This window comes from Amblyomma mixtum, chromosome 4, assembly GCF_055824585.1.
Source record: "Amblyomma mixtum isolate Tamu chromosome 4, ASM5582458v1, whole genome shotgun sequence".
Lineage (NCBI taxonomy): Eukaryota > Metazoa > Arthropoda > Arachnida > Ixodida > Ixodidae > Amblyomma > Amblyomma mixtum.
The window spans coordinates 84,076,270-84,148,358 of record NC_143015.1 but is presented as its reverse complement, the minus strand read 5'-3'; the positions used below and the strand labels follow the sequence as shown (position 1 = coordinate 84,148,358).

The 72,089-nt window shown below is 46.3% G+C and overlaps 2 protein-coding genes across 2 annotated transcripts; one reads left to right on the top strand and one right to left on the bottom strand.

The window, feature by feature from the left end:
• The first annotated feature begins 4,134 nt into the window (after positions 1 to 4,134).
• On the top strand, positions 4,135 to 4,984 carry LOC149347248 (uncharacterized). The gene is made up of 2 exons (XM_089585537.1): positions 4,135 to 4,606; positions 4,825 to 4,984. Exons 1-2 carry the CDS (start codon positions 4,145 to 4,147, stop codon positions 4,948 to 4,950), a joined length of 588 nt encoding a protein of 195 aa, XP_089441663.1. The 5' UTR covers positions 4,135 to 4,144; the 3' UTR covers positions 4,951 to 4,984.
• A 22,997-nt stretch (positions 4,985 to 27,981) lies between these two features.
• Positions 27,982 to 58,423, bottom strand: LOC149347247 (uncharacterized). Its single transcript, XM_089585536.1, has 10 exons — positions 58,312 to 58,423; positions 55,247 to 55,293; positions 53,719 to 53,757; positions 52,057 to 52,092; positions 50,629 to 50,722; positions 44,485 to 44,630; positions 41,791 to 41,838; positions 39,882 to 39,917; positions 29,558 to 29,690; positions 27,982 to 28,182 (listed from the first exon to the last, which is right to left on the bottom strand). The coding sequence occupies exons 1-10, from the start codon at positions 58,370 to 58,372 to the stop codon at positions 28,175 to 28,177; spliced, it is 648 nt and encodes a 215-aa protein (XP_089441662.1). The 5' UTR covers positions 58,373 to 58,423; the 3' UTR covers positions 27,982 to 28,174.
• Positions 58,424 to 72,089: the final 13,666 nt, after the last annotated feature.

Genomic DNA, 72,089 nt, shown 5'->3' with positions numbered 1-72,089 from the left:
GACCGTTCAGCGATTCCCGGCCGCCGTTCCCCTTCGCCGCGACGACGCTCCATTTCTCCGATGCGTCGCCGCCCAAGTAATTCTCAGGAGGAAAACTAGATGTCGCAGTTCCTGAGGCAAGAACTGCGTCCTCGTCGAACTACCAAAGACCTCAGCTGGCCCCTGCGAACCTTATTGACGTTTCGGTCGAGGGAATTTCTGTCATGGCCCTTGTAGACACTGGCGCCGCAATTTCAGTAATAGACGCAAACCTTTGTCGCCGCTTGAAGAAAGTTAAGACGCCAATTGCCGGTCTCTCGCTGCGCACGGCCAGCGCTCAGCACATCAAGCCGTCGGCAGCTTGCACCACTCGAGTTTTAATTCAGGATGTCCTCTACACGATCGAGTTCGTCGTACTGCCGTGTTGTTCTCACTCTGTTATTTTGGGCTGGGATTTCCTTTCTCGTCATGCCGCTGTCATCGATTGCGCTCGCGCTGAGGTCGGGTTCTGTGCTCTGCCCCAATCCCTGCCGGACGCTGCTCCTTCACCGCCATGTATTAAAGCCCTCGTCACCGAAGACATCGACCTGCCTCCATGCTCTTCCGTCCTTGTGCGCCTCTCTTGTGCCCCTTCTCGTGATGACACTGTTCTTTTCACGCCAGCCCATACTTTCCTCCGGCGCAAGTGCCTTCCTCTGCCTTACGCCGTATTGACTATTTCTGCTGGCCTTTCCGTACTGTGGGTCTGTAACCCGTTTCCCTACCCTAGTGCTCTGCGCCGTGGCGAATGTGTCGGCAGTGTCCAACCTGTCGCGGCTATTTTAACCCATGAGGAGACTGCCGGTTCATCGCACATCAGTCTCGCTGTGCTCAGCCCACCATCTTCTACACCCACTCCTTCATCTACCGACCTATTTCTCCGCTCCATCGACGCAGATCTTCCACCGCAGCAGCGCACGCAGCTTCTCGACTTGCTCAACCAGTTCCGCGCCTCCTTCGACTGTCATCACAGCTCACTGGGCCAAACGTCGACTGTCACACATCGCATAGACACAGGTGCCCACGCTCCTCTACGGCAGCGCCCCTATCGTGTGTCGGCACCCGAGCGCCAAGTTATTGAAGATCAAGTCGACCAAATGCTCAAGAGCGGCGTGATTAAACCGTCAAGCAGTCCATGGGCTTCGCCAGTTGTGCTTGTCAAAAAGAAAGACGGCTCAATCCGTTTCTGTGTAGACTACCGCCGCCTTAACAAGATTACGCGCAAGGACGTATATCCCCTGCCACGCATCGATGACGCGCTAGACTGCTTGCAAGGTGCCGAGATATTTTCCTCTTTAGATTTACGTTCCGGGTACTGGCAGGTACCCATGGATGAGGCCGATCGCCCCAAGACAGCTTTTGTAACACCTGACGGCCTATATGAATTTACTGTGATGCCTTTCGGTCTTTGTAATGCTCCTGCCACGCTTGAGCGGATGATGGATACCATTCTGCGTGGTCTCAAGTGGAAAACCTGCCTCTGTTACCTCGACGACATCGTCGTGTTTTCGCCTGAATTTGACACTCACATTTACCGCCTGAAGCACGTTTTGACCTGCCTCTCTGACGCCGGCCTCCAGCTCAACTTAAAGAAGTGCCATTTTGCCGCTCGCCAACTCACCATTTTAGGCCACGTTGTTTCCAAGGAGGGTGTCCGTCCGGACCCGGCTAAACTTCGTGCTGTGGCTGCGTTCCCTCGACCTACTTCTATCAAAGAACTGCGCAGCTTCCTAGGGTTGTGCTCCTACTTCCGTAGGTTTATACGCAACTTTGCCTCAATCGCTGCACCTTTGACACAACTTCTGTCCGGCAGTTCCGATCTTTCGCAATGGTCCCAAGTGTGTGACGACGCCTTCGATTCCCTGCGCCGTATGCTCACTGCCCCACCGATACTTCGCCATTTCGACCCGACCGCACCCACCGAGGTCCATACTGACGCCAGTGGGGTAGGCCTCGGCGCCGTACTCGCGCAACGTAAACCTGGCTTCGCCGAATACGTCGTTGCCTATGCCAGCCGCACGATCACAAAGGCTGAATCTAATTACTCGGTCACTGAAAAAGAGTGTCTGGCGATAGTTTGGGCCCTTACTAAGTTCCGCCCTTACCTCTACGGCCGCACGCTTGAAGTCGTGACCGACCACCACGCGCTGTGCTGGCTGTCCTCTCTGAAAGACCCATCCGGTCGCCTCGCGAGGTGGGCCCTTCGCCTCCAGGAATACGACATCCGCGTCGTGTATCGTACTGGCCGCAAACATCAAGACGCCGATGCTCTATCGCGCTGCCCACTCCCAGCCAATACTTCGAGCCTTTCAACCTTAGACGCCTCCTCACCGATGCTTCACATCAGCGCCATGCCTTCGGCGCAGCGTGCCGACCCATGGATCTCTTCTCTTCTTGACTTCCTCACAAACCCTACGGCTGCTTCTCCGTCGCGTGCTCTTCGCCGCCATGCTTCCCATTTCTCAATTCGTGATAACCTCCTTTATCGCCGCAACTACAGCTCAGATGGCCGCAAGTGGTTGCTAGTTATTCCCCGTCACCTTCGCTCGGAAGTTTGCGCCCATTTTCACGCTGACCCGGAGTGTGGTCATGTCGGAGTGTTCAAGACCTACGCTCGCATCCGGCTACGATATTATTGGCGTGGCATGTACACCTTCATCCTCAAATACGTGCGCTCGTGCCTTACCTGTCAACGTCGCAAGCCGCCACCTCAACGTTCTGCTGGAGAATTGCAGCCGCTACCCTGCCCGCCACGCGCATTTGACCGCGTCGGCATTGATTTATACGGCCCCCTTCCGTACACTTCGGCCGGCAACCGTTGGGCTATCGTCGCGGATGACCATTTGACAAGGTATGCCGAAACCGCCGCCCTTCCAGCTGCCACAGCCTCCGAAGTTGCCTCGTTTATTTTAAACCGATTCATCCTTCGTCATGGCGCCCCTCGCGAATTGCTGAGCGACAGAGGCCGCGCCTTCTTATCCGATGTTGTGAAGGCACTGCTCACCAAGTGCAATGTAATTCATCGCACCACCTCCGCATATCATCCGCAAACCAACGGTCTCACCGAGCGCTTTAACCGTACCCTCGGTGACATGCTATCTATGTACCTCTCTTCAAACCAGTCTAACTGGGATCTTGTGCTTCCGTATGTAACCTATGCGTACAATACCGCAACGCAGTCCACTACTGGCTTCTCTCCTTTTTTTCTCCTTTACGGCCGTCACCCTTCTGCTACCATCGACACCATTCTGCCGTACCAACCCGACGCTTCCGAGTATACGCCTCTATCTGAAGCCGCCCAGCACGCCGAAGACTGTCGCCGCATCGCCCGTGCTCTCACAACTGACAACCAGTGCAGAGAGAAATCCCGCCACGACCTCAATCAAACAACGCCACACTTCCCCAATGGCTCCCTTGTGTGGCTCTGGATTCCGACAAATACTCCGGGCCTGTCGTCAAAATTTCTCGCTAAATACCATGGCCCATACCGTGTCCTGGCGCGTACATCTCCAGTTAATTACACAGTCGAACCTCTCGTGCCGTCTTCTGATCGCCGCTGCCGTGGACGCGAGACTGTTCATGTCCAGCGCCTCAAGCCATTCTACGACCCAGCCGTCCTGCCCGCGCCCTAAGTCGCCAGGTTGGCTCCTCTTTTCCCCGGGGGCAATTGTGAAGACGAAGACGACCGTTCTGCTTAGCGGCGGCGCTGCCATCGCTGCGCGTGCTGTGTTCTCGCCTTCGCCGACCTCGGACTGTTGCCGCCCTGCTCCTGAGGTCCCAGTGCCTCTAACAAACCCCCATCCTACAATATATATATATATATTGTTACGGAACTTATGCCGGGCTGCTACGCAACTTACGCCGGGCCGCGCTTAGGAGCAAGTGAAGAAGACGAAGGGCGCAGCGGAAGAGAAGAGGACGACGAAGGGGCGCATACTCGAGACTGGGACTGGCTCGACGCTGGCCGTTCACCGTTTCACTGTTTGCTCCCATATCCCCGTTCATCCTGTAAATAAACCCATTCCCTTCGTCACAACTTGGTGGAGGGGCCGGGTAAGTCGTTCTGGCCCCTGCAGAACCTCGACGGAGCAAACGCTTGGCTGGGCTACCCCCTGACCTACCCGACATGGCGAGCCAAGACGGAAGTGGTCCTTCTTCGGGTACGGCTGGTACTCTTTCGAACGCAGGCCGTGAACACCAAGCATCGACCAGTTCCTGGCCTCCTCAGCGTGAGCCTAGAACGTTTTCCGGCGGCGTGGACGAGGACGTTGAAGATTGGCTCAAACACTACCAACGGGTCAGCAAATACAACCGCTGGGACCCAACCATGCAGCTCGTCAACGTGGTTTTTTATCTCACCGGTACCGCACTACTGTGGTTCGAGAACCACGAAGAATCCTTCTCCACCTGGACTAAGTTCGTGGAGGAGATCGCAAAGTGCTTCGGCGACTCCCTCACAAAGAAACGCAAGGCAGAGAACACCCTATCTCAACGAGCACAGTTGCCTGGAGAAACCTGTACGACATACATCGAGGAAGTCTTGCGGCTCTGTCGAATTGTGAACAGAAGCATGACCGAGGAGGACAAGGTTGGACACATTTTGAAAGGAATTGCTGAAGATGTGTATAATTTTCTGATCACTAAGGACACCCTCACCAGCACGTCTGACGTTATTCAGCATTGCCGCACGTTCGAGGCGTTGAAAATGCGGCGAATTGCACCGAAGTTTGGGCGCCTTGCTAATGTTACCACTGTTGCTAGCGTCGACTATTCTGCCCATGACGATCTTGCCACGCTCGTCCGCAGGGTTGTCGCCGACGAGTTGAGCAAGCAGTTGCAAGGCGTCGGCGTACCACCACCGCCTGTGTATCACGAATGCGCAGTCCAACCACCGCCTTCCGATCCCCAAGCCTCGTGGACCTGGCCTCCTGACCATCAGCGGCACTCCCACAGTTACGATCGTGTCTCCGAGCCCCCTTACATCCGGGGTACACCCGTACCCCGTACACCCAACGTGCGTCCTGCAGCTGCCTCCGATTCCCGAGCACCGCCCGCTCCCGTCGATACCTACGGTTTTCGTGAGTCGCCGACTTGCTATCATTGCGGCCGCCGCGGACACATCGCGAGGTTTTGCCAACGCCGGCGACCACAGCCTTCACGCTCCTGGACCCGATCTTCGACCAGTTTCCCGGACAACACTGCGTGGAATCAACCAGCCAGTTTCCGGGAGAACACTGCGTGGAATCAGTCGGCCGGTGTCCGGGAAAATGCTGCATGGGTTCAACCTCCTCCCCCGCCACTTCGCCCTGGTGCCTTCCGGAGTGACTCCCCCGCTTCTGACCGTAGCTTCACTCCACCACCGCAGCGACGGGGCCGGTCCCCATCTCCACGCCAGCGCTCTTCTTCGCCCCCGCCGGGAAACTAGCGGGAGCGGCCGATGGGGGTGAGGTCGCAGAACGTTCAGCTTCGCCAATTCCTCCGCCTGCTGTGATGTTGAAAAACAAAGTGCCAGTTAGTGTAAATGGTGTAAATACTCTCGCTTTGGTGGACACCGGTGCCGCAGAGTCTGTAATGAGTTTGTGTTTTAAAAATCGGTTGGGGCCAACGGTTATGTTTGCTTTGGAGCGCAGCGCCAGTTTTCGCGGAGTTGGGGGCGAACATTTGCGACCTGTGGGACTCTGCTGTGTGCCGGTCGAGATCGCTGGAGAAACTTTTAGGGTCGAGTTCACGGTTTTGGAACGAGCCACGCATGACGTTATTCTCGGTATTGACTTTCTGCGTGAGTGTGGAGCGACGCTTGACTGTGCCGCTGGCGAAATTATCCTTCGGCGAAATATTCTGTCTGCTTTAGTTGAAGATTCAGCCGCCCCTGTTAACGGCGTATTGTGTGTCGCCACAGATGTACTGTTACCGGCTCAGGCGGCAATGTTTGGGCCTGTACGCTGCTCCGCCGACCGATCAGGCATCCGTCGTTTGCTCGTGGAACCCAACCATAACAACGCCGTCAAGAAACACCTCCTTGTGCCCCGTGCGATTGTTGAGGCCGTCGATTGTTGCGCCCACGTGTGGACGGTGAATATTTCGTCGGAGCCCGTTTGTATACCTTCCGGCCTCAAGTTGGCGACGTTTGGCGACTATGAAACCCTGGATATACGGTCCGTGTCTCCTCTCCCGCACCAGAGGGCAGAACAAGCCGACTATCACGCCGATATTAACCGCATGATCAACAAATCTCTCCCTACGTCCGAGCAGCGTGCCTTACATGAAGTCCTGACTCACTACGCATCTGTGTTCGATTTTGCTCACAAAGCTGATTTGCCTGCTCCGCCGGCATCACGTATGCACCATCAGATAAACACCGGTGACGCAGCCCCTATCAGGCAGAAGCCATATCGTGTGTCCCCAGCGGAGCGGCGGGTAATCAACGAGCAAGTCCGAGACATGCTGGAGAAAGGTGTTATCCAGGAGTCAGCAAGCCCTTGGGCTGCCCCTGTCATCTTGGTGCGGAAAAAAGACAACTCATGGAGGTTTTGTGTTGATTATCGGCGTCTAAATGCCATCACAAAGAAGGACGTCTACCCTCTGCCGCGCATCGATGACGCCGTGGACTGCCTACAATCCGCATCCTATTTCTCGTCGGTGGATTTGCGATCTGGCTATTGGCAGATACCGATGCATCCGGCGGACCGGGAAAAGACAGCATTTGTGACTCCTGACGGACTCTACGAATTCAATGTGATGCCCTTTGGATTGTACAATGCCCCAGCGACGTTCGAAAGATTTATGGACACAATCTTGCGTGGCCTAAAGTGGGAGGTATGCATGTGTTACCTGGACGACGTCATCATTTATGGGACGACATTTCGTGAGCATAACGAACGTCTTGGACTCGTGCTAGACTGCATTCAACAAGCTGGACTAATTTTAAATTCTAAAAAGTGTCACTTCGGCGAGCGACAAACCCTGGTGCTGGGATTCCTCGTCGACCAGAACGGGATTCGGCCGGACCCGCAAAAGATTGCTGCTGTGCGTGACTTTCCGGAACCTCAAAATGTAAAGCATTTGAGGAGCTTTTTGGGCCTGTGCTCGTATTTTCGTCGATTTATCCAAGGATTTGCCCAAATTGCCCATCCGTTGACTTGCCTCCTGCACAAAGACGCTCAGTTTGTGTGGTCCCCAGAATGTGCGTCGTCATTCCAACAACTGAAGTTCGTGCTAACTTCTGGCCCTGTTTTGCGTCATTTCGATCCCGCGGCTCCTACGGAGGTCCACACCGACGCTAGCGGCGTGGGCGTCGGCGCGGTACTCGTCCAGCTTCAGAATGACGCCCAACACGTTGTTGCCTACGCCAGCCGCACTTTAACGAAAGCCGAACGCAATTATACTGTCACTGAAATGGAATGTCTCGCCGTTGTTTTCGCTGTCGCCAAGTTTCGACCCTACCTCTATGGACGCCACTTCAACGTGATCACCGACCATCACTCCCTATGTTGGCTCGTTGGCCTACGCGACCCTTCAGGTCGGTTAGCTCGCTGGGCCTTACGTCTTCAAGAATATGACTTTTCGGTGTCCTATAAAAGCGGCCGTCGCCACGCTGACGCTGACTGTTTATCGCGTTTCCCTCTTCCTTCAACGCCAGTCGGTGAGGACGACCTGGATGACTGCCTAGCCTCTTTGACCGAGACATTTCCGGACCATGTCACGTTCCAACAAGAACAACGCCAAGATCCAGCTTTGAGTGCGCTCTTTGCCAAGGCTCACATGGCTGTAACTACTACACCCTTCGTTATCCGGGACGGCCTACTTTATAAAAAGAACTACTCAGCTGACGGCGCCCGTCTGCTGCTTGTTGTCCCGGCTTCTCTTCGTGGTGCCGTCTTACATGCAATGCACGATGACATCACCTCCGGTCACCTGGGGTTTGCTCGCACCCTTGCTCAAACCCGACAACGTTTTTACTGGCCAAGAATGTACACAACGACACAGCACTACGTAGCAAGCTGTACTCGCTGCCAACGGCTGAAGCGGTGCAACACACCACCGGCCGGTCTTCTGCAACCGGTAAGACCACCGAGCTTCCCTTTTGAGAAAATCGGAATTGACTTGGTCGGCCCGTTTCCGAAGTCGTCTGCAGGCCACCGCTGGATTATCGTAGCTGTGGACTACTTGACCCGTTATGTGGAAACTGCTGCACTTGTTTCCGCCAAAGCGGCAGACGTGTCGGAATTTTTGCTTTCCCACGTCGTTCTTCGCCACGGTGCGCCTCGTGTAGTCATCAGTGACCGCGGCCGGCAGTTCACTGCCGACGTTGTAGAAGCACTACTCCGGCTGTGCGGCTCCGAATACCGCCATTCTACGCCCTACCATCCCCAGACGAATGGGTTGACAGAGCGCGTCAACCGGACTCTGATCAACATGATGTCCATGTACGTAGCATCAGACCACAAGAATTGGGACGCCGTGCTGCGATTTGTTACGTACGCCTATAACACAGCGAAACACGAGGTCACAGGATTCTCCCCTTTCTTGCTGCTCTACGCACGCCTCCCGCGGACCTTCTTGGACACTATTCTGCCATTCTCCGGACATGAGGACATCACACTCTCGCAACACCTCTGCCGCGCTGAGGAAGCCCGTCGACTTGCTCGTCTGCGAACCATCACAGCTCAAGGCCGCGCCAAGGCTCGGTATGACGATGCGCATATGGCAGTGGCCTACGCACCCGGAGATCTCGTTTGGCTTTGGACACCATTACGCCGTCGGGGCCTGTACCAGAGAGAGAGAGAAAACTTTTATTGCTCTTTCAAGAGATTCGCGGAGATGAAGACTTCTTGGTCGTCCTGCTTGGGCGCTGGCGACTTGAGTCTTCGAGCAAGGGTGGGCCCTCAGTCCAGGGCTCCACTGAGTCGTGCCGCTTCAACAGCGTGCTGTACCAAGGCCCTCTGGACCTCGAGCTCGCTGCTGGAGAGACAGCTCTCCCATTGCTCCTCACTCGGTGGTTGATAATTGTGGAATGCTATGTTTCTTTCGCAGTCCCAGGTAATGTGATAGAGTGTAGGTGTACCGCCGCACCAGGGACAGTCTGATCTGAATTGCGTTGGTGACATTTTGCTGTACCAGAAATTCCTTTGGAAGTACGCCGGGCCCTTTGTCATTATCAGCCGGCTGAGTGAAGTCACCTATGTTATCGCGAAAGTGACCTCGGCGAATCGCCGCTCACGAAAGACAGAGGTCGCTCACGTGGCTCGACTGAAGCGCTGCCATCCTAGGTCCTAACTCGCTCGGGGCCGAGCTTCGTCTGCCCGGGGAGAAGTGTTACGGAACTTATGCCGGGCTGCTACGCAACTTACGCCGGGCCGCGCTTCGGAGCAAGTGAAAAAGACGAAGGGCGCAGCGGAAGAGAAGAGGACGACGAAGGGGCGCGTACTCGAGACTGGGACTGGCTCGACGCTGGCCGTTCACCGTTTCACTGTTTGCTCCCATAGCCCCGTTCATCCTGTAAATAAACCCATTCCCTTCGTCACAATATATATATATATATATATATATATAGATCACACGACACAACACAGTTTTTCTCCACTGGCAAAAAACGGGTACTAATCCGTGTGATTTCAATGTCCTTCTCAAGTGTACGTTCGCCGTAATTATGTCCCAGAAGAACGTAGCATCATTGCACAGAATAAAACAATGGTCAGTGGTCCTTGGCGCATTGCGCAGGCGTCAATTTACCGTTCATGATACAAACATCTCCTCTGCATGAAGTAATGCCTTGACAGGCAACGTCGGTGTATGAAGTTCAGAGAAGAACGTTTTTGCAGCAGAACAAATAAATGTGCATTCGCTTAACAAGTTTTAAAGCACTGGTGTTAAGAAACTCCAGAAAAAGTTGTCGATACAACAGTACAGGAAACAAATGCCCTGTAAGTACCTGAGTCGTCTGACTTCTGGAGAGGCTATCTATACAGGTAGTCTAAAGAAAAGCGCACAGAGAGGAAATTTAAGGTGTCCACTATTTCCGTACTGCGGCGACGACTGTCTAATCTTTTTGGCTTTCAGGGGCCATTTATGTGTATTGCAACCGAACCATGAGAGTGTTCCCCAGCTCCACCCTCGTCAGTAGTAGCGAACGTAATGCGTCTTCTGTTTTCGATAGTGCCACATAAAAAACTTGGTCGAACGGTGGGGGCGGAAGCTGGGCGAGAACCCTCGCTTCGGGTTGCATCGCAGCGTCATGATTCGCTAGCGTTTTCGCGTTCTTTTGTGGAACGCTTTGCGACGGCACACGAGCAGCATTCACAGCATTCCACCTCAGGTAGATCGGCTGCAGATAGATGGGGAATTTTAGACCGCAGCTACTATGCGTCGTAGTCGGCGTAGCCGGCGTAACCGGTTGTCCAAGTAGCAGAGCTAATTAACGCCACCTGGAAGGTGGCTGCCACGGGAAGACCCCAAGAGTGGCTAGCTGCATAATACGCCACATGCCAGGTAGCGTGTGAAGAGTTGCGCTTAAACTTCTCATTACCGACAATTCCAACCGTCTGTCAATTTTTTGCCAGTGAGTGTGCCTGGATGTGCGCCGACCGAATTGTGCACGCGTGTGCATACACATGCTTAAGCGCACGCACGCACGCGAGCACGCACGCACACACCACGTAAATTTTTGAATTTTTGAGAAAGGAGACTAAACTACTAACGCAGTAAAGAAACCAACTACAATACTCTAACCCTGAGTGGGAATCGAGCCAGTGGCGGCGGGCGCAACAGAGAAGCTTCGTTTACTGATGCCTTAGGCTACTGGGCCATCTTCGAAGATTCTTTTTATTGTTGCCGGATGGAATATCAGGAACCTCCCTGACCTCGTCTTGCCTTACTTGATTGGGTCGAATTCCGCGACCTCGGCATACGGCCTCATGCCACTATCACTCCCTCGCTCTGCCCGCACACAAAAATTCCTGAAGGCGCACACGTCAAGAAAGGGAGGGCGATCAGTCAGGAGGTTGAACTTTCGCAGCATACACGTTCTGATCTAAAATGAACTGTTCTCTGAACAGCGACCTCGCTGAAAGTGGCGATTGTGCCACTGCAATCATGCGGCTTCTTCCCACGCTAAGCAGTCTTATTAGCAGGAAAAGTTCACACGGAATTCCGGTGTCCTTCATTAATGGCACAAATCTTATAGCGTAAGGCATGACCTCAATGTCTTTTTTAAGAGACTGCTGAAGTGAGCTATGTCTCAAACGAACATAGCGTCACAAATAATTTCGTTGTTCAATAGTGCCTCCTTACTTGCAGATGTAGCAATTCACTGATCATGGCGCAAACGTCCGCTTGGCTCGATGGCATGTCCTAACACGTAAGGTCGACGTTTGAAGTCTAAGAAAGGTTTTTGGGGCCTATTGAATGTACATCCTCTGAACTCGCCTTAATATAAGGTCGTCAAGAAAGGCTAGGTAAGGCTGCACGTAGAGGAAGTAATGACCGATCAGAACCTTTGTCAGCTGCCTTCTGGAGAAGCCGTACAGGTATTCTAAGGAAAAGCGAATATTTAGGAAATCGAGTGCGTCAGCACAAAATTCCCTCACGACTATGTACATAAAAGACAGATGAGCATTTCGTGACCTATTAAGCACAGCTGCCAGGAAGCGGTGGTTTTCGGTTTCGAAAAATAAAATTCATGAAACAGGTTACTGGACAAAAACTGCACGAAAAACTAGTCATACTGCATCAAGGTAGCATGAAATTCTGTCCACGCATGGGTTCCCTTTAAAAGCGCCCCAGAAAATTCACAAAAATTTTATTTAACGAATTTACGGTCGTCCTGTTGCAATGCACCAATTTCAAAATTTTAATAACTCAACGTCGCATCGAAGACGTCTCAAATCTGTCCGTACAGACACGAAGTGCCCCCAACCAATGCAAGCCTGCTTTTTTATCATATTCTTTTCATTAGAGCAAGAGACGGAGACGACATCAGCATAAGCCAAAATCTTAATTTTACACTGTACTAGCAAGAAGCCATGATTAGCTGTGTTTTTGAAGAAACTGAGCTATAGGTGGTCGAGATATATAATGCGAGTTACAAAGGCGATGTAGAGCAGATGATCAAAATAAAATATTTTTGGTAAACTCTCTAGATGTATGCTGCAGGTGTGCCAGAGGAGGGGGGGGGGGGGGGGGTGACTGGCAAGCCGCTTTTGGGGTGACAGAAAGATGTCTTTGCTGTATATACCTGCAAATACAAGGTAACTTCCGCTCAATGTGGGCGCATGCAGCGGTCCTGACGGCGCCCGCTTAAGCATTTTGCGCCGGAGGAATTCCTGATTGACACGAGCTTCAAGAGAGACCTATTACTCGCCTGACGGGGACTCCGAAACTGCTGAAGCTGAAAGGTTTTGTAGATGAAAAATCCATCAGCTTTTCTTTTTATGTATCTAATCAGATAGAGTCTAGTATACATACCTGTGTACACTAATTCCGAGTTCATTTGATTTCGCGGCTCTTGCGTAAGTTTAAATCTTTTTGCCGCGGACAGTAAAACAACTCGCATTGAGCAAATTTTGCAGTGGTGTTTTATATGCTGATATCAAAAGGAAAAGTAAACAGCAAAACAAGGTTGAATAAAAACTAACGTTCAGAATTTTTTTATATTCTGAACCCGTTTGAACCGGTTCGACGCTATCCGGAGCGGTTCGAACCGGAACGGAATGTCGCTCTGGAGCCGAACCCGGAACTGAACCCGAACCTGAACCGAACCCGAAAAAATTCCGGTTCGACACCCTGGACGCGGCGCACTGCGTTCCAAGACGCTTTCAGTCGTCGCGCAGCGCCGGCCGGTAGCCACGCGTGCGTCCCTTCGGTTGGAGGCGCTGCGCTCTTTCGCAACCTACCAGGCTTAACCAAAGCTAAGCCCCCGCCAATTTTTTGAATGACTTCTCGAATTTTGAAGCCGTTCTCTCTAGCGGAAGCGTGCGACTTTAACGCGAAAGCGTTGAAGACCCAGTTCTCCAGAAAATCTGGCGTCAGCGTGAGTGTCGGCGTCGCCGTTGTGAGCGAGAAATCACGAGCACGTCTCTGGCAGGTGGTCCCCAGAGAGCAACGTAGGAGGCAGGTGGGCCCCCTCGGTCACGTGACCTTGCAGCGTCATCACAACCTGTCCAACGGATAGTGAGCAAACTGCCCACCACAGATGGCTCTTAAATTATTGATTGGTCGCTCGGGAAGAGCATCCTGCAGGCCACTGAAGGCCCATCAGTGGCAGCACCTGCTGTCAGAGGGCAGTGGCGAATGAATGCACCACTGCTGTAGTAGTGGTATGAGGCCTCCCAGGCGTATGCATATATTTCTCAGGGATAGTAGGGGCGGACCAGTTCTGCATATATGAGAATTAACCCCTTACGCAGTGCGTCACGCCCTTAAAATGAAGCTGAAGTGCCCCCTCCGATTTTTTTTTGTGAGAGTGCGTGAGTGTTGAGTATGTTTGACGTCACCTTTTTTTTTCTTCTCTGTCTCTCTCTTCCACTCTCTTCTTTCATCCTCATCTGGAGTAGCATGCCAGGCCTATAACCAGGCAGACCTCTTCATTATTCATTAAAGTCTCTCTCCTCCTCCTCCTTCCGATTTTTTAAGTCCTTCGCCATCATTGTGAATCAACACCCTTTGCGTAGCAGTATCAGAATACCTTACCAGCCTAATCTCAATGCCGTTTGTCATGCAAAATTTTACTCTGCGCTTATCGCGTCCTTAAAAGGATGCATAGCCCATGTCCCCCTGTACCGCCTCGTAGATGGTTTTGCCGTGAGCACCTAATGCGAATCTTGCAGCACTTTTCTGATTTATTTCTTGTCCCGACAGAACTTCTTACCATTGACCCCGAACCGCACTGCCAAGTGTAAACACTGACACCAATTCTTTTCGTTTAAATACCTCTGAATACTTCTTGCCTTCAGTACTGCCATGGTGCTCTACGCTTCCTTATCGCGGCACCTCTTCGCCTTTTCGTCCCATTAGTCTGCTCGGGCTGTTTCGTGTATATCGTCACTTCGTTTACCAATACCCCCGTACAAGGCTTCCCAAGTGTTGCGATGAACATGGAAAACATGACAGTCATTGTTTTGTTCAAGTGTTCCGTTACCCCGTGAGTCAGCGGGTGGTGCGCAGTAGTCTTCGGGCCGCTGCGGAAATCCTTTTGTGAGCTTGCCATGAAACACAGTTCCTCTGTCCGTGAAGAGAAGTTCAGGAGCGCCGTGACAAAGGAACATGTTTTCAACAAAGTATTTGGCAACTTCAGCTGGACTACCACGGCGCTGGGTTTTCGCTTCGGCGTAGCGGTTCCAGCAGGTGGTTGCCTCTTGTTACTTGATGTCGGGGATACTATAGTCGCAGCTGGCAAAGGACAGGATTAATTGGAGAGACATGAGTGAGGCCTTTGCCCTGCAGTGGGCATAGTCAGGCTGGTGATGATGACTTTATGTCGACGTCCGAAAGGGGGAGAGAGGGTCCATGCCGATCTGGTGGAAAGGTCTCGGCGGCCTTTTGCGGTGCCGACAGTCGCAGATTCTGACATATTGTGCAGCTTCGGCGAAGTGACGATGTGGTGGAGCGTATGAGCGAAGCCATGGTGGCTAGCTAAACTTTCTTGGTGTGAAGCCTGTTTAACATCCTCATAACGGTTGACAGGGACGACAAGTAAGCAGGTGGTCGTGCTAAAACGTTGCTGGTGCCGTGCGAAGCCCAAGTGGCATAACTTGGAACTCGAACAACTCGTACGGCTTGATAAACGCCGTCTTCCATCTGTCTCACTCGACGACTGATGTAAGAGTACCCGCTCTCAAGGTCTGTCTACGAGAAGAACTTGGCATAGTCGGTAGAGGGAGGCGTCTGTTCTTGGGAGCGGGTAGACGTCAGTCTTCACTATGCTCTTTAGAATGCGTTAGCCGGCTCTGAACCCTACACCTCTGTTTGAGTTTTGGCGACCACGGCCAGTGCTGCCCAAGAGCTCTTCGAAGACTGACTGATGTCGTCGCCAGTTATTTCATCCTCTTGGTCTCGGATGTACTGGCGCTCTCGTGGCGATACACGGTCGGGAAATTGCGAGAGAGGTCGGGCGTGTAGATGGTCTCCAGGGGCTATGTGAAATAGAACCTGGTTCTTGTGTAGCTGACAGAAGCGGTACACTCTGGCCGTACACGGTAATCCCATGTTAAAGCGTTTATATGTGTTCCATCAAGTTTGAAAACGAATCATTGGTCCTCATAAGGATTAAAATACATCTCCTTAACAAAGTTGACGCTTCAACGAGTTGAATATTCAAAGTGCAGGAGAAGACAAAGGAGAGCACGGCCGAACTGAACATGTTTTTTTTTTTAAAGGGCAACTGCATTGGTTTTAGAGATCGAAGGAATTAAAGGGGTCCAAGTGTAAAACTTGCAGGTAAAACAGGCGAAGTCGTTATGGAGTAGCTTTTTAATTGGTGACATAATCGATTAAAATTGCGACGACCTTCAAGCTTCTCTGCAGCACACAACACCAAGCAGGGGGCTCGTGGTGATGTCATCGATGGCATTGGCAATTTCCATGCACAGACACTTAATTGAAGGGTAAAACCAACGCCATCGGAGACAAAACCCGGCGAGCTCTGGCAACATCCAATGACGCACGGAAGGGTGTGGTTGACGACATAAGAAATTTGAAATCATAGTCAGCACGGCGAAGTTCTGGGCCAGTTGGTCCGATATGTTCAAAGGTAGAAAGAACCGCGACAGGAACATGACGTAGAAAAGAAGTGGACAGGAGGAGTGGTAAGTAGCAACTGGGGTTTATTGGAAATCTTACCTTCTCCTATTGGAAATATTGCCTTCAGTGACGTTACATCGAGTTTATGCCGACTCCTTCGGTGCTGTGAGCAGAAGAGTAACGTCTAGAGACCGAATACGTCACTATTTAGTATGGTAGCTTAAAGACACTTGGCATGATTTACCTACAGCCTATATAGATTTGAATCCTTGAATATCGCCGATTTCTCAAAAAGCGGTGCCGTTGGCCTTAAAGGAAAGGAAATGGCGCCATAACTGACCTCTCGATGGACACCGCGACTACACCATAAGCGAAGGGATGAGGTGGAAATACGTGCCTTGTAATAAGGGAGTAATTACTCATTGGCATCCACCCAAGCGCAGCCATACGGCATAAGAAATTATAGCCGTATGGCTGCGCTTGGGTGGATGCCAATGAGTAATTACTCCCTTATTACAAATTTACTCCACCTTGGGGGATTCCCCTAAACATTTGACCAACACTGTTCCCACTTCGAGTTATTGATCAATTCGCTCTCGCCCTACCATAAGCTTACCGTCCCGGTTAGCTCAGTTGGTAGAGCGACTGCTCCGGTGTAGCGGTGGTCCCGGGTTCGAACCCCGGACCAGGACGAATTTTTCTTTAACTACGAAGTTTCTGAGAAAGCTGTATAGCTTTCCTTTATAGCCGTATGGCTGCTCTTGGGTGGATGCCAATGAGTAATTACTCCCTTATTACAAATTTACTCCACCTTGGGGGATTCCCCTAAACATTTGACCAAAAACGTGCCTTATTGAAGGTTTCCGGATTTGTTTGGCCTGCCTGGGGATCTTCATTGTACGCTGACATCTCACAACACACGGGTACCTTTTTTGTCTCGACTCCATCGAAACGCGGCCACGCGCCCGTGTTTTCATCCGTGCGCCCCGGCTCAGCTGCTGAGCGCTATAACCACTGAACCACGACTGCTTGCAACTAGGGTTATTCGAAACCTATTTGTGATCAAGTGCCTAAAAGCACAATTATAAACAACATAAACTCGCACAATCTGTCTGCAAAGAGAAATAAACTAAGCAAATAGCCGACTTCTAATCAAAGTATTGAGGCCACATATATACTTCGCAGATATTGCGTCCACTGAATATGTGAGATTAGGGAAAAAATAGCCAAGCAAGGTATAGTGTAACTTCAAGGATTCCACCAGAAACCTAGTTAGCTAAATCTATCGCACAGTTTTTCCCACTGCACGTGTTGCATTCTTCGCTGTGAGGCGATGTCTGGCCCCGTATTATACTGCTTTCCCTGTTGATGAGGCTATAGAATTGGAATCTATGGCTTGTAATGTAAGCTTCGTGTTGAGATTTAAAAAAAATATGCACTGCTATATCTGCAACTGCACTTGTTCCATTGCTTTATAAAGAGAGTGAGAATCTACCGTCAGCATGGCGCTAGATACAATGAGCTTGATTATCTATCACCACCACGCTACATGATGATGCTGATGGTGTTTTTTATGAGCTATGCTGGCGTGGCCATCAGATTCGAGCGGCGGCATCTGATTTTCTGCTTTTTGAACAATTATGTTAAAGTACTTGCCCTATTAATCTCCCATTTAAGAACGCGACAAATTAAAGGAAAAAAAACATCCCGTATGCTTCCTGGTTTTGGTGATTGTTGGCTTCCATCACTCATGCTGCAGGTATTGGGTTAGAAATATGTTCTTCTGCTCCAAAATTTTAAAATATGCTTTCTGGTTGGTAACATCTATAAGCACTGTTTTTGATTGAACATGCTCTGAATGCTTAACAGATCCTTGTTCCATGCAGGAGCATCTTTGATTGCGCTTGATCGTGATGTTTAATAGAACGAGGTGCTTTGAAGGCTTCGGGTTTGTGACTGACATAGAGGACCTGTATGCTGCATGCTTTTGTTACAATGTGAGATGCAGTGCAGATGTGCTAGCCACACTGAAGTTCATTCAGAGATAAAAAAAAAATGTTTTGACTTTTTGAGTAGCAGAGCAGGACACTTGGTTTTACCTGGTATATGCTTTCATGGTTTCTGTAGTAGACTTATAATCTAAGTAGGAGTAATGCTTCAATGAATCCCACCAGTTCAGCTGTAACCGCACCTAACTGCATTCGTCTGGTATCTCTCTCGCATCATATTTGACCTCTATCGCATCATATTTAAGATTAATGCATGTGGGACCCTTGTGAAGCTGTTCCTCTAGCTTTTAGACGCAGTTTTTCACCTTTGTAATCATAAAGAATAAACTGAAACTCTACTTAGACAACCTGACAGGCAATGCTGGAAATATAGCGTCGTTCAAGTACAGAAAGACGTCAAGTTGACTGCATCCTATTCAGCACCTTCAACCCCACATACTGCTCTACAATAAGCTCAGATCTTTATTGTGTTAGAGCGCGATTCTGTCATTTTCTTTCCCTTGTTTGTTTGCATTTATTGCAGTCTTGCCAGACTTGTTTTGATTTAAGATAGGAAGGGAGTATGATGTAGAATTAGTGCTTTGCAAAGATAATATTGTTTGTAAATAAATGAAAAGCAGGCATTCGGTTAAATGAGCAACACAGCATTACAATTTCATGGATTCTGCACGAAGATTTCGAGATCTTTTGCTTGATCAACGAGTTGTGCAGTCTCATCCTAGACAATTGCCAGCGTAAAGTTTCAATAACCTCTAAACCACACTTTTAATGAGATTTAATATGCGGAAACACATTCGCTTGAAGTGCAATTTGGTCTGTCGCATGTGATAGGCTGATTCTTGCATGTCTCATTACCGGAATTTCGCTGTGTACAATGACACATGTTTCATCACACCTTCTGCATGGCGTGAAATGAATTGCTTTGATCATCTCGAGCAACTACATGAATCATTGCAGTTATACCTCTCCGCGGACTGTGACGCACGCTGCCTCATTGCTTGTTAAACATGGTGGATCTTCAGGACATATACACTGCTGAGTAGCTCAGTGTTGTCGAAATCCATCAAGTAAAGCTATGCCCAACGCCACTCGCCTATACCGTGAACACTGCACAGAAAGGCGAGGCAAAGATTGGCCTAGAGGAAGAAATTATTTAAAACTTGTTGCTTGGGGAGCCGGCGGTGCGCTCTCTTAATAACAAGTTAATGGCACAATAGAAACGTTCACGATGGAGGCACAAATGACGACTGGGTAAGAAAAACTCATTCTTTTACTGAAAAACGCACTCTATATAAGCAGCCACAAAGCTATCTTCTGCTTTAAACTTCAGGGAGGTGTAAAATGCCAAAAACGTGTTAAAAAAGGAAGAAAAATGAACTAGTATTTATTGGCTGATGGGCGAAAGCGAAAGAGGCCAAACAGAAATCATTCTTTAAATGTTGTGAAAAGTTGAATCCCATGTAATGTAAAGGGCCATGGAACTATATTTTGCGGGATGATATCCCGTGAGCAGGGTCGTGAAAAAAAATGCACCACAAGACGATATAGAGAACACGAAACTGCTTTTAAAAAAATCAGAGATGACTAGAGAGAATGAACAGTTCATCGGTGTGTAGACAGCCAACCACATGCAAGTAATGCCACCGCATTGGCTCTGTGGTTGTAGTGCTCGGCTGCCGACCCGAAAGACGCGGGTTTGATTCCGACCGTTGCGGCCGCATTTCAATGGAGGTCAAATGCAAAATGCCCATGCACTGCGTGATGTCAATGCGTGTTAATTAGCTCCTGTTTGTCGGAATTATATGAAGTTCTCCCATGCGACTTTCCTCATTGCATGAGTCACTTTGGGACGTTAGACACTATGACCTAAACGAAACATATACGCAATCTTCAATCAACAAATTAATTGCAAAAAACCAGCTTCACTCTCATACACTGATTTAACGTATCACTGACATATTCTACGCCCTTTTTATTTAAAAATACAGGCTCTTTCAGTTCATGGGCAGCACGGTCATGGGTTGTATCTAAGACAGAAGTTCCTTGAAAAAGGGGCATACACTGGCGGTCTTCACGATGCCTACAGTTTGTTGGCAGCTTTAGCAATGAAATCCTATCTAGTTTCCTAACAACTAATATAAGTGGCAAGTTATCAACCCGTATAAGACATACAAGATTTTTGCTACCTTGAAAGCACTTCTCATCCAGTATCTGAGGGCTGTCTCTAGTGAAAATCAAAATTGGCTGAGGTAGGGCGTGCTTTTCTAATGCAGAGCTGTGGCAAATGCCACAGCTGGGGTTGATAACTGCAATGTTGGTTCTCCTTTATAATATTGCTAGAAGTTTGCCTTTGCAAAGTGATTCATATAATTATTGAAGACTAGCCAGAACCTTCTTGAATGCGTTGAGCTGCCATGCTTCTCTGCAATATATTTCTGTTTGAAACGAATCGGGAGTCACACTGTGGACCTTAAAAAGCTTGTATAAGATTTAATTCCTGTCCATGTTTAGAGAGAGCTACATCTTGTATTGGTATGAAGGCATCAAGTGAAGAGTAAAATTCATTTTCAAAGTATAAAGCTTCTGCAGCCACCACTGTGTCATGAGTTCTCATGTGACGCGCTATCAATGCATTGCAAGTTCGGTGAGATAGTATTTCTGTGGCTATGGCTCAGTTAACATTATGCTTGAGCTTGCAAGCACCTGGCCGAACAGTAAACTAAGTTTTCTGCCTTTACAGGTCATATTGTAGTAAAACAGTTGTGGCTTATGTGCTGGGTGCAGCTCTGGTGGCAGAAACTGACTGTATAAAGCATTTCAATTCAGTTATTTATTCTTAGTTTTTCATGCACAAAAACCTAGAATGTCAGAGACAAAAGGTACATGGTACCTGAGAAGGAACACCATTCCGGAATAGTACCATCTTTTGTTGCAAAGAGAAAGAGGATGCTCTCAAAACAAAGAGACTTCTAATGCAGGAAGTAAAATACAGCACTAAAAACAAATCATTATAAGAAAGGACACATGGTACACAAACTAGAACAATAGATCTGTAACGGAAAGGGATGGAATGCGTTATCAAGTAAATGTCACAATACTAAACAGAGATATCCAGCAAGAAACGTGAAGAAGAGGCACATTGTTTTACTAAATATTTTATTGAATTTTTCCTAATCATTCTAATAGTGGAAGTCTGCATTGTAACGGGCGTGCGCTGTCTGCCTTATCCTGACAACGTATGGACTGTCTTATCATGTTGTGATAGTGCTACCGCACACTGTACGCTTGGCACTGCTACTGCCCTGCCACCATTGAATATAAAAAGGCGTGCTAAAAAACCCTGCTCGTTCATCTTGTTCCTGCTACCATGTGGTTGCCTCTGTCTTTAGAGCGACACCCATCACGTTACATGCATTGCATCGCTAATTTATTTTCATTTAATGTACAGATGCTAGGTATTTAAGACATCGCCGACCATATATTCTATGCCGTGACATCCCGTAATTAGTTATTCTAAAAGAAGAGGATCGTGTTTTTTTCAAGTAAGGTTGTCCCAAACACACCCGCTCCGTTGGCTTAGTGGTTGGAGTGCTCGGCTACTAAGGAAGGAAGGAAACAACTTTATTACAAACAAAAAAAAAACATCTTCCAGGGTGGTCCCCTACTGATCGAGGAGTCCACAGGCTTGTGGTTCACGTAAAGTCCGATTCACCAGCTATTTCTGGCCGTTGGGCTGAGCGGTCCGTAAAGCACCCTCCCAGGAAGAATGAGTGGGATGGGGGTACTGCCTTTGGGGAAGGACATTCCCAAAGGTAGTGGAAAAGTGAGGATCTGGGCACGCCAGAGGTGTTACAATCAGGAGGAAAGGTGGGGTGGAAGCATGACAGACGGTGGGGTGAAATAAAGCAGCCTGTCTGTAATTGTCGCCTTGTGGCGCTGTATAAGGACGACAAGGTACTGTGGGGTGGTGGCAGTGTCATGCGGCTGAATTTGTAAAATGTGGTGATTTGATGATATGTAGAGAGGACCGATGGAGCTTCTTGTGCAGGGTTGGGTGCCTGATCATCCGGGGTCCGGGAGGAGAGTTCTCGGGCCAGCGCATGAACGCGCTCATTACCGGGCATCGAGGCATGCCCAGGGACCCACGACAGAGTAATGGCTGAGGCAATGGCTGATTACAACCTTAGCCTGATCACAAATCCCACCGTACCCACTCGCACTGGCACAAGTGTCACCCGCGACACCACACCGAAGATAATCGTTAAATCCCACACGGTGCTCCAAGACAGCCTTGGGAGTGACCACCTTCCAGTCTCCACTATTATTGCTTATGATTCCAGAATTTTCAACCATCGTTCGCAGCTTCTCACTGACTGGGATAAATTACGCTCATACTTGGCTCGGCTACTAAGTCGCACCCCTCGGGTTCAAGCTTGCCCTTGGCGGCCACATTTCAATGGAGGTGAAACGCAAAGGCACCCGTGTGCTGTGCGATGTCAGCGCACGTTAAAGAACCCCACGTGGTCGAAATTATTCCGGAGCCCTCCACTACGGCACCTTTTTTTCTCTTTCTTTCACTCCTACTTTCCTTCTCTTACGGTGTGGTTCCGGTGCCCACCGAGATGAGAGACAGTTACTGCGCAATTTACTTTCCTAAAAATGCAATTTTTGTGTGAATCAAAGCGTGATTTTTCTCCTTTCTTTGCAAGTATATGCAAGTAACTGATCAACATAAGACACGGCATACATTTCAAAAACTTTCTGGTTGTTTCCCTGAAATATAAACCTTCTCTAGCTTTGATAGCTTTTATTTTAGTGGTTTGATATTTTTGGAAGCCATAGCTTTTATTTTAGTGGCTTGATATTTTTAGAAGCCGTTGCTCGCAATATTAAAATGCAAAGATTTTAATAGGGCTGTATTCTGCGATTGATATGTGTTAATAAAAATATCTGCGGAATTCGATTTCGAATCTCTCACAAAGTGCTAATTACCTTCGCTAACTTTTAGTTTTAAGCTGTCTACCTGCTCGTTCTATAATAAAAATTTATTAAAATGCAAACCCAAACATTTACCGCATGATATCTATTTAATTGTTCCATCGGGATAGTAAAAGTCGAAATGCGATCAACCAGTGCATTACTTGACCAAAAAACCGCATATTTAGTTTCCTTTCTATTTGTTTATAACTTTTTGCATGATAGACATTCAGAAAAGCATTATGCAGTAATTCACTGTTTTGTTTTATATTTGGAAGATCAGACCTAGAGAAAAGGACATTAGTGTCATCTACATGTTGCACGTGGTCCGTTTTAGCCATATTGGAGATGTCTTTATTGTAAAGTAGCAGTAAAAGTGGCCGTACTATCGAGCCTTAGGGGACTACAAGACTGCTATAAATATTGTTCTCCGAGAAGAAGCGAAGTCCCCACATCAAAATGCAGAGAGCAAATGGAATGACTGGCGCAAATTGCGGCTGGCTTGGTATGGGGGATGCAGTGGTTTTCATACTGTCACGATGGGTGTTGCTGTGAGTGCGTCTGATGCTTTGTGATGCTTTGTCTTACGTAAATATTTACTGTAACTATCATGTAGATGATGTTAATACGAGTCTTTATTGTCACTGAGAATATGGCTGCAACAACAACTGAATGCTAGGAATTTCACTTATTCCAAACCTCCACACTAGCTAGGTAGGGAGCCCGAAAATAACTTTCTAGGTTCTAAATGATACCGCTCTTTTTATGCAACTCGTGGGTGTCAACCTGGACGAAGGCAGCAGGCATTTGTCTTTGAACACCCCGTCAGTGCACCCGAAAGTGTCCAATGCCGTTCATCAGCTTGACAAGTACGATAAAGCGGCCGGAAGGAGCAGTGAAGACGTAGTTTCATTTTAAGCATTGTCTATGAAGCTTGTGCATGCGGCGCTATATATATATATATATATATATATATATATATATATATTTCTGTATATACTGCTCTTTCTATTGCTTTTATTGTTTTTATCTTCATAATTAAAAATTCAGAGCACCACTAGAGAACCATAAAAACACTGAATAGCTTGTTTGATAGCTCTGTAGTGTTACGCAAGCAAAAATGCGGCACGTAGGTGCATCATTTTGTGTACCTCTCTCCACTTGAAGAAAGTGGGAGACGTGTACCGTATTGGACAAAGGTGACAAGCTTTTTGACACAACTGCATATTAGCGTACCATTATTAGATTGTGTAGCAAAATACTATACATCTACATGCTACTAGTTTACTTTGAAGGTGCCATATCATTACAATCCGCATGCAAGGATGAGAATTTTATCCTTTATTTCTTGAGGTGCCCACATTCACTTCTTTATCATGATATCTATCTATTGCAGGCAACGAACAAAGTATGTTGCTCGGAAGGCACTGCGTGTTTCTTCCAAGAAACTTTGGCCTGTAGGCATTGTGTTCACATGGCTACTGTGTCGTTTCATCGAATTGCCTTGTTGCAACAAGATAAGATAGTAACTCAATGCAAGCATTCAGAAAATAGGTATGGAAGTCATTTTAATCGTATTTACTATTGATAACCTGGCCATGAGAACATCCTGCTTAGGAATACACAAATATGATCCTGTAATTTGCTTTCGATTTCACTGGACTCCTTCCGGGGCTAATTAGTGTTGGTATCACTGCTATAGCACAGTAGACAGATCTTTAAAACCACAAAAAAAATTTTGTTTCCTTGTTTCTGTGAATGCTTAATTGCTCATATCTAATGCGTGCCTTGGAAGCCTGTACTCAAAAACAGAATTTGTACACGCGCACATTTCGTGGCTTTTCTAGGTTCCTACTGGAAGATGCGTTGATTCAGGCATTCCGTATAAGTTTCAGGGTGACGACACGACACATTTACCATTAAGAGTATGCCTTGGACCTAAACGTCGAATGTGGGCTGAACGTGATCAGAACATGTCAGAGTAGAATATGACAAGCGAAACGGGTTATATATTACATTCGTGAAAGCTCAAGACGCACCATCAAGCATTTGAATGTATGGTGTCCGGTGAGTGCTCAAAACTGAATTTCGGCTGCTCATGGCTGTTACACGACACTTGCCCGAAAGTTTTGCTGTCGCACAATGTACAGTACTGCTCCACTACATGCCATGGTCTGTAGTCATTTGAAGCATCAGATATCTCGGTAAACTAGTTGCAACACATATGCTATATGTTAGCATGATAGTAAATGTGTTGTTTTGATATGTACGACACATTTACCGCGATAAAAAGTACATTTATGCAGTGATTGAGTACATGGCATGTTTGCGTTAACCTCGTTGCGTCTTCGTATTTGAGTAGCACGGTGCATTCCGCCAGAACGAAGCTAGCGCTCACATTAACCGTACTTTTGCAGTTTTATTCCCTAGAACTCAGTCAGAAGAGAGGTACCCACCTATGGTAGCCAAGACCGGTTTTATATTGTGACTGCATGTTAAAGAACGCCAGGTGGTCGAAATTTCCGGAGCCCTTCACTACGGCGTCCCTCATAGCCTGAGTCGCTTTGCGACGTGAAACCCCAATAAACCAAATCAGTAGTATTCGTATGACGTCACTAGCGCTGCGTACATGCCATTTGGTAATCCAAAGCGAGGCACAGTAGGGCCCATTACCAAGGCAACACCTAAAACTTAGTGCCGACTCTCTGCATGAAGCGCCCATGGAAACGCACTTGCAGGCGTTTCAAGCAACTGGCCGCTTTCGATATATTCCCTCTTTTCTGTGGAGGGATAGTGCTGCGTGTGATAGCAGATCGCACACAGTACGAGGGAACTGCGCACCAAGCCATGGCTTCCTCTTTGTAACAGCTTGACACTGTGACTACTCCTGTTTGGAGTCTTACCTTTGAGTTTGCATCGACGCCAAGATATGGCGGATGCTGCGTACGGTAATACTGCCTAAGGCTACCATTACGCAAAGTGGCATTGTTTTCTTACCTCCCCTTTTTGTGTTTGCTTCTTAGTGTTTTCTGCAGTTACCATTGTCTTGTGTACAGCTGCAACGGAAAAAGAATGGCACAAGTGAATCGTGACCGGAGCGAAAAAATCGCGACACGCGGCGCTATTGTTGCCGAGTACACCGATAGCGAGAGTGCGAGGAACATTCCATTTCCTAAAGCGGGGGTGACCGGCAGAAAGCAACCCACATAAACATTCGCCCATCAGAAATGCAACATCTTAAGCGAACGCCTGTAGATGCATGTGTTATCAGCCAAACTATGTGCTAAGGCGGCTAAGCACATAATCTCGTTTTATTTATTTTTTTTTTTTTTGCGCTGGCGTGGCGAGCAAAGTTATCTTTATCACCGTTTTTCTTTAAAAAATGTGCTGGGGAAGCACTGTCAAAAGGGGAGGCGCACTGTGAAAAATAATGTGTGGCTGTGCCTGCTTTCGGATGGGCTGCTTTCTGTCGGCCACCCCCACTCTGGAAAGTGGAATGTGCCAGGCACTCTCGCTTTCTGCGCATACGGCTACAATAGCGCCGCGTCTCGCAATTTTTGCGCTCCTGTCATGAGTGACTTGTGCCAATCTTTTTCCGTTGCAGCTGTACACCCATAAATATGAGGAAAGTTTTTCGTATCAAGCGCCTGTTTTGGGTGATATGTAGCTTTGTAACCATTTTCTGCAGCGACCCGCTTCAAGTAATCAAAGCCTATTATTAGCGGGCCGTGTGACTGGATCTCACTAGCCTAAGAAATTGGGCTACTATCCACACTTTGTAAGGCATGTTGACAGGCTAGTTGGTTATTCATCTTGAAACTTGGGAAAAAACCCACCTAGGCGCAAATTATTTCACGACACAAAAAGAGACGAGGAGACAACGGACAGGCGCCAGCTTCTAGGGACTGTGTCGTGAAATCATTTGCGCCTAGGTGGTTTTTTTCCGAAGTTTCTAGATATCCACACTATGCCTGAATGGGGTAATGGCATGGCTTTGGAATTTTTATGTTAGCGTTTTGGTTTTACAAGCTGCTGCTCTATTGCTGTAGGGTATATACTAGGTGTTTCAGAGAAGCCTAATTTTTAAAAATGGGCTTTTTGAGGTAAAGGGAAGCTTTTTGCGGCATAGTACTAACAGTCTTGTCTGGCGTCAATGAGCAGGCGAATCGTGCTAATTAGTAAAGTGATTAGCTACATTCTTAGTTAACTCTTTAACTGCCTGCTACAACTAGGCGCTCACTTGCAATTTGAGATTCGTAGCCTGCCGATAATAATAGCCATATCAGTTTTTAGAATTTCGAAAACGCGATTACCCTTCGCCGCTGTGGTTCAATTAATTTGGGCCATTCGTCGCGCCATTCAAAAACCGCACACCTGGGGTAAGCGAGATGCGACGTCAGACAAATGGAGACGCTCCGTGACGTACCTACCACGTGGTCTCTGCCTCGCTCGCAGTGCGGTGCTTCCCTCTCCTCGCCATTTCGCGTCTCGTCAGAGAGTGTCACGATTTTACTCGCGTCACGTTGCGCTCCTCGCAGGCGCGCGGTTTTTGAATGGCGTGAGAAATGGCCCAAATTATTTGAGCCTCACCGGCAAAGCCAATCGCATTTTCAAAAGTCTAAAAGCTCGCTTGGCTAATTAATGACGGCTACTAACCTCAAATTCCAAGCTGGCGCCTATCGCTAATAGTTAAAAGGTAAATATTAGAATATAATTATTCACTTTTCTGGATGGCTCAGTCGTTACGGCGCTCGGCTGCTAGCTGACTCAAAAGACGCGGGTTCCACCCCGGCCGCAGCGGCCGAATTTCGATGGAGGTGAAATTCTAGAGGTCCGTGTACTATGTCAGTACACGTTAAAGAACCCCAGGTGGGCGAAATTTCCGGAGCTCTTCACTGCGCTGTCCCTCATAGCCTGAGTCACTTTGGTACGTTAAACCCGAATGAACCAAACTTTACTAGTTAACATGATTCCCCTCTTTTCTGACGCCCGCCAATTCTGGTACTATTATGCCACGAAAATGCTTGTCTTTACCTGAAAAGCCTATTTTGTTTTAAACTATTGATGGGCTTCCAAGAAACGCCTGGTGAATTATGGGGGTGCGTCTGTGCTTTTTGCTTGCTTTTTTTTAGTGTTTGATCGGAAGTTGAGGTACATGTCTCGTCTTGCGTTGTGCTTGTCTGTGTGCATTTTACGACAATTATAGTGAAACTGGAGCAAAAAGGAGAGTCAGGGGTTGAAGCACTTGCTTTTAATGGTTGTATATTAAATGAAACACTGCAGGAACAGTGCCAGATTTCAACCAAGCCGCCGAGTCTTCTTGAGTAGCATACTGTTGGCGAGTCTAGAGCGCGAGTAAATTTACTAAAATGTTGCCTTCACAGGTCTCACTATGACATCCTGTACTGCACGCTCTGAATGGCAGGAACGATCCTCTAGGGGCCTGAAAAAGCGAAGAGGAGAATTGTTAGGGTCCACTCTTTGAGCGTCTGCTTCAGGAAAATGTCTACGTCCTTTGCATGCAGAGCTGTATTAGGCATCGCCAAATAATGTCATCTGTTGGCCGTCAGTAGCAAACACCTCGTAACTGAATGGGAATATTCCCATTTCTAATCTGCACAAAACTGTAGTGTGTGTTCAGATGGTGTCCAAAGATGTTTATGCTGCAGACCTACTATCCCTATTGGCTGCCAAATCTAACTTGTTAAGTGCTTCCTGCGAGCGTGCAACACTAGTTCTAAGTGTTACAGGAAATCAGTGGGCTGCTTAAAACAATTAAAACTTACGGGAAATTTTTTTATGTTCAGCGACGTGCATCACGTTCTGCAACTCGCGAGCTTGAAGCATTTGCCCATATTTTCTGTTCTTGTATTCAGGTCAAGTTCCCCATATTTTGTGTGCATGTTTAGCAGTATCTTTCTTTATGGTTAACTAATACTGGTAGCAGGTAGTGACTGCCGCCACTAATGTGTTTATTCTTTATTTTTGCGATTTGTATGTTCAGTGTTTTCCTCTTTCCTGCTATCCTTTTTCCTCTTTCTGTTTTTAGAAACGGTGGGCACAAGTGGAGTTTAACCTCTTTTGGTTTTTACGTCGTTATTAGGATTGAGACATTGTTTTCAGTCAGATCAGGGACCTCTAAAAATATTAAACGCCATAAAACAAGGTAGTCGTGCCCCCGCCCCAAGGATTTTTTTGAAGGAAGCTCTAAGACGTGTAAAGAGGAGTGCTGCACTGAGTACAAAAGTAATTTACACTTATCCATCTGTAGATGAAGATGCGACCTACTTTAGCTTGTCAGAAACGAACCTTGCTGGTCAGTTAGCGAGCCGTTGCATGCGCTGGACGTTGGAAACACTATTGGCTGGTCCCCCTCAGTTAGTTATTGGCACCGTAAAATCCAAGGATACTTCAGAAAACAGTAGCCTAAGAAGCAATGCTCTTCATAGTTGATAGAGCCGCAATTTCCATCCGGTATATGTGTAGCGAGTTCCTACAGTTAATAAAGGTTGAAGTGTGCCTTCTTCTGTGACTATACGCAGCGCGTATGTTCTTAACGGCGTGGAGTGTTCGATCGCTCCGTCGTGCGCAATGTCAATATTTGAAACAGGCGTGTTGCTAAATTAAATTAACACCGATTAGAGCTAAAATCGATTTCATTCAACTAGAACCAAATTCAGGAGTAAAAGTACTGGCGCATGGAAGTAGGCAACAATAAAGTAGGACGACCCCTCGTTTGAAGGCATATCTGGCATTGTAGACATTGAAGGCATATGTGCCCTCAGAAACATCACCGTTGGCGCGGAGCATATGCTTACAATTGAAAAGGGTTCTGAGGAAGAACGTTCCGATGTTGAGGAGAGGAATAGGTGCTAAAAGTGCGGAGACGGCGCATGCCAGGCCATTGAGAAGGCTGCCGGGATTGGAGCCCAACAGCGTCGTCAGGAGGCACTGCGATAAGGGAGAGATTGGAGGGGGGAAAAGCAAATTGCTTGTTTAGTGGTTTGATTCACGTGAGCACCCATTGCTTCAGGCTGTCAGCACCTATTGAGCTCCTTTCGGAGGAATACATTGACAGAAAATAAGGAGCAAGCAGCTCGTTTCACGGCTATCGATGCGCGCCCTGCCTGACGCACACATGCACACACACTCATGAAAGAGATTCGTTAATGTCGGTGCATGTTTATGTATATATATATATATATATATATATATATATATATATATATATATATATATATATATATATATATATATATATATATATAGTTGCAGCAGGTATTGTCGTTCAATGGCCCAGGAATACTTGTAGAAGAAGGGGTCACAACATTGCAATTATCTTCATTTAATACCGACAGTTTCGGACGGAGGACCGTCCTTCCTCAAGGTATACATATATATATATATATATATATATATATATATATATATATATATATATATATATATATATATATATATATATATGTATGTATGTATACTTTGTATATATGTATGTATATATGTAAGCCAACAGCCACAGAAACCAAGCGGCACAGGGGATTTTTAATTAATTTATTTATTTTGTGGTGTTGATCAATCTATAATATTACTGAATATGTTACCGCTTAAAGCTAATTGATTAGAAAAGCAGAAGAAAAAACAACCACATGCCGCCGGTGGGATCCGAACCCCGCGACCTCCAAATTACGCGTCCGGTGCTCTACCGCTGATCTACGGCGACGGCTGTCAGAACTTCTGCTTTCGGGGGTATTTATGTTTGCAAATGACCTAACCTTGGGAGTCCATGGTAGAGAGAGGGTGTGGTAGATGGTCCTTGGCGATCACAAAATGAACAAGGGAGGGGAAAACCTCAGGACGTAGCACGCCCTGAGTTACCGCTGATGTGACGTAGAACGTCACCGAACGGGGAGGGTGGGAGCTGTGTGAGAACCCTCTTATGCTTCCTATGGCGTCAAGGCTGCCAGAACCGAGGCCTTCGCTAAGCAATTAAGCAATGAAAGGAAGGGGTATGAGGGGCTCGTCATAAATATGAGAGAAGCCAACAGCCACAGAAACCAAGGAGCACAGGGAATTTTTAAGTAATTTATTTATTTTGTGGTGTTGATCAATTTATTATATTACTGAATATGTTGTCGCTTATATATAGCATATATAGTATATATATGTGTGAGGAAATGCGCATTTCCCCACATATCATCTGGTAAAGAATGCTACAAAAGTGACACAATTTTGTGTGTATTCTGTGTATTCATGTCACCTCTGCTTGTGTGTGTTTTTGTTCCTTTCGGCCATCGCAGTGCCATTTTATGTCTTTGTTTATACTGTTTTTTTCCACTCCTGTAAAGAAGGAGCCTATCCATGTGGTTCTCATGTGCGACCCTCATGTGGTTTTGTTTCCTTCGGCCATCGCAGTGCCATTTTTTGTCTTTACTTATTCTTTTTTTCTACTCCTGTAAAGATGGAGCTTTCCATATGGTCTTCATATGCAACCTAATCTGGTTTTGGGGGTACACGTGCCACCCGTGGAGACACTTAGCACAGCCGCAACCTGTGCGTCCTCGTGCTTTCTTCTGGAGTCGCGCGGGGCCACACAGAGGCGGCTAGAGGCGATACTTACGCACACAATTGGCAGGCACTTGCCTTCTTTTGTTAACCACCCCTAGGCTTTTTTTTCCCCCCAACTAGTCGCGTGCCCGCCCAGGCCCACCTCCCTCTTTCACGGCGGCGCCTTTGATGGCGCATCTTGGCGTTTGGGTTTCGTCTCTCGGCTGTCTTCCTCTTTCCGCTTTGATTTTTTCTCATTTTTCTTTTTCAAGCCCTGTGTGTGCCATGTTCACTGTTATAAGAAGACCCTTCCATGCACTGTATGATCATTCTTGAAAAAGACCAGTCCCTGGTCGAAACGTTGAATAAATCTGTTAAGTTTTTCAATGTGACTTCCCAAACTTATATATATATATATATATATATATATATATATATATATATATATATATATATATATATATATATAAATGACCAGCCGCAAGGTATCGGCCTGCTAAATCCAGAAATAAAGACGTATAAAAAAATAACCAGCATCTCATTTCCCTACCCTTGTCTGCTTTACAAACACAAACTGACGTGTGCGCGCACACACACACAGACATGCACTCCCACACAAACACACGCGCACACACACATATCTAGACACAAAGGGTGTTTCACCTAAGATTAGAGAATTTTTAGAAATAGGTTTTTTCAGCCAGAATAGCACTTTTTTCGGCTCAGCATTTTCAGAGGTGTAGTATAGCCGAGACGTGCTAACTAGCAGGCTGGCTCACTAAAATTGAATAGTTACCTTTTTAACTATTACTGTTAGGCTCCTTAACTATTGAGAGGCTGTAGTTCATTGTAAGTTATGTTCACATCAGTTTTTAGAATTTCGAGAACGCATTTACCCGCAGCGCTATGGTCTAAGAAACGTTGCTGTTTCAAGGAGTTGCGCGCACTAGAGAGGTTGTATGCCTGCAAGCTTCTCGAAATCGCATGTATTTTGGCGTGACTTAGCCAAAATTTGTCGAGCCACAGCGCCGACGGTAACCGCGTTTTCAAAATTCTAAAGACTGATTGCATATTACTTACCGTGGGCTACACGCTTGTCAATAATTAAGGAGCCTAACAGTATTGGTTAAAAGGTTAAGTATTCAATATAAGTTAACCAACCTGCTTGTTAGGACGTCTTAGCTCTATTCTGATGTAGTACGCCCCTGGCAATGATATGCCGAAAAAATCGCACATTAACTCAAAAAGCCTGCTTTTAAAAGTTGTATAAAGTCTTGGATGAAACATTGTGGATATGCCGGGTGTTTCAGCGAACACTTTCAAGAATCTTTAGAAGTAGGCTTTATTTGGTAAAAATATGGCTTTTGCGACAAAGCATTACCAATGTTGTCGGACACCAGAAAACCGGCGAATCGTGTTAGGTAGTAAGCTTAGTTAACTAATTTTTGGTTAACTTTTTACTGGTAGAGTTAGGCTACCAGTTGCAATTAGAGATTCGTAGCCGGTCGTTAGTAATAGCTATATCAGTTTTTAGAATTCCGAAAATGCAGTTACCCTCACCGCTGTGCCTCGACAAAGTTTGGCTGCATCCTGCGAAAATACATGCGCTTTTGAAAGCATGGCGGAAAAGCAACCCCTCCAGTGCACGTAACAAGTCGAAAAAGCCAATTTTTTGTCGAGCCACAGCGCCAAGGGTACTCGCGTTTTGAAATTTTATTAACTGATATGGCTATTACTAACGGCCGGCTACAGATGTCTATTTGCAACCAGGTGCCTAACTCTGATAGCTTATTTATTTATTTATTTGAACATACTGCAGGCCCTTTTCGGGCCCATGCAGGAGTGTTTACAATGCATCATTGATCAAACAGAGTAAAAACAAAAATTCAAAAATACAGAGATGTTCTCTGACGCAAACACAAAAAGATTAGGAGAGAATTAAACAGAAAAGTCAATTTTTTCCATATAATTAAGAAATTGTTCCACGGACGTACACTTCACCGCATCTTATGGTAATTTATTCCAATGATATATCATCTGGAAACAGGGAGTACTTGTGGATATTTACACGGCTGACTGGTTGACGAAGTGTTTTACTATGGTTTGTTCTAGACGAGTGTTTGAATGGCGGGTGTAAGTATTGTGAATTGGCTATTTTGAAGTGACCGTGAAGAAGTTGGAACAAAAACTTTAATCTTGAAATGATTCTTCTCTGTGACAGGCTTTGTCAATTTGACTGAACTTATAGACTGGTAGTTAAAGAGTTAATTATTAGAAATTAATTAACCAGCTTGAAACTTATGATGATTCACCAGTGTTCTGGTGTCCGCCTGGCCTGGCAATACCGTGCCGCAAAAGCCATATTTTTACCCTAAAAAGCCTATTTTTGAAAATTTTTGAAAGTGTTCGCTGAAACACCCGGTATATAAACTACTGCCCGAACTAAGTGGTGTTGATCGAGCCGGAGAAGACAAGGTCACAGAGGCCTGTGGCCCAGCCGCTTTGTGTGATAAAGCGGGAGATGCGGTGAGCGCTGTCTTAGAGCCTTATCTTGAATTTCGTCTTTCCGCTGCTTCTGTCTCTGCGCAATATCTTGGGAGCTTTCAAGTGAAACACTTTTATCATTATACTGGAAATGAATGTGTGCGCTGTGCTGCAGTATGTAAAATTAAAATTATTAGCCGCTTATTTTTGATGAAATAATGCGACAAGCAGAGGCTTCTTTGTCTTCTAAATTGACTTGTAGACATGAATTTTTGTACTGAAAATCTGAGTGGCCTGCTAGTCTATTGAGTTGGCACGGAAGCAGCATTTGGAACACCATGGCTCATGCAGCGCATCTTTACCCTTCGCAGACGATCTTCGCGTTCTTGGTACTGCTGTGTCCGCCCCCGGCATACTCGGCGGATGACATTTCTTCCAAAATTGCTGAATTAACAAACAAATACATCCCAATTCGCACCCTTGTCTGTAACCATAACGCTCCATGGTACAGCACCTGTCTCAAGCGCTTGTCTAATAAAAAAAAGCGTCTCTACAAATCTGCGAAAGGTTCTGTTAGCATAACACGGTGGACTAAATACAAACTGGCAGCCCATGAGTATTTAACCGCGCTTAAACAAGCAAAGAATAACTTTCTTCATAATACCCTGCCATCAATGCTTAAAACCGACATAAAATTCTGGCGTGTGATTAACCCCAAAGCGGATGACATGATAACCTTGATTGACAGCTCTTCCAATGTTATTCCAGCTAACGAATGTGCGTCTGTACTTAACGAAGTTTTCCTGCGCAACTTTTCATCAACTACCAATATTACGCCCCAATCTACGCACAACAATGTTTATCCAGCAATGTTTCCCATAACCATTGAAGCAGAAGGCATCGAATCAATAATTTCATCTCTAAAACCATCTTCCGCTCCTGGGCACGATTTAATCAACGCGAAATTTTTGAAAAACACGAGCTGTTATTCTTCCATTTTTCTAACAAAGATATTCCAGCAGTCGCTCGAAAAAAGTTCTTTGCCGGCTGAATGGAAGGTAGGGAAGGTGATCCCACTCAATAAATCAGGTGACAAGCATTGTCCTTTTAACTACCGGCCTATCTCGCTCACTTGCATCCCATGTAAAATTCTAGAACATGTCCTTGCCTCAAATCTAGCTAGCTTTCTCGAATCCAATTCATTTTTCTCACCATCGCAACATGGCTTCCGCAAGACTTATTCATGTGAAACACAACTAGTATCATTCACGTATCAGCTAAACGTCATCCTTGACCGCTGTTCACTTGCCGACTGTATATTTTTAGATTTCTCGAAAGCATTTGATAAAGTATGCCATAACCTTCTAATGTTTAAGTTACATCAACTTAACATTGATCCCAAACTGCTTGCTTGGATCGAATGCTTTCTTTTTAACCGTTCGCAATTTGTTTCTGCTAATGACTCAACCTCGCAGCCAAGTAAAGTACAGTCGGGCGTACCTCAAGGGTCGGTACTTGGTCCTCTACTTTTTTTATTTTACATTAATGATCTACCCTCTTGTGTTTCCTCTAACATTCATTTATTCGCAGATGATTGCGTCATCTACAGGGAAATAATTTGCGACGATGACATATCTTCTCTTCAATCAGACCTTAACGTTATCTGTATTTGGTGCCAATCATGGTCAATGGAATTAAACATCAAAAAATGTAAATTTCTGCGTGTATCAAGAACATCCGTCCAGCTACCTTCCTATCACCTTAATAATGTCCCTCTAGATCCTGTTTCTTCTTACAAATATCTTGGTATCCATATTACTAGCAACCTCACTTGGTTCATTCACACTTCTTACGTAATTAATAATGCTAATCGCATGCTGGGATATCTAAAACGTAATTTCTCTAAGGCACCTTCTTCCCTAAAACTACTTCTATATAAGACACTGGTCCGCTCAAAGCTAGAGTATGCTGCAGCAGTGTGGGATCCCTTTCAACAAAACCTAATTCACTCATTAGAAATGGTCCAGAATAATTCTGCTCGTTTTATTGTATGTAATTATAACCGAACTGCCAGCATCTCTGCAATGAAATTAAATCTCAGCCTGCCATCTTTAGCATCTCGCCGTAAAGCCCTTAGACTCTCACTTTTTCACAAGATATTTTATCATCCTTCACTTCGCCACGAACTGATCTCCCCTCCCCAATACATTTCATCAAGGCTAGATCACAATAACAAAGTCGGAATTCCATTTTGCAAAACCAATGCCATGTTTCAGTCATTTCTTCCGCGCACAGCTGCTGAGTGGAATCACCTTCCTGCATCTACCGCTACCATTACTGACAACCAACGCTTCAAAACAGCATTAGAAAACTTTGTATAAGTAGGAGCATCATCTTTTTTTTTAATTCTATATTCTTGTTGTTTTTTGTACGAGCGTTTTGTTTGTTTGTTTTTCACTGTATTGCTGCGCTGTATTTTGTGTATTATACACTATTAACCAGCACACCAAGAACCCAACAGCTAATAATGTATAACTAGGAGCAATCATTTTTGTATTACTAATTAGTTTGCTGCACTGTACATTTTTTTCTTAAATTTTTGTAACCACTCCCCTCTATAATGCCTCTGGCCCTGAGGGTACACGAAATAAATAAATAAATAAATAAATAAATAAATAAATAAATAAATAAATAAATAAATAAATAAATAAATAAATAAATAAATAAATAAATAAATAAATAAATAAATAAATAAATAAATAAATAAATAAATAAATTTAAATACTGAACACAAGTACTGCCAAAAGTATAGATGGCACGGTGATGCGAAATATACCACGTCAAGTTAGTGCGTCAAAACTGACGGTTATCAATTTTCATGCGTGCGGGGAAATGCCTTCAAAGCAGCCTGAGAAAAAGGAATCTGAAGATAGGGCAACAGTGTGTTTTCTATTCTCATAGTATGAGTCGCAATACGACCATCCTTCAGTAGGAACATTAGGCGCAGTTCCAGAGCATTGCTGCGAGACACTCAGTAGTCAAACTTCAGCGTCTTCCTTTCTAGCTGTACATGGCATTCCCATCTCCTTAAATAAACATATTCACGCGCAGGTAGAACAGGCTCTGAAGGAAAGCCGAAAACAGTTAAGAAATACGGCAAAGGTGTCTTTTTCCATACTCATGCAACATACGGCGTCATGCGCAAAACTTGTACCATTTTGGACTAGGGCGGTCGACGACGCGGCAGTTCTGGTCCATGCAAGAGCTCTTAGTTGTTAACGTCATTGATGGTTGCAAGACTCTACAGGGTTGGAAATTATGCCTAATTTCCATTTCAGACAAGCCCATTTGTTGCACAGGAGTCCTCACTGAAACTTGGTCGCCGGGGTTCGAACATTTTCCGTTGGCGGAGGTTGCAGTGGCGTATATTTAGATTCTGTTTCCTCCCGACGTGCCAGCCGACCTGCTTGCTTAGCATGTTTGGTAAAGTTCTCAGCGTCGAAAGCCGGTTATTCATAGCTCGGGCAAGGTAGCTATGCGTCTAGCCTTGTCCGATCAGCCATGCGGTTGAGAACGGCAGACGGGGTGAAACGCATCGTTTGCTGGAGTGCCGTATCGTACGCAAACATGACGTAGGGGGATGGGGTCATGAATCTTGTGATTCGCGTCGATATACATCGACAGCATGCTGGTGTTTGTCTTTTTGAGTCTGTCCGTAAACCCATTCGTCTACTTGTGGTAAGCGGTCTTTCTGCAATAAATCATGTCACTCAGATGAAGAACTTCGGGTATTAATTACGAATGAAGGCAGTCTCTCCATTAGTAGCGATGTATGGCAGGGCATCGCACCGAAGGACGATCTGCAGAATAAAGAAATGGGCGACTTCAGACGCGGTGCCACAATTTTATGCTTCGGCCTCCGTATAGCGAGTCAGACAATGAGTGGAGACGATGTTGCACCGGTTACTATCTGAGGGTACAGGATTATGTTCGAGGATGTCTATGCAGATTTGATCAAATGGTGAAGTGGGTGGTTCAGTTAGCTGGAGGAACACCAGCAGGCCTGAATGACGAGGTCTTCTGCTGTTGACATTGGGGACAGCTTTGGACGTACTGTTTGTAATTAATGGCAAGTCGGGACCAAGAGAATATGTGTCACATTCTAGCCATTGTTCGCGATGAGCTCAAGTGGCCTCAGAAGTGAGTTCATTTTGGCAGGCAGAAAGTATTTCCTGTGGAAGTGCTGTTCGTACCACGAGAACGTAAAGTCTGCAAATAGACCTTGCGCTGTTCACATAAAGGACCTGACCTCTTACAGAGAACGAGGAGTCGTCGAGAGAACCACTAAAGAATGGACGCGTTTTGGACCTCCAATTATTTAACAAGAGAGCTTTGGGTTGGCTCGCTGTTAAGTGGCCAGGTCAAAGGTGCTGATGGACCCATGGTAACTGCTGTCGTCGGAGTCGTTGGTGTCAAAGTCGATGGGCGCCCGTGACAGAGATTCGGCATCTTTGTGCTTATGCCCCGAATTCTGGACTCTGGTCAGATCCGACACCTGCAGGCGGAGCCAGTTTCTTGTAGAACATAGAATCAGCCAATTGCCTGTGAGCCTCCGCAACGTAGTCTTTCATGTTCATAATGGCGATCGCACCACCTTTGTCGACGGGCTTGAGGACTATGTCGCTATTATTCGCCAATTTTTTAATCGCATTGCTTTCCTCAGTTGAAATAGTGGGATTACATCAACATTACCTGTTGTAGGTATCCAGTATGTTGTTTTGAAATCCCTTTATGTAGAGATCAAGGCATCGATCGTGCTGGCTGGGAGGTTTCCACCGTTTGTTTGAACGCGAGTGGCTATTCGTGTTCTTTGGGGTGGGTCGATCGTAGAAATTCAGCCCTCGTGACGGAGCACTAATCTCTTAGCTGGATAAACTGTAACTGGAAAGACTGATTATGTTATGGGAATCTGCTTAGTTATTAGATGTCCTTACGGTTGTTTCAACTCTTGTCAGAGGTTGCGACGACTCAGGTATGAGCACGCCATCCCGAAGGAGTTTTCTTGCTTTTACCGCGCCGATTTCACCTTCTTTCTTTGGACAGTATCTGTTTAACAAAGAGATTCCTTAATCCGACAATCTAGACTGGCTCTCTGCATTTAGCAGTTACTTAGCATAATGATCATAGTGGCACGTAACTATATAGGTAAGTTCTAAGGAGGCTTTCTTCAGCGTTTGATCCCATTTAGCACGGCCGACACAAGACAGATCTACGGCAGACTTCTTTATACTAGTGAGGCATTTAGGAGCAATGGACGCCGCGTAGCTGGGGCATTCCGGAAACAATGCGCTCGCTCCTCAGACGCGTGCCTTGGAAGAAAGAGAGCGGCCGTGCTCGTCACGTCAGCAGTACAGGCTGCGTGAAATTGAGTCTTCCGATCTAGAAGTCGCCGCATGGTACAAGGCCGGCTGACAGCGTGAAAACTAGGCGAGAGAGGCTAAGCGGGCGGCCGATACGCCCGAAGAACGAGACCAACGTCTCGCGAAGAGACGCCGCCAAGCGGCTGGACGACAACGACGGCATGTCGCTACCGAAAGATCAGGAGACGAAACTGCTTTCGCTACGTATACCCTGGCCTAGCTGAGCTAAGCCAGTGCCAGTTTTTTGATGAAATAATCGTTTGCTACATACTTATAATAGCAAACTTAAAATATCAACCACCTCAGATTGAGGTCGTTCTGAAAATAAATTATTGCAAAGACTAACCCAAAATGCAAAACAGCCCAACATTCTCGAGTCGTAAAGCAGTACTGACAGGTGACGAAGCCGTTTTAAATTCAAATAAGGCGCATTCATATTCGCGCCCGATTTTTAGTGCTTAAATTAAGCGTTCTGGAGTCATCGAAATTACCAAGTCGCACTATGCTAATATCATTTACATTTAGCAAATTTTATCCGAAATTTTCAGCGCCTCGCCATTGTAGGGGTAAGCAGGCGTTTCTGTGGAATTACAGGTTGTCAGAATGAGACACCAATGCCATTGCGCAATCATCATTAGTTACGATTGTTCAATCTTCCAGACCTTTTAAGTATCAAAAGAATGGTGCTTACCGTCACAGTGTTGATGAGGTTCATCAGGACTCTATCCTGGAAAGCGAATGCAAAACTCGCTTGAATAAACGCACCTGAAGCATGCCAGCACGCGTGAAAGAAAAGGATGGACAGCTCTGTTTTTTCTTGTAGACTCTCACAGAGATAAGCCCATTGTCTCTTTAAGCGGCAGAAATGTATAGCAAAGAATATAATACAAAGTGAAGGCGGCGGTTTTGAAACTTAAATTGTGGTGGCATAACCACCCATTAGCACAGGAAAAAGAAACTACAACCACTTGTCGCTGGGATGCGACTGGATCAGCGCTACCTGGCACGCGATATGATTAAAGCAGTGTTGACACGATGCATTACTAGTACTGATACTTAACGGCCACTAACAACCATAAACTCCTCAGTAGCCTACGAATGACTAGGCAGATTTTTGGCCGAGAGGGAGTGCATTTTGCATCACGGCCCGGGTTAGAGCTTCTAATATCATTGCCCAAATTGGTTTTTACCGCCTGGTGAAGACCAGAGTAGAGTCGCCGTGTCCTGAACAGGCAGCTGTGTATCGCTTTGATGTGAGCCCTCCTGAATACCAACGTTATGGGGTGTGGGGACCGTATCGTGACATCGACGGCAACGTGAAACCGGTAGCACTACGCTAGTACAGATAGCTTTGTTACAAGGAAACGGAAATCGTGAAATCAATTTTTTGAAGCTCGAACCGAAACTGCCTCGCCCTAAGAACTGCAACCCCGTTTGCGGTTGTTGCTAATAGCGTCCTAAAAAGACGGTCTTCAGATCAATGTGACTTTCGTCATCTTTTCTTTTAGAATGCGGTATTAGAAAAGCTTTTAGCTGCTACCTTTTGCTTCCTCTATACAACCAACTATATCAAGCATAGCTAGCGACCGTAGCGCCAGGAACGGCAGTCAAGAGGCCTAGCAATGACTGTAATATCCGGGCAGTCATCTACACTTTCTCTGTTTGTCTTGTGCCACAGTGGAATTCCAAGCGCTTTTGGACGGGTAGGTTTATGGGGTTCATTCTAAGCTGCTTTCAAATAGAGGTCGGTGAAGTCTTCTTTCTCGACCTTTGTTTTTACCGTACCAGCTATCTCCCGAGAAAAAAAAAAACAGTTTTCGACGAACTCGCAGATGCAGCCGCACTCTCTGGCGACCGTCGTGCTACATAAGCATTGAATGCGTCGTTATGCACACTACAGATATCCTACCATTTTCACCAGCACCCAGGCGAGTAATTTCAGCATAGCCAAATTATCCCTAGTTCCTGAAAGAACCGTCGATCACATCTTGGCGTTGCAGTTTACACTGAACGTGGCTGCACTGTAATGACCAGCTGTTCAGTTGATTGGCCATTGGCATTGCGGTTTCGACCAATGTGAAGTAGATTAATTTTCTTTTGAGCATGCCTGCATAAGCTGCTACAGAAATTAGCCACACGTCGGTAATTAAGTGAGCTGCGCAATTATGTTTACGGTCTCAATTATTTTAGGCACTCTGCCGCTTTTGAGCAAAAATCGACAAACATTCCGAGTGCTCAATTTTTCTTGTGCATATTTGGTCGCTCATAACGAGGATAGTGCGTACCTATGATCTCATTTTCACTGCTAAAAGCTAAGCAATGGTAAATTTGTAATTAACTTTAGCGTCTAGGCTTAAATAACTAGTACGTGACAAATTACAGTTAACAGCGAATTTCGGAAGTTTGGCTACCTTAGGCTGTTCGCTACGTACCGAAATTTTAACGAAGTAGCATTTTGGGCTGTACCTTAATTGTACACGGCCACCGTGGTTGCCATCGTACCCGTGACATCGTGTTGAGTAGGATAAAAATATCAGTAGTGAGCCAATGCCGAAAGTCAATACGCGAAGGACAGGAAAAGACCCAATGGTGGTACTTACCGTTGCGATCGCTCCATTCTGGCAGAGCAGGAGGGTTTGATTGACGCACTGAAAAAGGCAGCAAAGAATTTCGGACAATCAGAGCGTGCGCACGGCATGTTTTCCATGCCCATGGCGCATGGTGTTACGAACCACTGCTTTTAAGAAGGAATAGTTTAAAAAATATGATATATGCGAAATGTTTTCGCATCAGAATTTTGGTTGCTTGTTTTCCCTGTAATGACGTGGAGGCATTGGTTTTATATCAGTCAGCCTTAGTGTTCGCTAGCAACCGCTAAAAAATATTTATAACGGAGATTTTTCTTTCTCAGCTATTTCGCGATGGGTGCGACATCAGAGGCCTGCATATGTTACATGAGGCATCAAAACCCGCGATATCATGCCGCCTGGTCATTTTAATTCACTACAATACATACGCCAATCTGCCTCAGGAGCCACAATATCAATGAACACAGGAGGAGCGAAGATACTGCAGTTTTTTGAACGTCACATGATCTGTACTTCCTCTTCACGTCATTGAAACCATTCGCACCCTGAAACCAAAACTGAAACAGCTCGAGAGATGAAATTCAATTATAAATTAATCAGCTGTCGTTGGCGAACATCACGCCCTGTTCAAAGTGCACTGACGTCTTGCGCATAATTATAGAAAAGAAAAATCATAAAACCAAAATATAGTGCCTATACTTCTTTAGACAAGAAATTGTTTCTACAAATGGATGCACGGGACATGTTTACATGCCGACTCCATGTGGCGGCAAGGGGCCACTGATTTTAGGGAAGAAATAGTTTATAAACAAGAGTGCATGCGGCTTGCTACCATGGCCACGCCACGTGATGTTAAAGGATCACTGATTTTAAGCAAGAAACGGTTTTGCAAGTGTTCGTTTATATCTACCGTGCCTATCCTCAGTAGCGATAACGGGTCACTGCTTCTGAAGAAGACATGTTTTCTAAACATTAGCCCGTATGCTATATTTAGCGTGCCCATCGTACGTGGTGTTAAAGGGCGACTGCTTAACTGCTTTTACGGAAGGAAAAGTTGCTCAAAATGAGTGCGTACGGGTATCTAGTGTGGTGTGAACAGGACACTGTTCTTAGGGATCAAATATTTTAAAGGTGATTGCCTTCAATGGCTTATACTGTCGTCTGTTAACAAGGCGTGTCACAAGATTTTAACACGGGAACTAAAAAAGATCAAAGAAAACCAATGGTTGCTGCAGATAGAGAAAAAAATGAACCTAGAAGGCCTGTTTGATACTATAGATTAATTAGTTAATTAATTATAGGCAAAAATGTGTAAATTGCGTCGAAATAGCGCGGGCATCGATACAGCCATGTGAACGGCGTGACGTCACATCCACCGGAAGTCGTCACAGAATGTCACAGAATGGTCGGAAAAACGTCGGATTTGTGGCAAATTAGATGGAGAAATGTACAATTAAGCGTCATTAACATTTAAGATGAGCGAAAGATGTCCAATTTGGATACCGATATAGCCACGGGAACGGTGTGACGTCACATCCACCGAAAGTCATCACGGCATAGTGTCCTCGGATTTTGCCTCTCAACACTTTAGTTGCCAAAGTGTACACAAATGTTTTTTTAATAGTGAGTACATGACCTTTATCAATCCTTTGAAGAAAAAAAAATGGCCTGGCTTAGCTTATGGTTAAGCCTAGGATGCGAAGCATACCGCCGGCGGAGGCTGCGCGTCCGCAAGCGAGCGCACGAGTTGAGCCCCAGCTTTCACAGCTGTTGTGGCGTCATATCACGTGGTGCGCCGATGTAGGTCAAGTGGTAGCTACGCGGCCGCGCGCGGGGCAGCAAGGAAGAGCTCGGTTGTGCGGCTAGTATGCTTCGCATAAAAATAGTTGCCAAACATGCATGTATACGCTATGTTCACCACGGCAATACATGATTGTGTTGAGCAGGCACTATTTTTAAGCAGGTAATAGTTTCGAAAAGTAAAAGTATGCAGTATAAACTACTCCGCCACTGTCGAGACGAGCAAACGGGCGTCTTGCTTTTCGTGCGCACATAATGTGTGATTAAATTGGCAGACGAAGAGGTTTGGAGTAACTAGCAGTGGACTTACGTGTCGCTTAAAGGGCAACTGCAGCACTTTTTTGAGAATTTCGCGATATTGAAGGATTCAAATCGATATAGGCTGTAGGCGAAGCATGCCAAGTGTTCTTACACTAGCATTTATAATAGGGACGTAATCGACGATTGAATTTTGCGCTTCTCCTCAGTTCACCGGAGGTGTGCGGGGAAACCCAGCGTGACGTCACGGACGGTATGATTTCAAATTACCGCTGTCGTCAGCCACACCCTGCCCTGACTCGTTAGGCGCTTCCAAACAACTAGTTCTCGGCAAGGTTCGCCTTCGGTGGCGTTGTTTTTTTTTTCTTCAAAGCAAGGTGTTTGTGTTTTGGAAACGTACCGATACCGTCGATAACATATCATGCGCGCCCCACTTGACGTTGTGCGCTGCGGTGAAGCTTGAAGGGCGTCCGGATTTCAATCGGCGATTACATCACTATTTTAAGTGCTAGCCCAAAAAGACTTCGTATGCTTTACCTGCAAAGTTTCACACAATCGACCCTCTTAAGCTTGTTGATTTCTAAAACCTATACAGTTTCCCTTTAAGCAATGGTAAAAAGACGGCAAAGAAAATTAAAAGCAACTCACTCTTCCGATGTTCAGAACGTCTGGCAGCGTGATGGATATGGGTGCTGTGCAGGTGGTGTTTGCATTCAGCAGAGTTGTACATCCGGGCGTGCCGGTGATGATGCACAGAGGAATCAGCACGATATTCGCGAAGGGAACCAGGAAACCTGCAGGATGTTTTTTCGCAAAGGTTCAGAGAAAGCGGTACAGGCGTGCTTTGGATCGCACACGAAAATATCCGCGTCAGAGGCAGAGTTGAAATTGTGTCAACGTTTCTGCCTTATGAAAAGCGCCAATAGCGACAGCATGAAGCGAATAAATGTTAACATATTATCGCTATCGGACGTGAAGCGAGCAGAGTTGCCTAGAGGCACAGCCGTTTTCCTCTCGAGAAAAAAGTCGCAAGCGCAAAGCTGACTGTGGTGGCATATCTTAAACAGCTGTGCACTGTTATGCATGATGATTTTGTGACAGACAGGGTGGCTGGCGGCGCCTCGTAATGGTTTATCTGAGAAAACGCTTTGAATGAGGTAAAAGAGCGGTCTCCATATAGAGGTTTAGGTTTCGGTTTGGTTTATTGGTGTTTAACGTCCCAAAGCGACTCAGGCTAAGAGGGACGCCGTAGTGAAGGGCTCCGGAAATTTCGACCACCTGGGGTTCTTTAACGTGCACTGACATTGCACAGTACACGGGCCTCTAGAATTTCGCCTCCATCGAAATTCACCCGCCGCCACCGCGATCGAGGTGTCTGAGGTGCAAAATGAAGAACGAAAACAGTAAAGAAAGAAGAATAAGTACAGTGGTGTCGCAAGACAGGACCACCACTTGCATTCATACTCCCCCGCTAGGTATCGCACGATATGCAAGTTACTGAATGCAGATGACCTTTCCTCGGCTATTAAAAGAAGAAGAGAAAGGCTGAAGCGACTGTTCACATAATGTAACATGAGATTCAGCGTGTGCTCAGTGTGGAAGAGCAAGTGGAGAAAAAACAATTACATCGACGAAGTTGCTGCTTAACGCGAGAAGTTAAGCGAAAGGTTTCCCCAAGACGGCGTCTTCGCTTCTGTTGGAGTTTGAGAGTGCCCCGAGCTCGTAATCCATTCGCGCACGAATAGGGGCCGATTCACACGACGGTCCATTCGCCCGCGGCCCGCGCATCACGTGTTCATGCGTCAGCACATTGAGTGGCGCGCTGACCTGGCCCCGGGCCGAAAGCGCGCCTCTCAATGCGTGCTGACGCATGAACACGTAGTGTGCGGGCCGCGGGCGAAAGGACCGTCGTGTGCATCGGCTGGTGAGTCGACCGTCCGGGCATGGCCAAAGAGGCACCTAAGAGAGATGCTGCCCACTGTGGCTTGCGATACTATCGACATATGCTGCCCCGCTGCGGTGGCTCAGCGATTACGGCGCTCGGCTGCTGGCCCGAAAGACGTGGGTTCGATCCTGGTCGCGGCGGCTGAATTTCGATCGAGGCCAAATTCTACACGCCCGTGTACTGTGCGATGTCAGTGCACGTTAAAGAACTCCAGGTGGTCGAAATTTCCAGAGCCCTTCACTACGGAGTCCCTCATAGCCGTAGTCGCTTTGGGACGTTAAACCCTAATAAACCAATAAACCATGAACATAGGCTGCGTTTATGTGTGACTATGTTCAGTTTGACCGCGCAGTCTGGCGGCATCACATTGCGGCCCACGCACAGTTGGTCTTTGCCGTGGCCAACGCTTACCATCACGCCCAATTTCGCTGCTGCCTGGAGCTAATCGGACTCTCCAGCGCTTGCCATGGCAAGGAGTTGCGCGCCCGCTTTGACCCTCAGTGACGACAGTGTGTTCATCGGCGGGTTAACTACAGTCGGCATAGTCAAGCGATCTTACTGCCTAGTTAAGTGATCTTAAGCTCAACCCACAAACGAACCAATTAACAGCCTTGCCCCGCGCCAACTCAGCTATGCGCCCCAAAGAAGACGAAGAGGCCGCGGGGGTGTGAGGACTACTCGGGCTGCCTTGACTGCGCTGTGACGGATGACGCACTGGTTAACTCCCTGTAAAAGCTTTCGCTGAAAATAAAGTGACTCGAGAACCTGTCCAGGGCTTCGGTTGATTACTGGGTCACATAACTTCGTAATATGACCAAACATAATGATCACGCGACGTATATATATGGAATACCATCATTTCATTGAGGCGACTACTGCGAGATCTTGTGAGCCGTAGGAGGCTGATGGGGAGGTGGGGGGGAGGGGAGGTGATGGGGAGCGCATTTCCTCCAAGGTGGGTGCAATCCGCCCCCGCCACATGAAACGACATGAAGACGTGATCTTCTCAGAACACGACTTTTTTTTAGAGTCCACGTTGAAAAGAGCTGTGCGTGCTTAAGGGTCGTCAATATTTAATCGAAAAGCACTATTTCTTATTGTACATGAAAGCAGCAAATCTGCTCGAGTTGAAATTACTATCCCCTTAGTCAGCAGTCAAGTTATGCCGCCCATACTGAGGTCAGTGCCTCGACCAACACACAAAGGTTCAGTGTCTGTCCTAACCATGTTCATGGCGAAGAAAAATCGGTTCAACTCCATGCTCCAGCACAGTTTCTGAGTTAGGCTTAATTTATCTGTCTGGCGTGGACGAACGGGTCGCCATCCTAAAGAGACACTGGGGCCGAATGGAACTTCTTCACTATCGATATATTATCGTGTCCCACTGATGATAAGGCTACTGTCACTGATAAAATAGTGGTTGTAAGCCAGAAAAGGTGCAAAATCGAAGTGGAGGTAGCGCCACCGTCAGCCATTTTTGTAGCTGCCATGACGTCAATAATTTTAACGCGATAGGACTGCGGCTGTCGTCACAGCAAAACAACTCCGAAAGATAGCAGAAAATTCTCTGACTGATCGCCACAGTGATGAAGTCACAGGTGTCATGCGACCACGAAGGCCCAATCGCAGCGCGCAGCTAAATTTAAAAATCCATCCCCACTGAAGGAGGTGGAAAGGTGCGACACTGTCTACATCGCTACCGGAGAGGGCAAGCGTAGCCGGAGGCGTCATAATGTCAGGTGGGAGGATCACGTAATAAATAAATAAAACACTTCACGGACGCGTCCGAGAGTGAGCCCGCAGCGGCGCAAGCAGATCGGTATCGCTGGCCACTGCATTACATCACAACATCTCCCCCGAAGCCGAAAATTCTCTGTGTTTAGCTATAGTCTCTCGCACTACACTTTCGATACGGTCATCTCCAAGGATTTCACCCATTCATGCGCAGTTGTACCAGAACACGTCGCTATCGCATTGCTTTCTAAAGGTGACTTAAACGGCGCCATAATTATTTCTGCCTACGTATCCTTCATGTTAGCTCGGTCACATCGTCGATTATTTATAACCGGTGACCATGAAGACATTTTCCTCATGACGTCACTAATGATGGTGAGGTTGCGGAAAGAAAGGTTCTATTTTTGAAATCGATTCCACTCAGCAAAAAATGCGCCTTTTCGTGCCTTAAAAAGCCACGCACTTGAATTTTAGACTGAAAAAGAATTAGACGGAGTTGTCCTCAATTCCTCTTCAATGACGCGTCAAGTCACTCCTGATGGCGTACATACTTTCCAGAAACCGATCGCGGGATGCTGTTCCCTTACGGATGGGGACTACTCCATTTATGAGGGCGAGAGGTGGAGAGAGGAATGTATAATGGACTGCTGGCTTAGAGCGGGGTTTGCCTGATTCAGATGCCCAGGGGTGGCTGCAATGTCCCGGGTACGGCGGACCGGGAAAAACTGGTGTCCGCGCAATGGGAGGTACGGCGAGTTTACCGGAAAATTCCAGTTAGGTGGCGGATGGGTCATGATTATGACTGCCAGATCATGAGATAGAGGGTGAAGGGTATTCCTCCCCCCCCCCCCCCCCCCAGTCTCCTCCTTCGCAGAAAGACAGAGAAGAAAGAAAGAGAGAGAAAGCTTTTGAAAATGACCCAGACAGATTGTCCAGCACCACGTACACGTTTCGCTAACTGGCTATGAACAGGCGGGATTGTGAAATGTAAGGACAGGTATTGGAGCTGCTCTTTTGACGGGGCCAGCGAGCTGTCCAAGGAGCCTGCGTTCCTCGAGGAACTAGCTGCAATTTTTGAGTGATAACGGCCTTGTGAGGGGGGCACTTGTGTGCAATTAAGTGATAGCCGTGGGCCGCACCTGTCCATCTACAGAAGTTGAGGAAAGCAATCAGAAAAGGAAAAAAAATAGCTATGGTTCATCTACTCTTCTTGCTGGTTAGAGAGCAAAAGCTGTGGTGTATCGGGCAAGTAGACATGGCTTGTTGTCTCGAACGTTCAGTGCGTTCCCTATAACTTGGCTCCTCGCTTAATTGGAGCATCTGTAATTTACATGCTCACAATCAAATTATTCATGAACGCCTCCGTACATATCTGAAAGATACGTTTCTTGGACTTCTGTGAATTCACTAGACGCGCCTTCATTCACTTCAAAAAGTCACAGTCGTGGCGGAGTGGATTCGCCAGGCAGTTACTGTTGTTACTCTTCGGTTTTTGGGACCTGGAAGTTTTTGGTTTTGTATATAGTGGTCCACGTCGAAGCAAGGGCACAAAGGCGAGACCGCAACGTTGAACCTGTTGTTTCGCCCAGAATTCATTTTAGCTGAATGTTGCCGCAGGCAACGAATATTCACAAAGAATTTGACTTTTTACCAGATTGGTTTCGTCTTTTAATGGGCTGTGTATCCTTGCCGGCCTTTTAGTTCTCTTATGTTTTCTATCAAGTTTGTGCCACGTAGCGCCTACCTAGGTGCTCTGTAAATAGGTTTTTTGTGTCTACACACACACACACACACACACACACACACACACACACACACACACACACACACACACACACACACACACACACACACACACACACACACACACACACACACACACACACACACACACACACACACACACACACACACACACGCACATATATATGTATATATATTCTTTCTGTACATAATCATGTCGAATAAATACCATGAAAGAAAAGAAAAAAAAAAGTCGCGGCGGAGTGGAAGCACCGCCGCTTCGCATGCTGGAGACACGGGTTCAATTGTCGACTGCACTAAAATTTTTCTTCTTTTTTTTTATGCGAAGCATATTGCTACAGCTACCACTCACGCCGTCGCCGTGGGACCCCTAGCCGTGACACCACGTGACACCGTGACGTCACACCACGTGACATCGGATGAGAGAGCCGGCCTCCACCTTGCGCCGTCGCCGTGGGACCCCTAGCCGTCACGCCACGCGACACCGTGACGTCACACCACGTGACATCGGATGAGAGAGCCGGCCTCCACCTCGCGCCGTCGCCGTGGGACCCCTAGCCGTCACGCCCACGCATTCCCGCGCATTTCGAACGCGCGTTCACACTCGGTGTAGGTGAAACGCTCGCTCCACCGGGCAGGCAGACGCGGCTTCCGTGGCAATCCAGGCGCTCACCCAACGCGCGTCTCGGGGTTAGTCGGCGTTCCGCTGTAGCCATGCCGTTGTCTTCCCCCACGACGAAGGCTTCTAGTGGTTGTATTAAAATGACCAAGTATTCAACCAAGGAAAGCCATGTATTACCAAGCCTAGCCACTAATATGCTTCGCATTCCCCAGGCTTAGCCAAGCTGAGCCTCAGGAGTTTTTTATTAATTGAGGCCGCTTCGAAGTCATATCTGCGCTATAAAATGGCCCTGAGGGTTTGTACGCGAGAAGTGGAGCTTTAATTGAAAAATGCAGCACACACGAGGACACTTACCCCAAACGTACACCCCTAAAGAGAGCCGAGCGCCAGGCCGGGGGACGTTTGTACCCTTTTGACCGGTGGGTGCTCGGCGGTGGGTTTCGAACCACCCACCTCCCGCAGCCGAGACGGGCGCTCAAACCACCAGGCCACGACTGCGGTTAACTGCCAGGCTATTTTTGGATGGTTGTCTCTTAAAAGCATGTGCTGTGGTCTCGCATCTCTACCCTTCTGAAGAAGCGTTTAATATTCCACTAGCAACCTGAATAAGCTAAATGTTTCAAGATTAAAAACTTCGTTGCAGGTACGTTATTTCGTGCCGTTTCTAGGAGGCACAGTGTGCAGCAATGCGACAGTATAATGTGCTTGATATTTTTGAATCACTCACTAAGGCCGGCGAGGTTCAGGACAAGTGCGACGATTTGGAAGAGAGCAGTGATGGCTCCAATGATGCTGGTACTGGCCAGGGCGGTGATCAGACACTGTGGTTGGTGAAAGAGCATTCTGAGTGTTTATCTTCCCGTATTATCTTAATTATCATCTTACCATCATAATTTTGCTGTGTCTTCAAAGCAACTTACATGCGTCTAAAGGCGTTTATAACAAAACATTCAAACATTTCCATCGCGTTTTATGATCAAGCTATTAGGCACAATACACAAGAAACATTATTCGCGCTCGTATCCACTCACACACAAAAAATACATACGCACACATACAAACGTCTAGAAACTGCAGTACCGATGTACAAATAGCAGACACGAAATACAACAGAAGGAAGCCGTGAAATAACCGCGAACATTAAAGCGAAGGCAGAAACGATGTAAACGCGAAGTTGAACGTATCAAATTTACCAACGCCGATGCAAGGCTGAAATTGTAGCGCTCACCACCCAGCTTGACGATAGCGAAATCTTAGTGCAAAGAAATGACCTAATGTTTTATGGTATCAAAAATACGCGCGGCGAGTCTTGGCGAGATTTCGAAAAAAATAATCATCGAGCACTGCTGCCAGAACCTAAGCCTGAAGATCGAGTCTCGTGACATCGAGCTTGTCCACTGTCCTTATGCTTTTTCGAGGGGAAAAAATTACGCTTTTAGCATTGCACTAAAATTGCAGTATTTACAATGGGGCGTCTAGTAATAGAGTTCACTCAAGACATAGTTACCAACGTATTACTGGGTAACACTTAAATAATTAGGCAATGAGATGAACCTTGCTCATACTTATGCATGGGCAGTAAAACTGGAGAAAGAACTAATGGGGCGAACATAGAAATAAGCCGAGGACATTGACAGAAATACATGAAATCAAGGCATGCATTGTTTTTGCGACAGAGAGAACGCAGACAATATTCTGTAGCCGGCATGACGTTTAGCAGAAGACGTTAAGAACGCACTGTAGCAAAGCATTATATACAGCACAGCATAATTGGCGGTGTTATGCAAAAAGTACGAACTAGCGCAAGTGAAAAGACGTAATCGCCAGAATAAAAGCGTTTAATTCGTCAACCGTTTTAAAATGTAAGCAGGCAATAATTTCTTCATATCATATTAGAGTTCAAACTTTGCGATATCTTCTATTTTTCAAAATATGTTTCGAAAATAATTGTACGGTCCTATTTAAGTTAAAGTGTCATTTGTTATGATTAAAGGAAAAAAAAATTTGTTCCTCAGTTTCAAACCCCTCATGAAACGGCGCATATTTAGGCGGTCTCTGGATGCAAAACCAGTAGTGAAACAGCGCTTGTTTTTTGGGAAATAAAACACTTTTTTTCCTCCCCCCTATAATAGAGACGGATAAAAAAATGGCTTACCGTAACCAGTCTTGTCAGGGCTGTCACAACTCCGGCCTACTCCGCCGCCGCATGAAAAGAAAAGTTTTCAATTTTTAGCAAACGTACTCTTTGGTCAATATGCCTAAAAAGATTAGTGAAGATAGATGGAAATAAATGTTTGCTTCATGAGCAGGATAAATGTTTATCATTTGGATACTTTATTTTCCACAAAACGCGAGGCCAAGATAGAAGGCTTTAAAAACCCGATGCAAACGGGTAATGCATATTAATTCTTCTTGCTTTGTAAGGTGCTTTAAACATAAATTAAGCGATAAAGGATTGCAAACATCAGAACGCTGTCGCACCCTGCGCTAGGCAAAAAATGGTAGTCAGTGTTTAGGGGCCAATGCAGCTCACGGTCGCGGAGCAGAAATTTGTTCGATAAATACTTGCTCAAAGCTAAGCTTTCTGAGTTGCTGACTGAAAACTGTTAGACCTCTGTGGTGTATAAACATTACAGCATATATTTTCACGCACTTTATGTCATGAGGAGGCACAGGAGAAGAGCGTGGAGGAAGAAAAGAAAGAAGTCGGCCTCATTTTTTTCTCTCTATTTTTATTTCCTGATTTTCTAAAATTTATCACATGATTTTTTTCGCCCCTTCAGTCAGCGCAAAGTTGAACCATTACATGCGTTGCATTCGAATTTGCACATAAAGCCATCGTTCCTTCTTCGATCTCCCAGCTAACAGGTCCCCTGTCGTTGCGTCCTCCAATCTGTCAGCGTATACCCTATTACTACTCCTTTTCCCCCTCTATAAACGCTCCTCTTTCCACAAGTTCACCGCCTTTGTCTTGGCCACTCTCCCGTAGTGGGTATGTGCCATTTCATTTGAGGCCAACCAACCATCATTTCACTGAGGTCTCCCTCCCCGTCGGAGAAGATTGCAAATAATTGCCCTATAATGTACCCACTACGCAGCAATATCTTCCTGAGACCCAAAGTGTAGACTGTATCATCGTTTATTTTGAGACGCCTAGGACGTGATTATTTGTGCCCCAAAGCATGACTGGAAAATATTCCGCAGTATTAGGAACGTATAGCTATGCGCCAGAAAATGTCCAATATGGGAAAGATATGAAACGCTTGAACTACAGAAAAAAGTACAGCCACTCTACGCACGAATGCGCCCTTTTGTGTTATGGTTCTATTCTTACGAATGGTAAGAAGTGCTCGAGAAATGCTCAATTGAAGGCCCTTGAAATGCACCTGAATCTTCTTGATTGCTATTTATCTTTCACTGCCACCGTAAAACGTGTTCGCACACTTCCCTCTTTTTGAGAGCTTCCACAAAAGTTGAGAGAAAACGTATGGCTTTGACCTTATCCACTAGGCAACAGAATGGGCACTAATAAAGAGGAGAGTAAGAGATTTTTTAGAGGCGTAAACCTTCTTCTGTGTCTGCCGCGCCTGGGATTCCGTTGTACATTAAATTGTTCATGAATTGTTTCGCTCGCTGGTCTGGCAGGTTTAGTGATTTATAACAGTTTACTTTTTTTTTAATGCTAGAGTGAGGTTTTTCAGAAGCCTATTACCATGTCAATTGGGAGCATTTCACTTGGGTGGAGCATAGGGCGCACAGGTGACTCAGTGTACGTCGTGGTTTATGACAGTGAATCAAATGAGCAGCAGTATCTTACCACCGGAGAAGAACAAAGGCTCAGGGAGGTTCCAAAGCACTGCAAATGAAAATAATGCAACATTAACCTTCGTTTTGAGTAATTGCCTAAAATATGCAATTATAAAGTTTTTCAAATAATATAGGCTTCTGCGTGGAGACGGGTCGCCATGTATCTGATGAAGTTGCGCTGCGATAAATGGATATCTGACTTTTAGTTAGCTTACTCCACAATTGAAGTGAGGAGAAGGAGATAGGCAGGAAGGTAAAGACGCGAATATAAGTGTTTGACGCCGGAAGTCAACAAGACATATAAATTGCCAACTGTCTATGCTCACAAGCGAAGTGCATGTGCCTGGCGCTCGTCACGTGACTGCATGTGCCATCTCGTGACTAGAAGTTTATGGTCTGCAATCTGCATTCCCCAGGAAGGGCTTCATATAACAGGCTTTCTTGTAAAAAATAAGGTTGCTAAATAAAAGAATATGTTTGCTTCTACGCAATGCAGGAAATGCCAAGCATTGTTCCAGTGCAGTTAAAATGTTTGTCGAAACCCCGATTTAATTTAAGGAATTTTTCTCACAGACGATATTTCGGAAACGCCTGATTACGATGTACATCGCCAAGTTTTCTTTACCGCGGTGCGGACGCGATTAATAAATAACTTTATTGTACTCTCAAAGAAAAACAGCAGTTTCATTAGACTAAATTCAGTGGGAAGTTTCTGCCGCTTACTAAGTAAACTCAAAAGCTGTTTTTAACCGGCAGGAATACAATAGCAGAAAGGCCAAGAGGGAATTAGTTAAATCTTGCTTACGATCAAGCCCGATGGCTGATAAGCGTGTCAACGACGATGTAAAACCCTAAAAAGGCCACTTCTTCGTGTAGGGCGGACGTCGTTGAGCGCGGAAGTAATTTGGGCGGCCGGCCAGGTGAATGGTTAGTGCGCTCGGCGATTGAGCCGGTGGACCAGGGTGCAATCCCGGCCGCGGCAGCCGCGTTTCAAAGGAAGCGAAACGCTAAAGGCGCTCGTGTGGCCTGAGAGGTCCGGTTAAAGAATGCGGCGCGAAAAGGCAAGGACAAACGAACAAGTGGACAGGACAGGTGGTTTAAAAGATCCCCAGGGGCTGTATTTTAAGAGTTGCCCATTTTCCGTTTTCGATTTCACACCCATTCGGTCTTCTGTCAGTGGTCACTCGGATATACCTGCGGCGTTCAAGCGTCTCAGGCAAACGGCCCAGCCAATGGGTCGTTGGCCACCGGACCTTACCATTGGCTGAAATTGGAGGCTATATGCAGCCAATAGTGAGGTCCGGTCGCCAATCACCAAATGACCGGTTCGCTTGCCGCAGACGCTTGAAAACCGCGAGTATAACTGAGTGACCACTGTCTGAGGATCGAATAGACTCGAAATCGAGTGCTGGAAGTGGACATATATTAGAATACGGCCCCAGGCGTTTGAAACGAATTCGGAGACTTCTGCTATGGCGTCCCCCATAGCCTATGGGTAGCTTCAGGTCATTAAACGCCACAGTTAAAGGTTTACGTACCTGACCGAGGTTCAGTATGCCCGGAAGGGTGATGTTCAGGCAGCTGGCTGCAAGTGAGAGAACACAAAAGTTAAAAGGCGGTTTAATCATGAAGAGTACATTCCGTGAATAAAACACTAGTCGCCCGACAAGAATGCGTCGCTGTTAGACTGGAATGAGGCTCAGTGGTTACTTAGGCCGGATGCGTGCAGCTGAAATGCTTGCCGCTTTAAGAGAGACCCGCTTTCTGCGCTTTTACTAAACGCGGAGCAGAATAGACGCATGATGAGAAATCAAGCGCATTGCTTCGATGCTGCGCGTCAGCTGAAGTTAACAAATGCATCTAAGGAAAATGTGATTTTTGGTTCTGATATTTTGCAACCGCTAGCTATGATTTACGCCTCTTCATTTATTTAGACGGAGGACGCGGGCGACACGTACAGTCTTTGCAAAAGTAACCCGGCACAGGTGGTTTTCTTCTCAGCCGCGTAACGAAGCACTTACGGCAGCCCTTAAGCTATGAATCTGTGTGGAGTAAGGTGAACGCTTGTCCTCACGTTGTGACACGCTTTAGGTCTTGGAGGGTGCCGTAACGTTTCTATTATACGCTTGAGAAGCGAAAATCTGTTGCTCGGTTACTTTTGGCAAACGGGGTACGTATACAGCCATGTAGGTGCGGACGAATTTTGAACGGAGCACGCTATTGCCTTCAAGCATTTTTCGCCGTTGCCTCAGTGAAATTCCCAGCCATGGCGTGTGTAGGGTGGCAAAGAACACCAGTGCGATTTCTCATGGAGAAACAATATTCCTTTGCTTGCGGTGGGAAAGACGTGATTGCACTCAGACCGGAATCGCGTGAACCGTTTACTTATGTTCGCTCTAGCTTTACATGAATTGTGCAAAGGCTCTGAATTATGCTAACGTCCAAAACAGCGGAAGTGCTTCACTAAACGGGTCCGAACGAATCGCCATTTTTAGAGAAAGTGGTGTCTTCGTTACTGAATCTTGAACTCTGTTTTCTTTACGGCATATCTAATTATAAAATGTTGAAGACAAATAGTTATATAGATAAATGCAGCACTTTCCCCCTTTATGTCGAAGATTTTTACACGTTGCTTTCCGTAAGGAGTGTATGTCAAAGTTTTTTGCACGCTGCTTTCCGTAAGCAATGCCTTTTGGGGCTATGTCTTTCCATCAAGTGTTCTTGACATATAAATGTAGCCAATTATTCTGGACAGCGCTGTAGATCCCAGAACCTGACGACAGTAGAGACAAGAAGAACGCAACAGACGTGCCTGTGCTTTCTTACTGCACATTTTTGTTTCTTATTTGCTCTCTCTGGGCAATCAAAATCATCATCGTCAGCCTGAATACGTCCCATGCGAGTCATAGCCTTTCTCATATCGCTCCAATTAACCCTGTCCTCAGCCAGCTGCGGCCGGCTTATCACAGCCAAACTTCCTAATGTCACCGGCTCCCTGCTGGGCTTGCCTTCTCTTGGAATCCATTCCGTTAGCCTTTGGAAAGATCGATTATCATGCCTTCACATTACAAGTTATGCTCATGTCCATTTATGCTTCTTGATTTCAACTATAATATAATTAACTGGCGCCTGTTACACGACTCATTCTGCTCTCTACCTGCCTCTGAACGTCACAGCTTCCAGTTTCCTTACCATAACTCGCTGCGCAGTCCTCAATCTAACTTTATGCCTTTTCGTTGGCCTCCAAGTTTGATGAGCTCTGGATATATAAAATTGTTGCATGTTTTCTGGTTGAGGGACTTGTGAGTAATGCGTATTACTAACAATTGAAAGTTTATTTGAAAAAACACAGATTATAGCGATTGGCCTTGTCCTTCCTTCTCTGTCTTTGTTCCTCGTCGCAGCGCTGGTGAAGTTTTGAAGATGTACCAACTAGCTCAAACCACAGTTTTGCTCCAGTATTACTAACTCCTCCACTTTCCATGCATATCTCATCTATTAACAAAGCTGATCGAAATAAAATACGTGCGAAATACATTGTAGCGTAAAGCAGTAGAGACAACAAGCTAGATTACAGGACGAGTGTTATGTATACGCATAACCAACTACGCATATGCATAACCAGCTAGCCCAAAGTTCCTTTAATAAAAGTGCGAATGCCTCCGACAAATAAGCTGTCGCACGTCAGGATACAAGAATCCTGTGTTACCGAACCGATTCAGGCGTTGAATTCTAAGCTAGCAGGAAAAAATAACAAAAAAAAATGCAAGCCTGCCGACGGGAGATCTGAGGATGTATTTATTTTTCTAGTGAAATATTCCAATATATGAAAAAATTGCATTCACAAACTGTTTCGCCTTCATGATTGCTTTTGTCCGTAATTGCTGGCTATGTTCCCCAGCGACCTCAATTTTTATAACACTTCTCGGTTCCATATCTTAACAACAGGATGGTTCTGTCACTGCAACAGAAAAACTCTCATTGGGGCAACCGTTCACGGCAGCGGTAATCTCCACGCTTTCCGCAGAGCTTTTAGGATGTTCTGTTAAGCCCATTTCTGAAAGAAGACTACTGAGGCTCATGTATGAATCTCATTCTGAAGAGTGCGTCACAGAAAAGAGAAGAAAGATGCGTGTAGTACAGAGAAAAACCTTCGCTATTAGTGCCGTCTTGAAGCGTACAGAATGTCATGAAATGTTCCGGCAGTCAGCACATACAATGTCAAGAACCCTCGTTGTGTATCAACGCCATAAAACCAGGAGCGCAATCTGACATTTAGTGCTGTAATATGCTATGTACAGTCAGGGACAAAGGTCCCCGGACCACGTGTTCCTCTAACAAAGCCGATAGCTCTGCTATCAGTCGGCGGCTGGAGACCACACTTGTGGAGGTAAAAGTTGAATTGTTGTTCTTTCATCTCCACAAGTTCGGTCTCCAGCTGCTGTCTGATAGTAGAGCTATAAGCTTCGTTTGAGGAACACGTGGTCCGGAGACTTTTGTCCCCAACTGTGCACTCTTTTGTTAATTGGGAATTGCGCCAGGAAAGATTAAAAAGCAAAAAAAAAAGTCTCAAAACAGCATCGCAGCACGAAAATTGTCTCACGGGTCGTGGAGGCGAAGGCACAGGGCGCCAAGAGAGCCAGGACGAAGAGGACTGGAGCCATGGCTACAGGAACTTGGATGATCTGAGCGTATTCGTCTACGGTCTTCAGTCGCACCACGGCAGGGTGATGTACAATGGGGTGGCGACCGGGCCGTACTTATACCGCTGAATTTAATCGCACGCGCCTCCAATCAACCATAAACAAAGAAATGCGGAACAGCACGTGCTGAGTACGAATTTGCCATATTCCGAGCTATTTTCGGCCTTTTTTTTTGCATGTTAACCCGCGCTCAGTAATTCCGGAAAACTGTCACGTGATGTCGCAGCAAGGTGAGGTGGCAATTTCCCTTGCAAATAACGAATGTAGTTTCTATATTGGAAGATTTCTTTTTTTTCTGCGTGGGACTACAGATGAACCAGAGCTGAATATGTGTAGCAGGTACGTAGAGGTCCGGAAACCAAAACAAAAAGCAAAAAAGGGTATATACGTGCATGAAGTCCCTGAGTGCGAAACACGTGCTGTAGAAACGTAGTAATACAAGCTGAAATTGAACATCATCGTAGCGTGTCCTTGCTATGTTGATTTTTGCTTTTGACCACCTAACTTTTGCTGCAATTTTTTTCGAAGCTGGTTGCAGCGTTGTTAAAGCAACAGAGCGCAAAATGGATTAGTTCCGCAATAACACTCCCTCCTTGCGGTCGCAGGAAAGCGAGGCAGCAATATTACTTGCAAACAACGAACATAGCTCCTATATTCGCAGTTTTTTTTTGCTGCAGGGGTCTGTAGATGAACCCGGCCTTAATGTGTTTAGTGCATGCGTACAGATTCAGATGCACAAAGAAAAGAAAAATGAAAAGCAAAAACTGCAGAGTATGTTTACTACATTGGAATCGGAGCAAAAGCACGGATTTGTGCTGCGTAGAAGACGACGGTGAGCAGGCAGCGCCGCCGGACTGAGAAGATGGAAGTTGATGAAGACGACGCTCTCCAATGCACAGCCCGTTTATTTTTTTTCTTTTAATTTATAATTCTATCTTTAGTTCTTCTGAATTTTTACTCACAGTTAAATCATTAGTTTGGCACCAATTTACCTTCTTTTGGCTTTCCTCACTGAACCCTAGCCTATCCCCCATCGTGCGTATGTGCCATGCCACCAAAGCAACAACTACCAACAACAGGAGGCGTGTTGGCTGCGGCGATATAAGAGGCAGACACTCAGGAAAAATTTTTACAACCTGTATGAATTGGAACGCGAAGCGCCTGGCTTATATACGGATGAATTTGCTAGTCTCAAAAGTGAGTTACAAAGATTCGATGCAGAACGCTACGGCGGTGCCCGCGCTCAATCTCGTACCAAGCGTGATTTGCAATGTGAGCACCCGACACGACAGTCTTTGCCTGATGAGCGCCGTCATGCGACTGCGAAGTTTATTTTGGGGATGATGCCCAATGGCAAACTAGTGACCAGTACAAATGAGGTGATGACAGTATTTGTGGATTATTACACATACTTGTTTAGTGCTTCTTCTGATGCTCATAATTCGGAAATTTTGGCGCATTGCAGCACCTCAGTGAGCCCTTTATCAGACGGCGATTGTTTTGTTATTAGCGACTCTTTCACGCAGGAAGAGGTAGAACATGCAATTTATCGGTTAACTGTCTCAAAAACGCCTGGTCCTGACGGAATTTCAGGCTAATTTTAGAAGGCTTTCAAATCTATTCTCACTCCTGCCCTGCTGCGGGTTTTCACGCTGGGGCTCAATATATTAGCCCTTCCTCAGTCTTTTACAAAAAGCCGCACAGTGCTAATTCGGAAAACTACTGATGAAGGGAAACTGCGCCCCGTAGAAGGTTACAGGCCCATTACATTGGCAAATTTGCATTACAAAATTTTTGCTAAAGTCTTATCAAATCACCTGCAGTTCGCAATGTCAGTACTCACTGGATCTCACCAGGCGTGCGGTTTGAGAGTCCGCTCCATTCAAAATAATGTTAACACTGCGCGTACAATACTTGAATATTCCTCCAGCTGTCATGAGCAGCTTGCCCTGCTTCAGATTGACCTTGCGAAAGCATTTGACCGCGTTCGCTATTCATTTTTGTTTTCACTTCTAGAGCGAGCAAACGTGGGTTCTACTGTACTTAAAGGGGTGCAACTTTGCTACAGCAACTGTTGAACACAATTAATTACTAATGGCCAGGTCTCGAACCCTGTGCCAATCCTCTCTTCCGCGAAGCAAGGATGTCCGATGTCTCCTCTGCTTTTTGCTCTTTACCTGGAACCTCTTTGTTTGAGTGTTTTGCGTAACAGTAACATCCATGGGTTCCCTGTTTTGGGTAATGAAGTAAAATTGCTAGAGTACATGGTCTGTTCTGAAAGTAGTAGGACTCATTTTGTAAAAAAAAAATATTCAAGAGAATAGTACAAACGATTACAATTTTTCAAGGTAGCACCCTTCCGCACCTACACGCTGCTGCCAATGAGTTTTACAGTTTTCGTACGCCTCCAGGAACGCCTGGACCTGAATTCTATTTAGCTTCCTCGTCACGGCCGGTTGATCCACCTCTACCGATCTGTGATGTTTCCCCTCGAGCGTCGATTTTATTCTCGGGAATAGAAAAAAGTCTGGCGGGTCCAAATCGAGGCTGTAGAGGGGCTGAAGCAGCGTTGCCGCCTTGTGCTGGGCAAAAAATCGAGGTCCTCATTCACATGATGAAGAAGATGCTACCGGTTGGCCTTTTCGTCCTCTGACAACACTCCCGGCTACAACTTCGCGCACGCTTTCCTCATCGATATGTTTTCTGTCACGATCTCAACAACTTCAGTTTTAGGAATGCTGAAGTCATCAGCAATCATTCTGATACTCATTCTACGATCACTGTTAGGTAAATGCTTCACTCGCTACACATTTTCGTTGGTCTTGCATGTCGAAGGGCGTCTGGAGCGGTCGTCTTCCTCCACTCCTTCCTTACCTTCTCGGAACAGCTTGTGCCACTCAAAAAACACCTGATCTACCCATGGAAGCGTCACCGTAGGCCTCCTTAATCATGTTGTGAGTCTCTTTGCCCGTTTTATCAAGATTTACTCAAAATTTCATCGCGTATCGCTGATCCAGTAAACGCTCGATGATTCTGCGTGACGAGACGTTTCGACAGGGGTTCACAGTACAAGCGACCTCCTCTCATCAACGGCCGAGAGCCGACTGCCGATTTTCCCCAGCATTCCCAATATCCCCCTTCAACGATCCTGCACGCGCAGACCACCTCTCGTCCGCCCGTTCGCCCAGGAAAAAATCAGTGCTACTACTTTCAGAACAGACCCTGTATGTTGACGATCTTGCATTTCTCTGCATTGACAAGCCCAGCAATGATGATGTGTTGTCCACGATAGGTCGATTTGGCATCGTTTCTGGTGCTCAAATGAATCGCTCCAAAAGTTCTGGCCTATGGTTTGGTTCATGGGGCACAACTGCGTCCCTGTACGCTGGGATAGAATGGACTTGTGTGCCTCCTAAATATCTTGGAGTCCCACTTCATGCTTTAAAATCAAGTGCGCATTACTGGAAAGAGCGAGTTCCGGCCCTTGAGCGTTATTCTCAGACGTCTGTCTCGCATCGGCTATCAATGTTTGATCGAGCCCAGGCTAGCAACACCTTTCTTGCAAGGAGAATTTACTACGTACTCCAAGTCCTTGACAGCGCCAGACATTACATACAATGTTTCCATCGTATATTTGCGATGCTTATTTGGTCTTCCAAATTTCATCCCATGCGGCGTGATAACCTTTTCAAGCCTGTTTTTTCAGGAGGACTGGGCATAGAGCACCTGTATGTGAGACAGTTGGTCGTCCGTTTCTTTTTTTTTTGTTCGTGATAGTTCCCATCCGATTATTAGAGCATTCTTGAAGGTTAACTTCATGACTCTACTTCCGAACTTAGGTTTCTTCCAGTTTTACTTTACGCCACCGTTTAGCAGGCTTTATGGATGAAGTTTATGCCTTCGTGCGTTTTTTGAGAGTTCGGTTTTCAAATGAGTACTTATATTCTGTTTTGCGCAAACATCTGTACAGGGATTTAATAACAACGCTCTCACCCCCCCCCCCCCCCCCCCCCCCCCCCCCTTGTATCGTTCTGTCTGCTTTGGGCTCATGGGTCATGATGTTTTTAAGCGAGTGCCTAAAATGCCAATTTCTCCTTGCACCAAAACATTTTTCGATAAATTACGCACCGAAAGTCTACCTGTAAACACGTGGCTCAATAGGAAAACATTTTTGTGTCTTCTCTAAATTGCCGCGTGAGCAATGCGCCTGAAACAATTGAACATAGTTTTTTAGACTCCAAAGACAAGGTTTTGTTTTCGAATGTGTTGCAGAGGACGCTACAGAAATATTTTCTCCTAAATTCCTACACTGTGAACTACCTTGTTGTTTCCCAACCTGACTCGAAACCCTATGATATGGTTCTTCTGTTTGGACTTCGTAGCCTTTGGAAAACGCGTATGCAAGACCGCAACGTTGAACCTGTTGTTTCGGCCAGAATTCATTTTAGCCGAATGCTGCTGCAGGTAACGGATATTTACAAACAATTGGACTTTTTACCTGATTGGTTTCGTCTCCTGATCCGCTGTATATCCTTGCCGGCCTTTTAGTTCTGCTATGTTTTCTATCAGGTTTGTGCAACGTAGCGCCAACCTATGTGCTCTGCAAATAGTTTTTTTTTTCTGTATGTATACACACACATATGTATGTATATATATCCTTTCTCTGCAGCGGCGGCGGTGGCTCAGTGGTTATGGTGCTCGGCTGCTTACCCGAAAGACGCGGGTTCAATCCCAGCCGCGGCGGTCGAATTTCGGTGGAGGCGAAATTCTAGAGGCCCGTGTACTGTGCGATGTCAGTGCACGTTAAAGATACCCAGGTAGTCAAAATATCCGGAGACCTTCACTACGGTGTCTCTCATTGCCTGAGTCGCTTTGGGACGTTAAACACCAGTAAACAAATTGAAGCATTTCTGTACATAACCATGTAGAATAAATACCATGAAAGAAAAAAATGGCGTAGTGGCATCACTGAGCGGCCCTTAAAGGAGGTCTGTTCACGCAGCCACGGCTTCGACTCCCAGCCATGCATATTGATTAAATTTCTTTTTGTCTTTGTCATTGTTTGACCTCTAACTCAGCTCAAGGTCAAATTTACACGGTCCACGTTTGAAGCCCAGAGCCCCGTAGGGAAGCTTTCGCTTAAAAAAAATATCTACGTGCATGATATCCACGATTGCGAAACACGCCCTGTAGGAACTTCAATAAAACTTGGGTTGGGCCTGGTTGGTACATGATGCTGTGAAGGTGTAGGTTGCGCAACTTACACCTTCACAACGCCCTGTAGGAGCGCAGAAATGCAAACTGAAGCTTACTTTGCCTTACCGTATCCTTGCTATATTAATTTTTATTTTATCCAGATAACCGAGGCTATAATTTGTTTTAAACTCACCGAGCATTAATAAAGCAATGTTGGGCAGTTTGAATCAGTGTCTGAATAACACTCCTTCTCTGCCGCTGCGAGCTCTGCACACGGCAGAGGGAGCGACAGCATCGCAGGACTCCCTGAAGAACAATTTGCATACGCGTGGATGGCCTCAGAATTGGGCGATGCTTATGGCGACGTCATCGTCATCGGTCATGCCTCGCTTATCTTGCCACAAACAAGGCCAAAAATTTGGAGCATAGTAGGGTTGAGAAGTGACGGAAGAGCTTCGAAATGCACGGCTGCTGTAGGCAGCCTGCGTGTGACGTCACTGGAAATACAGCGGTGAAATGCGCTTAGCTTTCACAGTGTACATAAAAGTAGTCGGCGTTAAATGGTTTAGAAAAGCGCGCTTTTACCACGGTGATGGACCACCAAATGGCGACGGCTGTCCCGGCTGTGGAAGCCATCTATGTAGTGATTCCATCCTTATCTCGTGAACCATAAATAGGGTGAAGCAAAGCGTCGTTAGCGTGGCTAATTGACATCTCCAAATCACTCTTCGCGCTCAGGATGCGAATGCGAAAACTCTGAACTGCTATTTGTTCGCTTTCGCATGAAAATGACAGCCATGCTTGGACGCGTTCAAACTTCGCGCTCACTGATAGTACGTCTGATGCAAGCAGAGATGGAACAATAAAACGCTACAGCAAAGATTATATCCAAATCACGTTTAGTCATGGTGTAAACGACTAATACGCACACGTGCGTGCGGAAGAGTGTTTGCGCCCACGCGCCAGTGGCAGCTGTTGGGCCCCTTCCGGTTTGAGGTTGCTTGTTGACTAGAATGTACGTCCTGTTATGGCTTCCACATCCCATCTTAATTTAAATCTAAAATTAAAATTTTCCTAACAAATGAAATTAAGTGCATAACATGTTTCATCTTTTCTCTGTTGCCTTCAGACAGGTTTTAAGGCCCGTCAACTCGCTACGAGCAACTTTTTCCTCCAGTCCCCCATAAATCTTACATGTATAGAAATAAAGTGAATTCTATTCAGTTATATTGCGTTTGACCAGAATGTGTACGATGGCTGACCATGGAAGCGACACTTTGCTTGAGCAAGCAATTTACGCTCTGAAGTGAGGCTACAGTGCACAATCGGCACCGGCATCAACTCTGACACAACAAAGCTACGTGCGGCCATCGTTGCAACGTGCTTGAGAACAGCTTCAGGCAAAGTAACCATGCCCGTAAAAAGTACAGGACAAGCTGTTATAAAGCCACCCATTGCCTACTACACAAAAAAAACGAGCATGGGAAAAGCGTTTGCTGTAACTGCCGACCGCTATGAAATATTAGCGTCGACTTGCGGCAGTATTTGAGTTGGACGTCGCTGAAGATCGATCAAGGACACCATTCAGGATATATTTCTTTTTTCTTTAACACAGATAAGTAGCGTAATGGTCACCCCTTCTAGCCTATCACACTTGGTGGTAAGTGAAGAAACAGCAATGGCAGCCGATTTTTTTGGAAAGCTCAAGGTACAGCCGGTCATTTACGTTCTTCACACATATGTAGGTAAGGCGCACCAGTGGAATGGTCAAGCGCTTTGCAGCTGTGAAGTCTTCACTCCAGCAAGAAAAGTCGCAGTCGGAACAAGTCCGAGAAAAATTTTTGTTATACCCTATCTATACGTTGAATAGAAACGCATGCTGTATTATAGAGCGGCGTCAGTCGCAAATGCTGGTTATAATTGCTGCAATCTTTTCAGAACTCATAACGTGTTCACATGATAAAATCAAATGGCGATTACTCCCCTTGTTATGCGGGTTATAAACGCAAGCTTTTGTACTTCATGATCATAACCGCTGCCGCTGCTGTTTCTCATATAGGCAACATGCGATTCATCGTTATCATCAGCCTGATTAGGCCCACTGCCGAGCAAAGACCTCTCTCATGTCTCTCCAGGCACCCTTCAGTCGCGTCTGGCACCCTACAAATAAAAAGCGTCGTTCTTTGATCTCGGCGGGTCATGCCTGCGGCAAAAATTCATTTAAGTAAGATTGCTGAAGAAACTTCGCCATCAGACTCTCTTCGTTCCCGGATGCATTTTTATTTTGTAGTAATCTACTCTGGCGTCCTAATGGACCAATACCTCCTAGTCTTGATTGAGAATTGGATATTCTTAGCTCGAGTGTGTTCCGTAATTAGCTTGAGTTTTCAAGGGTCTGCTCGCTTCTCTCTTTGTATCTAAAAGTTATCGCGGTCACTTTCCTTTGCACAGCTTTCTATAATAGGATACAACTCAAGAACAAAGCGGCTTTTCCTTCTCAAAGGACCACCTTCCAGCCAATGGCGTCGGCCGATTCTCATGAACCTGTCGGTGTGACAATACACGGAGTGTAAGATGAAAGGGGAGAGACCCTCCGTGCATTGTTATGCCGCTCCCTGCACTGTCACGCTAGCAGACTCATGAGAATCTGCCGACGCCATTGGCTTGAAGAGAATCCTTTGGCTAGGAAAGGCTGCTTCGTTCTTGAGTTGTATCCGACTACAGGGTACCCTTTATGAACTTCTCCCTGTTTAGTAACTGACGAAGAAATGGTGTAGGTGAGAAATTTCTTCTCTAGTCGTTTTCACTTGGTACGAAATATCATTGCACGGAGTTATTTTCTTTTAATCACTGTCCACATGCGGCTTGCTGAGCAGCATCTAGTCAAAGACGCAAATGTTTGCTCTGCAGGGCAATGCTGCAGCTACTGTGCGACCGGGTTATAGCGGCCATGAATCAAGTTATACTTTAAGAGCCAAGTCTTCAATACTATACAACACCCATTCCTTCGACTAGAGTGATCTAGTACACAAAGCTGTTGCGAAAATGCGGCACTTTACTTCCAGAACATGCATTTATGCGCGAATGTGACGGCACCAAACACGATAGAAGAGTTTGTTAAGTTTAGGAGTAGTTTATTTGTAGCCCATAGCGAAAGGTATTACGTTCACTATACACAGGCGTATGTGTGTGCGAAGTGCTTCTTGATTTGAAAATGACATTGAACGGACTATTCGAAAGAGACGTGCCTAAATAAGTTTCAGACGGTAATGTCTGGTGTTTTTTACTTCCCTTTCATTTTTGCAAGATGTTTTTCAATGTAAGACGAAAATCATTTAATTTAAAAATGAAGAAGTCGTAGAGATATTGGCTAAATGAATTAAGAATGGAATTTACTAATAACGCTCTAGTAATATAGTGCAAGTTACGGGCAAATTATTCGGGCAGTATTCTACCTGAAACACTGCAACGAAGGCAAACGGCGCATTAATTTACTGGATATGCTGGAAAATGTTGAGGATACTGCGTAAAAACAGCAAACCTGTCTCTGCTTGGAAAGGAACAGGTCAAGTACGTCAGCAAGTGTTCCTACTGTATTTGATCGTAATTTCACATTTGTTTTTCCCGTATTTTGGAACTCGAGCGAGCCCAAACACGTGTTTGACATGATTAATAGCTGTGCTGAGCTCTAGATCCGTACCCATTCATCTTTCCTACCGCGAACCGTGTTTACGTTCTGCATGCTGCTGCTCCGTCTCTAAAAAAACCGTTGATTTTTTCAGGTTTTACATTTCTGCTTGGTACGTTAAAGCATTTTCTGACCGCCCGCACATACTACGCAGAAACTTCTCGGCATCTGGGCTAAAAATACGTATTTTCAGTTCCGGCTGCCTTGCTAGCCATTCACGCCAAATGCTGCAATGCCCCCACCTCAGTGAATCAGTAATTGATCCGCCACACTTTGCACGAGAGACAGCGCAAGCATAAACACGGCTCAAACGCAAGTGGTTTCCTTTGAAATGGCCAGTGCACTCTTCGAGTAAAATGTTGGAAGCGAGGAGTGTGTCGTTACGCAAAGTGCGGTTGTTAACGACGACTCGCTATTTATCCACTCTGGCATAGGCCAATTAAACCTAACGATGGGTTAAAATGTGCTTCGTTGACTACGCAAACCGTGTTTTTAGCAGGAAGGCACAGCCTCCGGAAACAAAGTACTGTACTCGTTCCATAAAGAACTATCTTAGCATAGGCGGTACAGCCTACGACATTATGGCTCTTTATTTAGACTACAGTGAAGAGTGCATGTTTGATGATTTACCAACTACTAACTATCAATATTAAGACAGGATTATTTCTAGAAAGGAAATTCGACAAATTGTTCTTTAACGAGCGCGACGCTACTAAATTTCGACAGGCATTAATTAATCACTGTACTGAATAAAAGACACTGCTCAAACTTCACCCAGTTACACTTATTCTTTTTCTTGTTGTTGTTGTTGTTGTTGTTACCGCCTAATTCAGCCTTGCGCCCTTCATTATTGACCAACGTTGTATTGTGATGTATCGTTTTTCATTTTATTGTATTGCATTATGTTTTGTTGTATTAACGTATTATTCTCAGTTGCATTTGCTTTGTCCCCCCCCCCCTTATGTAATGCCTCAACAGAGGCCTTTAAGAGTAAAATAAATGATGATGATGATGATGATGATAATATCATACAGGTATAACTTGCAGAGCACGTTACAACAACTCCCTCATGGTTCTCGCAATCCTGTAAAGGCGACAGTTTTCTCTTGATTACATAAAACAGTAGGACAGACAGTGGAAGATTAAGTTAACGGCTTTTACTCCTTTTATAAAGCTTTTACATTGTATGAACAAAAGCTACGCAAAAATAACATATTATCACAAGCCTATGTGCTGTTTGTTCATGCTGAAGCCTTTGTGCTCTTTGTTCACGCTCAAAGCCGCCGGCACTCTATCATTTTGGTTGTGACACGATATGCTACCAAACTTATCTCGAATGATCGCAGCCACGCGCGACTGCTCCCACATTTTGTCGGATAATTGTGGTTGCTTTGGCGCCTTTTTTCGATGGTCAGTTCTGCGTAGGCAGGAATCAGCCCAATAAAGTTTCTTTTGGAAACCGTTTTCGCTGTCTTCCTGACTGCCGGGCTGCCGTCAGCACTATGTGACATTGATGGAGGTGCTAACGGATGTCCTTGTCGCCCTCACCTCTTGGGAGCCGCCGACCACGGGAAGGCGCAGAAGCCTTGCCAACCGAAAGACAAATGGCGAGGCAGTCGTCGTGTCCAGTGGCGTGGACCTGAATGTGGAATAATACCGGAACGCACGCCGTAGAGAACTCCGCAGGTCGGAGTCAACCACGACTACGACACCGGCCTCCATTGTTTTGCACCAGCCCCGACTGCCCCTCATGTTGATTGGTTCCACAGGCCAGGATTCCGAAAAACGGCTGGACCATGCAGTCTGAGAGTCTGAGCGTGTGGCGTGTTCAACAGCTGGGGTGGCCAGACGAAAGTAAGGCGCGTTTTGTTCTCACTGAAAGGCTCAGCCAGGATTTGGTGCAATAACCACGAATTTTGCTTAGAGACGTGGGAATCGTTCAAGCGGAAGTTCAATACTTGCATAAGCGCAGTCTGGAAAGAAAGAGCGCAGCTGCTTGTGAAGTCTTCTGTCCAACAGCCAAATGCACACGCATGATGCCCCTCTTGATGAGGCGTATCAGAGAGCAACCTTTCTCCAGGTTAGTGCGCAACTCGCTCAAGACCGTTGCTAAGTTCACAGCCGAAGCATCTACAATCGCGAATACACACGAAAACCCGGGCTCGCCAGTTCGATCGGGCGTCACCAGCCTTCTGCAAGATACCAGGCGCATACTTCAGCGACCACTAACCACAGTTTACTGGACATCATTTGAAAGATTGTCCGGCAGGAGCTTTGCCGACTCTTGTCATCTTCTTCGACATATAATGTTGCGTCACTTACTGACGCGGTTCGTGAAGTTCGCCAGGCTTTACATGTCCCTTAAGCGACAAGTCGATGTGAAGTCCACCAGGCCGTGATCTGCGAAGCAGCGCTACGCACCCAAAGGCACTCTGTTAGTCCCAGGACCACGCCTTACTCACCATCTTCACGATCAAATCTATCCACCAGCCCGGCCATGGTTCCGCTGACCACGTGAAGCAAGGCTGACATTCGGCGAGCACCTGACCAGCGCCACCACCTGTGCTTCGCCTACAGGGAAACAGGAGACATCCTACGTCACTACCTATGCCGATGAATGGGCCTTCGATGATTCCCATACAACGCACCGTAACCTCGCTCTGGCCAATGGTCACGAGACTGACAACCACCTGCGTCAAATTCCTGCGTACATATCCAGTCGTCTTCGCTCTTCATCGCCGTCAGCTGCAAGGTTTGCATCAGCACGTCGCAGCTACGCACCGAGTGCCCGCGGAACGCCTCCAAGCCTCCTTTGGGGAAGCTAAGCAAAACAGCCCGTGGAGGTCGTGTTGCTTACCGACGAAACGACAACGATCTTCCTCCGACCACACCGCACCCACTACGCCGTCGCCACACACAACCACGGGCTTCACCACGACGCGATCCGATCTCTGAAGGACTCCTAACCCAGAAAAGCTCCGACGTGCCGCGAGCAAGAGTCAGGATATCCGACTTGAAAGTGGCTATCGACGGTCGTAAAGTTACCGCTCTATACTCTAGACAGGAGCCGATTATTAGGTGATGAATGGAAAGCTCCCTGCGCAGCTGAGGAAAGTAATGGCCGTTTGGGACGGCCCATAAATCCGCAACAAAAGGAGTCCAGCTCATTACACTGTCGGGACTTTGCACACCGTGAGTGACCGTCAGCTTACATGCCCATCCTGCGACCGTAATAATGCTATAGCAATGTTGCAGCTACGTGATAGTGCGCATGAATTTTCTTAGTGAGTATAAGATCACCGACCTTCCATCCAAGCTCATCGCGCTTTCGACGAACGAAGCCATCTCTTCGATGACAACCCTGGAGCAACAGGTTCTCCTGAGTGAGGTGTCGCCTATAAAATACTGTTATCATGCTGGGGCCATTACAACGGCCAGACGGGGAGACGCCTCAATCAGCGATTGATGGAACACGCACGCGGCGTCAAGAACGGAATAAAGAAATCACTTATTGACCACATTCGTTCATGCGAATCTAAAACGTGCAAACTATTTTTTGAAAAAAAAAAAACTGCTGTGCTTGCGAAAAGTAGGGACATGACCACGCGATTAATAATTGAAGCTGAAAGGATAAATTATTCCGGAGTGACATGTGTAAGCACTCCCTCTATCTTTTTATGTTATAAAGAACTCTCGTTTCTCAGGCAACGTTACTGTTAGCACAAGTGATGACGTGTTTTTGGTGTATAAATATGTTGCATGTGTGAAATAAAATTTGTTGGAAGTTAGCGCTCGTGTTGTTCCTGTCTGCTTGTGTCCTGTCTCTCACTGAATACAAGACTTCGGATGTCATCCCACCTTGCGTCATATTCGCCTGTAACACTGCAGTGCAATAGAAAACCAGATGACGCCTTTTAGTCTCGTATACAGCAGTGAAGCAACCACCACGATCGACGCCAAGCTGCCCAACGTTAACGAAGACAATAACCTCCACGTCGCCTCCTACCAACAGCTGAAGTAGTACACCTGGTCCAGTAGCGCATTAACGACCAACAGCGGACCGACGCCTTACGTTACATGTGCCGACGCCGCGCGGAATACAAGTCGGGTGACTGTGTATTAATCTAGATGTCTATTTTTCGCCGCGTTCTGAGTGAAAATCTTCTGCGCGGCTATTTCAGGCGTTAAAAGATCGTTAGTAGACTTGGAGACCTTGATTACGAAGTAGCCCCCGACGGCGCGACAACGTCTCAGAAATTATACCTGCTGTGCGCCCGAAGCCTTATTATGAGTGCTAGTGGATACTGTGCTCAAATTCTGATTGTTTATTTTCTTTTTTGCATTACTTTCTGTTTGTCGTAAAGCATCGAACCTGTCATTCTTTCAGAGGCCAGTAACACCATGAATATTATTGCTGTTTGTTTCTTCACGCTTGAAGCCGCCGGCGCTCAAGTTTATCATTTTGTTTGTGACGGTAGATGCGATCAGACTTCTTTATGTTGCGCTCTTGCCATGAAGAGATCATTTGGGTGCGCTGTATGCTGCAGGAAATAATTAAGGTATGTTCACGCATGAGCTGAAGAAGGCTCCTGCTCTTGTGGTGGGTCAGGCACTTGGAGAAATCCACCTTCCTTGTCGCCGTTAGTCCCACTTCCTGCAAAATCTATGTGCTCGAAGCCATTGCCTCGGCACAAGTCCACAGCAGGTGGCGAACATCCATCTTTCAAGCCGGTGTGAAACAATTCGGATGGTTGGTGGGTCGTGCGGCTTTTTGAGAGGCCCATCGGCATGTGA

Coding starts and splice junctions, on each gene's coding strand:
- LOC149347248 (XM_089585537.1), top strand. CDS start 4,145: ATGGCGAGCCAAGACGGAAGTGGTCCTTCTTCGGGTACGGCTGGTACT. Junction 4,607..4,824: donor GCATGACCGAGGAGGACAAG/GTTGGACACATT, acceptor GCTCGTCCGCAG/GGTTGTCGCCGACGAGTTGA.
- LOC149347247 (XM_089585536.1), bottom strand. CDS start 58,372: ATGGCTCCAGTCCTCTTCGTCCTGGCTCTCTTGGCGCCCTGTGCCTTC. Junction 50,723..52,056: donor CCCTGACAAGACTGGTTACG/GTAAGCCATTTT, acceptor CACCAACCACAG/TGTCTGATCACCGCCCTGGC. Junction 39,918..41,790: donor AGAATGGAGCGATCGCAACG/GTAAGTACCACC, acceptor TTCGCTTTCCAG/GATAGAGTCCTGATGAACCT.